We start from the raw sequence: 72,089 nt of genomic DNA, 5'->3' as shown, positions 1-72,089 counted from the left end.
CTTCCCGAGACATGATGACACTCTTCCCTGGTACGACCAAACAAACACCATTCCTTAAACACAATACACAGAACCGTATGGCAAGCAAACCAACAACCACAAAAGTTATACCTGAAGACATAGTAGCACTAGCAGTAGTAGCAGAGGGAATAGGGAGATTACCTGCAACCTTCCCAGGAATTTGAAACAATGCCCTCACAACCAATTCTGAACCGTCTTCCGGCCTAATAGAATCCAGACGTAGATCTGCAAAAGACACACAAAGTTCAAAGCACTTAGTTAATATACCTTATTCCAAAACCTACCACACCTAAGATCAAGACTTTACCTTTATGCCAGCCACTCCTAATCCACCTTCCAGGTTCCCCTAAAGAATCCTTCAACACGAAAAAGAACCTCGATTTCCATGACCTGTCAGGGGTCTCATTGACAAGGGAAATAAACGCGTCGTCAATTGTCTATCCCTAGATCAAATACAATTTATACAACCTAAACAAACCTAATACGAGTATAAGGCAAGCATAGGGGTCGAACCACAGATAACGGTAAACACCACCAAATGTTATCGACAATTAAGCTAGTCCGGAATAGGGGATAAATAAACTAAAGTCTAAAAATGCTAAAACAAGAAATAAAACATTAAGGGAAATGGTTTAGGTATAGCATTCACTTGAACATAAACAAAGGCATAGAAATTGAATTAATTATGAACTAAAAATGCTCGAATATCGAAATTAAGAATCCAATCTAGCCGCCTTCCGGGGTCAATTGGCTTCTCCTAACATAGCCTCTATGCTTCCACATTAGAACCATATACTAGGAGGTACTATTAAATAACAATCGATAGTAATGAACCTTAACTAAGTCAACTTCCGTTTCTTGTTAGCAAAGATTCACCTTTAATCAACCAACAATGTGCACTTGCAAGAAGATTAAAGAATATCAAGCATATAAAGACTTTAATCACAAATAAATCAATTCTAAACCCTAGAACATGCTCAAGGTCCAACTACACCACAACCATCCCCTTAATGGGAAAATTACTCACTAATCATGATAATAACAAGATTAATCAACAAATAATCAAGAATCAACATGATCAACAAGCAATACCAACAACTAAAATAATAATCAAAATAAACAAATAAAAATAGAGGAGAGAGAGTAAGAAATTGCTCATTAATTGAAGATGAAGATCTACAAAGGATTGAACAAGCTCCTTCTTCAAAATCCAAGTTCATTAATGAAGAAAACCTCACTTTCTCTCTCTACCAAAGAAGACTAATCCTAACCTAACCTAAAACTAATTAGAGAGAGGAAAAAAATGATAGTTCTTCTATCCCCCAAACGTTCTAAAAAAAAGGGGCTTATATAGTCCGTACAGAGTCAGCTGAGAAAAGCAGAGGTCCGACCGAACAAATGGGAAGGTTCGGCCGGACTACAGGGTAGGTTCGGTCGAACCATGGGTAGGTTCGGTCGAACTACCGGGTAGGTTCGGTCGAACCATGGGTAGGTTCGGTCGAACTCCTGTGGTTCGGCCACTCCTGCAAAACTGCCAATTTTCATCTTGCCCCTGCCTCGAAGTTCGGCCGAACCACTGAGCAGGTTCGGCCACACCTTGGTTCGGCCACACCATCAGGAGGTTCGGCCGAACCTCTTCTGAATCATGCTTCCTCTAGCTTCCTTTGAGCTTAGCTTCCTCCTCTTGAAAATCTCGATGGTTCCTACAAAGCATAAGCATGAAAAGCACAATAAGAACAAAGCGGGAAGACTAAGAAAAGGGAGGATAAAGGAGAAAGAAAAGAGAAAGCAAAGCTAAGTAAAAATGCTTAGAAAGAGGGCCAAACAAGCGCAAACGAGGGGAGAATCCTTAGAGAAAAAGGATAAAAGAGTGGCATAAATGCCACTCATCAAAATAAAGAACGAAATATAACAAATCAAAAGCAAATAAAATACGAAAATAGACTAATTCTAATAAAAACTACGAAAAGAACTAAAACACGACAAAATTACCAAAATAAACAAGAAGCTTTATTAAAGAGAAAACAAGAGAAAGAAATGAAAATAAGATAAAATAAACACGAAAATGACTCTAAAACTACTCCCTAAGAGTGACATAAATGTCACTCATCAAATTCCCCCAAGCTAAACCTTTGCTCGTCCTCGAGCAAAGCTAAGGCAAAAGAGAACAAGATGGAATTATTTAAAGCAAAAGAAACAAAAATAGAAACAAAGAGAAAGAATGTACACTAACTCACTGTCGTAGGAATCACGGATGCATTTAGCGTATGCATCAAGCCCTTTAAACCCCTATGTCGCCAAAGAGGACGAGTAAGCTCTCGTGAGGGTTTCCTAAGAGCTTACCCCACAACTCTTGACAAAAACCAAGGCAAGGCAACGAAAGGAAAAGGAAAAGAAACACAAAGAGAAAAAGCAAATCACAAGCTCATATACGGACAAGAGATAAGGACAAGTACTAATGAATGCAAACCTTTCTAAATGGACAAATGTATGCACGTTCCAAGATGTCGATGGTTGATTGAAACATAAAACATGCTAAGCATAGAGAACTACTTAGGACTCACTCCACCCTAGCCCCAACTAATCGGGCCACGTTCTCTCCACTAGCTTCAAATCAACCCTTAAGCTAGATTCTCAAGATTCCACGAAGGAACCGGAAAAAGATAAAGAAATGAAAAACTTTTAGAAGGTAATCCCGACGTCTCAACTATGCATACTCTTTCCATAGGTTTGAAGTCTATCTCCCTCCACCGTTATTTTGACCTAAACCACTAGAGTCTAAGGGTCTTTTTATTGGTTGTAACGTAAGGCTAAGGGTTAAGGCGGGGTAAAAATTTAAAATTTGGTGATAATTCCTAAGTGAAGCAAAAAGTGCGGCCGACACTCAAAAATAACTCAAGAATTCACTAAATATCAAGCAAAAATACCACTAATGCCATTCCCCCAAGCTTATTCAACACAAACACACAATATTCCCCCCAAGCTTGAACAAAGCATTGTCCTCAATGCTTAAACTAAGGAAGAAAATGAAACCATTTAAAATATTTTTGTTGTTTTTGTTTCTTTTCCAATTTTTTTCTTTTTAAAAAAAATTTATTCACTGTCCTTGCCTTTTTTAATTTTGGACGGCTTTTTCTTGAAACTTCACTTGATTTTCATAAATTTGCATATTTCTTTATAAGCTCAACTCTAACCAAATCTCAAAATGCATCTTGTTTATGATCAACAACTCAAAACTCAAACCTCACATGCCAATGCTTCACTAACTAAAAGGGTTGGTAAACATAGGCCATTAGGTTTGTAACATGGTTTAAACAAGAGCGGGAAACATAAGCTCAAATTGGTTAGCAAGTAGGTTTATGCACAATAGAAAATCAAATTTGTAACAAAACAAAAAGAAGATAAAGAAGAAAAAAAAAATGAGAAAGAAGTGCCCTTTTCCTCCCCTAGAGTGCTTCGGCCACGATCTTGGGAGCTATAAGTCAAAACAAGGATCAAGACATGCATAGCTAAGGATCCAAATGCGCCACACAACAAAGTGATGAAGGCTAGAACAATGTTACCTCACACGGGATTATAACTAAGCAAATACCAACTAAGGGTGCCAAATCCACTATAGAGAGCAACACCATCTTACCACATACCCGTGAACTAGGGCTTCATGGATTCCTAAAAGTTCTTAACCCGGCTACCTTAGCATGTAATATCCTAGAGTCAACCAATGACACTCTCAAATCGTGCACACATTAACCACTTAGGAAGAAAGGCATTCAAGAGTAAACAAATCCAAAAGATATAATGTCCAATTAAGAACAAACAAAACACAATTTTTCTAAACTTGCCTAGAAGTAAACAAAAATCTTTTTGGATTTTCCAAAAGCATGAAAAACATGGAAATGCATATACTCACGTGCATGGCATATATGAATCAACATCCCACCAAACATGATAGAATACCCTCCCCCAAGCTTGAATGAAACCAAGCTTTCAAATCATAAACAATGAAACCAAGGAGGGGAATTCAAGGAAAAATTAATCCAACATTACCAACACATGATCTTCAAGTCACAATAAGTAAGAGAGAGAGGGAAAAGAAGGATATTACTGGATATGGGATAAATGCAAAATCACACAAAAAATCCGAAATAACCTCATATGAGCCATAATCTCTACAAATAAGGCTTGAATTCCACATGATAGGTAAGTTGAGGCACATTTCCTTGATTCTTGATCATCACCAATGCGCAAGACTATATCAAGTTGTGTACCTAGCAAGGAACACAAACACGTCCATGTGAGAAAATCTAATCTAAAAACAAAAGAAAATGAAAGCTATAAAACACGGGTTACTTCCCGCAAAGGCTTGTTTAACGTCCAAGCGAGACCGCTCTAGGAAATAATAATTCAATGCACGCAAGAGCTTGTCAAATGCACTACTACACATTTCATGGGGGTGTAAATAGGCAAATGACGGAATAAGAACGTGCAACAAAATCATTGCACGCAAGTGAAGAGGGAGATGCCAAAAGAAAGAAGAAGAAGGATCGAAAGGAAACTCAAGAAAGTAAGAAGTAGAAGAAGGAAAAGAATAGTCGAAAGAAAAGGAAAAAGGCAAATCCTCATCACATAATTTTTGGTTGACAAAATTCCTCTCTTCCTCAATGATGATGGAATGAGGGACATGAAAATCATCCATAGAGGGCGGCTTCCCAATAGGTTGTTTGAGATAGGAAGGGAGAGAAGTAGGGTAAGGAAGGATGTGGTCGAACCTTAGAGAAAAAGGGGTATGAGAAACGGGAAAAGGGGTAGCTACTCCCTCACCACAAGGTCTCACATCGCCAATGAGGGCATGAAAATCAATCATAGCATCCTCAAATGAAGGGCACTCACGATCTACACCTCCCTCAAGCTCAAAAACTCCAAGGGAGTCAACCTTATCCTCCTTTTCACAACAATAGACAACCTTTCCTTCAACTATCTCAAAACCCAAGGTCCCAAAATCGTGCATGAAAGGAGGTAGATTCATCTCAAACTCATCTAAGTCCCAAGAAGCGTTCTCGATGAAATCATCCAATAATCTATAAGTCCTCATATGACTCTCGAAAAATATGTGGGACATTACCTCAAAAGAGTCTATATACTCATAGATTGAAGGTTCACAAACATACACTTGAGACTCATCAAGATGGGAAGAAGGATTAGGATTTTCAAAATCAACACTCTTTTCATTTTCAACTCCTTCACCATCACTCGAATGCTCTCTAATGGGATCCTCACTCATATGGGGAAGAGAAGAAGAAGGAAGGGCAATTTCTTGAGAGTTGGCTAGTTGGAGAATTTGGCTCTCAATCATCTTCATTCTAGCTTCCGTCTCCCTATTCTCAACTTCCCTCATCTCGTTATACTTCTCCATCATCTCCATTATCTTCATTATCTTCTCTTCCTTCAAACTTTCCATAGAATTACCCTCATAAAAGGACTCATTAGAAGCATAAGGGAAATCATTTGAAGCCATGTAAGAACAAGAAGATGAGGAGGGAGGATCATTCACATTATAAACATGAGCATCATCATATTGGGGAGAGGGGGCATAATCAATCAAATGAGATTCATTATCAAAAATACGAGAAAAAGAGTTGAAATCACTTGTACTAGGTTCACAAATAGGATCACAAGACAAATCATGGGGATGCATGCCACTAATAAAACTATTATCACATTGAGAATCAAAATTAGCAACATTACATGCCCTATTGCGTACTTCCTTAGCAAACCGTACAAAAAAGCTTCAAGCACTATGAACCGATAATGCTTGAAATTCGCCATTAAACCTACTTTCAACTTCATATCTCGTTTGTTCATTCATGCCATAGTAACAAATCTCACAAGCTTGACAAGGATTACAACCATTATAGTTCAAAAACCCCACAAGTCTATGGAAGTAGACACAAAAAGGCTCATCATCATATTGAGGAAAAGAAAAATGTGTCATTTTTCAAAAATAAAGCAAAGAGAACAAAAATAAATCAAAAGAAATATATACAATGGACTAGTCTCAATAAGATAACATAACGGTAATGGAAGCCGTTCCCCGGCAACGGCGCCAATTTTGACAAGGGAAATAAACGCGTCGTCAATTGTCTATCCCTAGATCAAATTCAATTTATACAACCTAAACAAACCTAATACGAGTATAAGGCAAGCATAGGGGTCGAACCACAGAGAACGGTAAACACTACCAAATGTTATCGACAATTAAGCTAGTCCGGAATAGGGGATAAATAAACTAAAGTCTAAAAATGATAAAACAAGAAATAAAACATTAAGGGAAATGGTTTAGGTATAGCATTCACTTGAACATAAACAAAGGCATAGAAATTGAATTAATTATGAACTAAAAATGCTCGAATATCGAAATTAAGAATCCAATCTAGCCGCCTTCCGGGGTCAATTGGCTTCTCCTAACATAGCCTCTATGCTTCCACATTAGAACCATATACTAGGAGGTACTATTAAATAACAATCGATAGTAATGAACCTTAACTAAGTCAACTTCCGTTTCTTGTTAGCAAAGATTCACCTTTAATCAACCAACAATGTGCACTTGCAAGAAGATTAAAGAATATCAAGCATATAAAGACTTTAATCACAAATAAATCAATTCTAAACCCTAGAACATGCTCAAGGTCCAACTACACCACAACCATCCCCTTAATGGGAAAATTACTCACTAATCATGATAATAACAAGATTAATCAACAAATAATCAAGAATCAACATGATCAACAAGCAATACCAACAACTAAAATAATAATCAAAATAAACAAATAAAAATAGAGGAGAGAGAGTAAGAAATTGCTCATTAATTGAAGATGAAGATCTACAAAGGATTGAACAAGCTCCTTCTTCAAAATCCAAGTTCATTAATGAAGAAAACCTCACTTTCTCTCTCTACCAAAGAAGACTAATCCTAACCTAACCTAAAACTAATTAGAGAGAGGAAAAAAATGATAGTTCTTCTATCCCCCAAACGTTCTAAAAAAAAGGGGCTTATATAGTCCGTACAGAGTCAGCTGAGAAAAGCAGAGGTCCGACCGAACAAATGGGAAGGTTCGGCCGGACTACAGGGTAGGTTCGGTCGAACCATGGGTAGGTTCGGTCGAACTACCGGGTAGGTTCGGTCGAACCATGGGTAGGTTCGGTCGAACCTCCCTGATCCTGGTCTGGTCGAACTCCTGTGGTTCGGCCACTCCTGCAAAACTGCCAATTTTCATCTTGCCCCTGCCTCGAAGTTCGGCCGAACCACTGAGCAGGTTCGGCCACACCTTGGTTCGGCCACACCATCAGGATGTTCGGCCGAACCTCTTCTGAATCATGCTTCCTCTAGCTTCCTTTGAGCTTAGCTTCCTCCTCTTGAAAATCTCGATGGTTCCTACAAAGCATAAGCATGAAAAGCACAATAAGAACAAAGCGGGAAGACTAAGAAAAGGGAGGATAAAGGAGAAAGAAAAGAGAAAGCAAAGCTAAGTAAAAATGCTTAGAAAGAGGGCCAAACAAGCGCAAACGAGGGGAGAATCCTTAGAGAAAAAGGATAAAAGAGTGGCATAAATGCCACTCATCAAAATAAAGAACGAAATATAACAAATCAAAAGCAAATAAAATACGAAAATAGACTAATTCTAATAAAAACTACGAAAAGAACTAAAACACGACAAAATTACCAAAATAAACAAGAAGCTTTATTAAAGAGAAAACAAGAGAAAGAAATGAAAATAAGATAAAATAAACACGAAAATGACTCTAAAACTACTCCCTAAGAGTGACATAAATGTCACTCATCACTCATATCCTAGAAAAGGGGGAGGGTTGTAAGAGGCCCTCCTATAAATCGTGACCCTATCAAGGTCCTTTTTCCTCAGCTCGTAACATCTTATAAAGTCAGCTGCATTCACCTTTGTCCCCCAATTAGCCGTAGCCTCATTAATGATACTAATTAAGTTCTAGACAGCAGGCACACGTTGCCCTGGACTCAAGTCAAAAGTTTCTAGAATTTGCCTAGCCAAGTGAGAAAAGGGATAAGCAAACCCATGTTTAAAGAGGTACTCATAAAACACGATGTTATCCTTGCTGCAGAGCTGTGGCCTGTCATCTGGTCCAGGCAAAATCAGCACAGCAGATTCAGGGAACCCAGCCGATGCTTTCAGCTCTGCCAAATTAGCCTCCGTAACTTTGCTAACCTTGTCTTCATCTGCTCTCCCCATCTTACTTTGGCTCACTCTTAAGTTCCTAGTTATATGTCTATGGCATTTCTTCTTAGCAACATGTTTGATTTTTACCATAATTGAAAGCAATTTTCGCAAGACAAAACAAAGAAAACAATGAAATCGGGAAACAAAAACCAAATTACTTACCAGGGTAAAGGGAGTTGGCAAAGCTTGACTCCACAGCAGCGAAATCCCAATTTAAATTGCGTCGTGTCTTCGTCAATCTTGTTTCCCCAATTTTCGCAGATTGGAAAACCCTAGATCTTCTGAAACAATGTTTATCGCAAAAAGGGGAAGTAGTTGAAAGGGTCTTTTGCTTATCTATTTATACCGCATTTAATTGCTTCTAACGACCAGAAGTTATCTTTTCTAAAATATTTATCTTTGCAACAAATTCGAATTTATTTTTAAAGTTGCATTTTTGAAATATTTATCTTTTCTAACGGATCTTCTGAGCTTGCCTCGTAGAAGTCACTAGAACATCTAAGAGACAAGCTGGGGGCAAACTATTGTGCTAGAATTTTCACCCTAAATTCCTATGACCTACAGGTAGACAGGTTGCAGGTTGCAGATTAGCAACGTAGAGGTCGAAGGTAGCTGCCAAGTTAAGACCAAGCAACGGAGCATATTCCCAAGGAATATTCCTAGGAATCTTCGAGTTGGAAAAGGAACAATATGTTATCCAAAGAAATCGGAACCACTACTAGCAGTCAAGCCGTTGAGAAAGACCAATTCAAACGTGGGAGTACCAGACCTGGAGACGTGGAGAAAAAGTAGAAGCAGCTTGGGGTGTTAGCTCCGGATTCCTAGGGATTGAGGGAAAGAGCCGTTGAAGATCTTTTGAATGCTTTTCTAGTATAAATTGGCAAGCCTAATCATTGTACAGGGCATCACAAAAGAGAATATCCATGGTTTGGTGAATTCAACCTCTCAGATGTACCCTTTGTTGCCAGGAGCGTTCAATCGGGTAGATAGAGCATGAATTCCCAGAGGGTTATGTCCATATGTAGAACACATATGGGTTTCTGAAAAATGAGAAAAAATTCAATCAGGAAGTAGGATCGAGCAAACAATACGAAAAACCGGTCGAAATTAGAACGCATATTTCTGGCTCGGTATTGGGGGAAATTGGCGCCAGCAAACAGAGACTGGCGCCAACTTTTAACTGTAGCGCCTGGCGCCAATATTGGCGTCTGGCGCTACGGCTAAAAGTATGGCGCCAAGCTCTGGCCCCTGACGCTACTTCCCACATGCCTCAGCAGCTTTCTGTGCTCAATAAAATCATCCAGTTTCGCGCAGTGTTATTTCAGTCCTAGTTGTGAAAGACGTTTCTCAGATTTCCTACGTGTAAAAATCCTATGTTTTTGACTCATTACGGATGGTCTTTCCAATGAGAACCTTTTTATGCATATGACAATAATGTTAATCAAAATTACGCACATGAAATACTTAGAACTTTTCGAGTCTCATCCACTCATTCTAAATTATTGCCGAAACAAATTCAGGAATTAAAATAGAAATCCTCCCCAGCGGAGTCGCCAAAAACTGTAGGGAATAGTTTCAAGCCTTTAAAATCCCACTAGATTGAACCCCACTGTGATCATACACTAAAGTACGGTGGCGTCCAAAAGGGAAGAAGATAGAGCAAAAGAGTCGCAACAAGTTTTTAAGGAACTTGTAAACCATCACGAGGTGAAGGTTACACCCCTTAACGATCCAAGAGATCGTCAACTCCATAAGGTCATGAACCAAATAAGGGTCCGGGGATGAAGGTACAAATCCAACCTAAAAGAGATTGAACCTGCCCTAATAATAGGCCTCTACTTTATTCTGCTCGTGTTCATGTGCGCTTTCTGATTAACATACAATCAATAGGATTAACCCTAAACCTGTTTAATCTATGTTGGTTGAATATAATGCACAAATAAACTATTAATGGCGATCACTTGAATTATAATCACAATTAACCTAACAAGGTTATTAATTATCTTATTAAACGTGATTGCAAATACCAATTCCCTTTAACATGCAATAAAAGGTGATCAAGCAATAAATAAATAAATACCAAGAAACATAATAATAAATAATCAATATCATTAATAATAATGTTAAAACATAGCAAGATCCTAGGCATAATACTAACAAGATTAATAACAAACCCTAGCATGTCACTAAGCATTAAAAATCAAAGCTTTAGCCCTAACATGATACTAACATGAATTAACATTAGAAAGAATATAGGAAGCATCGTAGCAATCATATTTAATATTAAAATTACCCTAGACATGATACTAGGAATCATAATAACAATCTAAGCATGATTTCTACATCATAAAATTAATCAAATCAATAAAGTACTTACTTTGATGCCTCGTACCTCTTTCTAATAACAAAATACACGCGTTAGTAACTTCAAGGAAAATAATAATCAAACAATTAAATTAAATAATTGAAAGAGAGATTTGGGACCAAACCCTCAGAAATTAAAACCTTTCAAGTCTAGGGCAAAGGCAACTTCGAATATGGCTAGGTGTTTCTAGATCTTGTGAATGCGGAATTTTGTATTTAAAAAGCAAAGAAAGAAAGAATGCATAAATGTTAAGAATTATTGATGAAAGAGATGAAGATGATGAAAAGAATTGAAAAGAACTGAATAATTGATGACTCTTGATGATTGAAAACGGAGTTTTCGATACGATATTTATAGAGAAAATCATCCAAAAAAGATAATTTATCAAAACAGAGTCTGAAGATCACAAAACTAACTTGGCGCCAGCCCTGGCTCATTGGCGCCAGGACCAGTGGCTAGCGCCAGGCGCCAATGCTGGCGTCTGGCGCCAATCCTGGTTCCAAGCGCCAAGGCCTGGGGTTGGACGCCAATTCGGATTTCAACGCGTTTTTGAAATTCTGATAATTTTACCGTACTGGAAGATAAAATAATATAATTTCAGTCGAAAATGCTATTTGATCTAATTAAAACTCTGAAGAGTCCTAATTAAATTAAGAATGATAAAACCTTCTAGAATGTTCTAGAAGACCAAAACCATTCCTAATTGCATTAGGAATGATAAATCATATTAGGCCCTCCCCTAGATCATTGGGTCGTACTTAAAACTCAAACCGGGCCCAGTTTAGTAAATTGACCATAATTTCCTCAATATTCATCGGAATTGGGCTTATAATATATCGTCGGAAAGGTCTTTGCAAACCCCATCCAACTACACCACTATTGGACCCATATCATGGACCAACCAAACCGGATTGGCTGTTTTCTTAAAATAAAGTTTTCAAAAACATAGAGGAGAGAAAAGAAAAGAAATAAAACTTTCCGCAACACTAGACCTTTCCACACTTTCGTTTCATTCGATTATGATTCGACGTGAAAGGCACTCATCACTGGGTTTGGTTTTGGGGAGACACAAATGGGTGTCTACACCTGGTAACCAGTTTTTTGACCAAAACAAGCATGGAATTGATAAGGTTTCTTTACTGCTTACTGGGGTTTTCATGGTGAGATTCCATACCATTGAAGGGCGGGATAAAGCCTTTGAAGCTGGGTCCATTATTTTTTATACGAAGCCAGTTATGATGAAGAAATGGGTACCTGATTTTGATTTTAAGGTAGAGGCTCTTGCCAAGGTTCCTATCTGGGTTTGTTTTCCTAGACTAGATCTTTGTTAATGGGGGGCTAATGCCGCGAAAATAATAGCTGGATTAGTAGGTGAGACAGTTAATACTAATACCGCCATAGCTTGTAAAAATAGGTTGGAGTATGCAAGAGTTATGGTTGAGGTGAAGATGGGGATGGAGCTTTCTGAGAGTGTCACATCTACTAATGAGATAGGAGTGGATGTTGAGAAAAATTAGTGTTTGAATGGATGTCGATAGTATGCAAAGTTGGTAAGGGAATGGGACACTATGATAATGAATGCCCGAATCATAAAGTGGCTCATAGGACAAAGCAGGATGTGAATCAAGGAGATGTAAAGAAAGTGTGGAGGCAGAAATATGTGGTTGCGTGCAAAGGAGCAGGTGCAAGTCACTAAAAAAAGTGAAGATGTTGTGGAGAAAGTTACTGAAGAGTTGCAGGATGCTGATGTTAAAGTACACAAACTATGTCATGGAATCATAGTCTGGAAAATGGGAAGGGCGTGTATGAGATGAAAATGGGGGAATACTCTCACCACCCTCATGGATATGTTCAGATTCGGGAATGTTCGGGGTTTAAACTAGAAGGAGAAACAGCTTAATGTTCCGTGGTTTCTCAAATAGAATATTTTTGGCTTGTTTAGACTTTTGGAAACAAGAGTGAGAGAAGGGAAATTTGATCTAGCTTTCACTAAGTTTAAGAGGGAATGGTGTGTGTTTACAAACTACTAAAGCATAAGGGGGGCAGGATTTGGATGATTTGGAGGCCAAATATTTTTTTCTATAAGATTGTGGGGAGTTAGTTACTAGTCAATTGATTCAGATAGAGGTGACTCATCGACCTTCTGGTATGATTTTTTTTCTACATTGTTTGTTATGGCTTAAATGATGCTAAGGATAGTGATGCTTTTTGGGATTCCTTGAGATGTATTAGGCAGAATAAAGAGTAGCGTCTGGCTTATTAGTGGGGATTTTCACCAGGTGTTGAATACTCAAGATAAAGTGGGAGCTCCTGTCATCCTAAAAGAAGTTGAGCCCTTTAGAAATTGTTTGATAGATTGTGAGTTAGTGGATACCTAGCCTTGGACATGAGTAATTCGAATAACAAACCAACAAGTATAAAAACTTGAATACTCTCACTAATCAGAAAAACACCTTAAATCAGACCACATAGGGGCCAATTCGCCCTGTAGGAGACCATAGAAAAATAAATAATAAAGATTGTACCTCATTCTTAGCTTATGATTATTATATTTTTACCAACATGCCAAGGACTAAGGTATATAACGCTGAGCCTCAAACCAGGAAACAAAATAATAATTCTCAACCTTTTGATCTCATACATCGATCAAATAATAATTCACAGACTAATAATAATAAGGATTTTTTAGAAAATAACACCACAAAAAGTCATATTTTGATTATAACACCACAAAAAAAAAAAAAAAAAAAAAAAAAAAAAAAAAACTTGTATTATAACACTAGGAAAAAAAAAATTTGATTTCACCACCACTTAACGGATTCCATCCAACAATCCGTTAATGGGGCCCATAACAGAAATGTGTCACTGTAGACACTCAAATGTGTCTCTCTAAAATCAAACCCGGTGATGAATACCTTTTGCGTCATTCGATTATCGAACGAAGTGAAAGTGTGAAAAGTCTAATGATGAGGATGTTTTTAATAAAATATTTCCCTTTCTGTTTTCTAAAAATATTTCTTTTCTTACTCTTATTTATGAAAAATAGCCAGTCCAATTTGGTTTGGTCCATAATAAAGGTCCAATATTATTGTAGTTTGATTGGGCTTAAAAAGAGTTTTCCAATGATATATAATAGGCCCAATTCCGATGACTTATGAGGAAGTTATGGATTAATTTTAATTAGGCCCAATGATTTTAAAGGTGGCCCGATGATCTAGAGGAGGGCCTATTATTTTTAAAGAGAATGTTTTATTTAGAATAATATATATTAATTCTGATTTCGAAAACTGCTCGGACGCATAATTACCTGCAATCGGTGTTGAAGGTAATTATGCGTGGAAAAGTGCGTTGACCAGCGCGAGACGATGGAGTCGTCCCCAGGCGCTGACCTTCGTCGCCTGGCGACAATCTCGTCGTTTGGCGATGGCTCCTATCGTTCACAATCATCTCTCTCTTTCTCTTTTCTCTCTCTAAAAGCTAGAAGCTTTCTCTCTCTATTCTTTTTCTAAACCTTCCCTTTTACAAAATTCCTCATACATTAGCTTTAGAAACACCTAGCCAAGTTCGAAGTTGCCTTCGCCCTAGACGTGAAAGGTTTGATATTTTTGAGGGTTTGGTCCCAAATCTCTATTTCAATTATTTAATTTAATTGTTTTGTTTATATTTTCCTTTAAGTTACTAACACGTGTATTTTGTCATTAGAAAGAGGTATGAGGCATCGAAGTAAGTACTTTAGTTGTTTTATTGATCTTTTGATATAGAAATCATGCTTAGATTATTATATGGATTTCTAGTATCATGTTAAGATGTTTTATTGCTTCCTAGTATCATGTTTAGGGTAATTTCTAATATCAAGTATGATTCAAAGAATGCTTCCTATTTATTTTCTAATATCATGTTAGGGCTAAAGCTTTGATCTTTATTGTTTAGTGACATGCTAGGGTTTGTTATTAATCTTGTTAGTATCATGCCTAGGATCTTGCTATTAATATTATGTTTTAACATGATTATTTTGATTACAATTATTATGATGGTTATTATTATGCTGCTTGATGCTCATTATTGTTATTGCTTGATCACACCTTTTATGCATGCTTAAAGAGAATTTGTACTTGTAATCACGCTTAATAAGATATTTAATAATCTTGTTTAGGGTTAATTTGATTATAATTCAAGTGATCGCCAATAATAGATTCGTTTGTGCATTAACATTCAACCAACATAGATAAACAGGTTTAGGGTAAACCTATTGATTGCATGTTAGTCAGAAAGCGCATACGAATACGAGAAGAATAAAAGCAAAGGCCTATTATTAGGGCATGTTCAGTCTCTTTTAGGTTGGATTTGTACCTTCATCCCCGAACTTCCAGTCATGGTTCCAGACCTATTGGAGTTAACGATTTCCTGGATCGTTAAGAGGTGTAACCTTCACCCGATGAACGTTTTACAAGTTCCTAAAACTTGTTAGCGACTCTTTTACTCTAGCTTCCTTCCCTTTAGATGCCATCATGCTTAAGTGTATGATCACAGTGGGGCTCAAGTGTGGGATGGCTTGAAATATTCCCTACAATCACTAACCTAGTAGTTTAACAAAAACAAAAATTAAAAAAAAAAAAGAAAAAACCCTAAAAAACCAAACACAGCCCAATTCCACCACCACCACCACCTGTGCCCCACCTCCGACAACCCTAACCAGGTCGTCGGTACCCCTGTCCACTAAAACTAACAAAACCCTCCCTTCCCCCTCCTTGAAAACCACCCCAGCTCCGCCCTACAGCTCCAACAACATCAAATTCGCGCCGAGCAACCCCCCGCAACCACCACCGCCACTACATACTTCGAATTCCCACCACTTCGAACCCCTTCCGACACCTCTCCAACCACCGAAACCCTCTTCTAACACACCCCCAGCCACCGAAAACCTCCTTTGACACACCCCAGCCACCGAAACTCCCCTCCTTCCCCATTGAAAACCGGCTGCCAACACCATATTTCTTCTACTCGCGGTTGAGATCGGCCAATTTAGGGTCGAATTTGACATCTCAGTCCCTAAATCGCCTAATTTCAACCGTTAGTGGCCAGTTTTGGTGGTGGCTAGGGTTTTAGGGGGTTGCGGGCTGGTGGTGGGCTTGGTGGCTGACTTAGGATCCTTTTTTTTTTCTTTTGTAAATTTTTTTAAAAACAAATATATAAATGACATGTGTACTTGGTGGGGTCCTATAGAAACCTAAATGTGTCTCCCCAAAAACAAACACAGTGATGAATACCTTTCACGTCATCTGATTATCGAACGAAGTGAAAGTGTGGAAAGTCTAGTGATGAAGATGTTTTTATAAAAATATTTATCTTTCTGTTTTCAAAATATTTCTTTTCTTAATCTGTTTATGAAAAATAGTCAGTCAAATTTGGTTTGGTCCATGATAAGGGTCCAATAATAGTGTAGTTGGATTGGGCTTGCAAAGAGCTTTCCAATGATATATTATAAGCCCAATTCCGATGAATTGTGAAGAAGTTATGGATTAAATTAAATTAGGCCCAATGATTTTTAAAGGTGGTCAAATAATCTAGAAGAGGGCCTATTAATTATAATTCCTAAAGTGATTAGGATTGATTTTTGTCTTTTAGGAATATCTAGAAGGTTCTTTTTAATTCTAATAAGGTTAGGATTGATAATTATATTTTAAATATGTTTTATTTTGAATAAAATATATTAAATCTGATTATAAATTTGTTTGGACGCGTAATTACTTGTAACCGGTTTAAAAGGTAATTATGCGTGTAAAAGCGCGTTGTACTTTTGAACCAGCGCGAGACGACAGAGTCATCACCTGGCGCTGACTTTCGTCGCCTGGCGACGAGCTTGTCGTCTGGCGCTGACTCCTGTCTTTTCCGACATGAGGTATTTTATTTCGAATATGATTTTCTTTGATCCCGTGCTATTTTTCCTATAAATAGGGGTTGTATTTCCCTGTTTTTAGATCACCCAGAATTAGCTACATCTACAATCATCTCTCTCTCTAAAAGCTAGAAGCTTTCTCTCTCTCTCTCTCTCTCTCTATTCTTTTTCTAAACCTTCCATCTCTCAAAATTCCTCACTCATTAGTCTTAGAAACACCTATCCAAGTTCGAAGTTGCTTTCGCCCTAGACGTGAAAGGTTTGATATTTCTGAGGTTTTGGTCCCAAATCTCTATTTCAATTATTTTATTTAATTGAATTTTATTATTTTCCTTGAAGTTACTAACGTGTGTATTTTGTTATTAGAAAGAGATACGAGGCATCGAAGTAAGTTCTTTAATTGTCTTATTGATCCTTTGATATAGAAATCATGCTTAGATTATTTTGTTGACTCCTATTATGATGTTAGGATGTTTTATTGCTTCCTAATATCATGTTTAGGGTAATAACTAAATTTCCTAATATTAGTATGATTATTATGATGCTTCATATTTCTTTCCTAATATCATGTTAGTATCATGTTAGGGTTAAAGTTTTGATCTTTTATGTTTAGTGACATGTTAGGGTTTGTTATAAATCTTGTTAGTATCATGCCTAGGATCTTGCTAATATTATTATGCTTTAACATGATTATTTTAAATATGATTGTTATTATTATTATGATTATGATGGTTATGATGATTTATTATGTTGCTTGATTTTTATTTTTATTGTTATTGCTTGATCACACCTTTTATGCATGTTTAAAGGGAATTGGTACTTTTAATCACGCTTAATAAGATAATAATAATCTTGTTTAGGTTAATTTGAGTATAATTCAAGTGATCGCCAATAATAGATTTATTTGTGCATTAATAATCAACCAACATAGATTAAACAGGTTTAGGGTTAATTTATTGATTGCATGTTAGTCAGAAAGCGCACATGAATACGAGAAGAATAAATTAGAGGCCTATTATTAGGGTAAGTTCAATCTCTTTTAGGTTGGATTTGTACCTTCATCCCCAAACTTCCAGTCATGGTTCCAAACCAATTGAAGTTAACGATCTCTTGGATCGTTAAGCGGTGTAACTTTCACCCTGTGAACGGTTTAAAAGTTCCTAAAACTTGTTGGTGACTCTTTTACTCTATCTTCCTTCCCTTTGGATGTCGCCATGCTTAAGTGTATGATCATAGTGGGGCTCAAGTGTAGGATCGCTTGAAGTACTCCCTAAATTTTTTTGGCGACTCCACTGGGGAGGATTTCTGTTTTAATTCCTGAAATTTATTTTGGCAATGATTCAGATTGAGTGGATGAGACTCGAAAAGTCCTAAGTATTTCATGTGCGTAATTTTGTATTACATTATTGGCATAAATGATATGTCCATTTTATATAGTATTTTACCCCCGTCCCTTGGTCATAATTAGTAGTGTTTTTGGCTCTTTAGAGCCACTTTTATTACTAATTGGTGTTTTCTAGTGTTTTCGTAGATTTGGTTGACTTTTGTAGGGATTTTCACTTTTGGATCATTTTCCCGGAATTTTATGGAGTATCTACGAGCATTGGAGATGCATGACCATCCTTCATAGCCCAGGGCCGGTTAGAGCCATCGAACCGGTGATTAAGGGCTCGGTATATGTGATACCGGGGCATTTGGACCGAGTATTCAACACCCGAAGATGAAATCCAGATTGGCCCGAAGAATTGGAGCCCAATTAAAATCCAAAGAGTGGCCCAAGAATGCCGCTCGGCCATTAATGGTCCCGCCCGAAAGCGCGCCCGGCCGGGCAGAGGATGCAAAGCTGGCGCCCGAACTCGTGTCTGGCCAGGTGCGAGAGACTTACCTGAGAGGAAAAAGGCGTGCACGATCGGGCGGTGCCTCGCCCGATCGGGCGCATGTCATTATTAGGCGGTTTAAACGTCGTTTAAGTTTGTTTTAGTTTAGGATTCTTGCTTAATATAAATACTTCTCCGTTAAGCGAGTTTAGTACTTCTTTTACTCTTTCTTAATTTTTCTCTTAGATTTTCTCTCTCTACTTAGCTTTTAGATTAGTTTCTCTCTCTTATACTTTGTTCTTAACTCTACTCTTAATTCCAGATTACTTTGGTAACGATTTCTTCTACTTTAATCTCAGTTATTTATTTTAATCCTTTCATCATGTATTATTTTATTGCTTTGATTAGTTTAGATTTAGTTATGTGAGAGTAGTTTTATTTCTAGGGTTTATGGGGATCCATAAATAATATGAAGGGGTAATTTATTGTTGTTAATTATCAATGCTAGATTAATTTTCTATTGATTGATTTAATGTTCAGTGACTAGATTAGGCCTGATCTTTTATGCATGAGTTTGACAATATTAATTCGAGATTCGAGAGATGAGAATTGATGTTTTGGTCTAGTTTCAATAGGTAGGTTAATTTATAAATGGTTAAGTCGAGATTTGAGAGATGAGATTTAATACCGGTAGATTAATTATGTGATTGTAATACGTAGCGAAAGCCCTTTATGATCTAATTAATTTATACATTGATGATTGATTATTATGTTTTACCCTAGAATGTTATTTATTGGTAAACCTATGCCCTAGGCCTTTATTCATTGTTTTCTCTTTACTCTTAATCTCTGTAGTTTAGTTTTATATCCATATTATTAAATTGTTACTTAATAATTTAGATTGCTTTAATTATTTAGGAATAAAAAGACTTGTTTCCCTGTGGATTCAACCCTACTTCTCTATCTGCATTAGTTAGAGGATTTAAGAATTACTTTTGATTGGGTGATACGACTTTATCCTGTCAAAAACTTTGGTGTCGTTGCCGGGGACACGATTTTATTTTTATTTCTAATTATTTTTGTAGTCTAGGTTATTTCTTTTTGTCTCAGAGAACGTTAGTTCTTTGAGGAAAGTCTCATATTTTCTTTTAGTTCTTTGTTTATGCCTAGGTGTTCCAGATCAGGTTACATCCCATTCGATCCTGAGATCGAACGTTCCTTCCATAGACGAAAGAATTTCTACAAGTAGATTCTGGCGGGTTCTGGTGATAATAATAATCACCGAAACCGTCCAACTGATTCTAGCGATTCAAAGGTATCTTCAGATCCAGAATCAGAGATGGCGGTACCTAAGAAGCACAATGATTATTCACAACCAAAGCTTACAGATTTTCCACACCTTACTCCCACTCCAGCTCTTGATGGGGTATAGTTTGAGATTAAACCCCAATTTATAACGATGATAGAAAGGAAGCAATTTAGTGGAGCTAAGGGTGAAAACCCAAATATTCACATTGTAGACTATTGTCAGTACTATAATACCATCAGGAAAGCTAGGGTCACACAAGACCAAATCAGGGAGATTCTCTTTCCTTTTTCTTTAAGTAGAAAAGCCAAATTATGGTTTAATGGATTAAATAGAACTGCACTTGGTATAACTGACTGGGAAACTCTTGTTTCGAATTTTATAAAAAATATTATCCTGCATAGAGAACAGTTGTACTACGGAGTGCTATTCAGAACTTTGCCCAAGAGGCCGATGAAACTTTATATGAGTCTTGGGAGAGGTTCAAGGATCTACAAAAAGAATTCCCCCACCATAATTTGGCACAATGGCAGTTGATCCAAGCCTTTTATAATGGGATTGGAAATTCATCTAGAATAATATTGGATTCTGCAGCTAGTGGGAGGTTTATGAACCTTAATGTTGGTGATGCAGGATAAGTTATTGAAGATATGGAAATACATAATTCCCAATATGGAAATCCCAGAGGCTTTGCTAATAAAGGGATACATAATGTCGACTCTGTATCCTTTTTACAAGCTCAATTAACCTCTATTTGCCAGAAATTAGATAATCTTAGTACTGCAAATGTAGCTAATGTTTCTGCGATTAACAATAATGCTAATGAGGCTTTCTGTGAAAATTGTGGAATTATAGGTCATTGGGAGCAAGATTGCAGGAGTTCCATGGAGCAAGTAAATGCCTTTGAATCTTATATGCAGAATAACCCATACTCCAACACCTATAATCCTGGGTACCGGAATCATCTGTACCTTTCCTACCGGAGCACCAATGTTCAAAATCCACCACCACCATAAGAATCACAGCGCCACAACAAACTCAGCAGAAATTTTACCACCCCAATGCTGGTCAGAAGAATCAACCACAACAAACCCCCTCATCTTCCAACCCTGCTCTGGTAGAAATTAGAGCGATGCTGGCTAATATGCAAAAGCACATGGAGAGTAGAGATGCCCAAATTGATTCGATCCTAGCACATAATAAAATCGTAGATAATCAAATTGCGCAAATTTCTGCTACTCTACAAGCCCGTCAATCGGGAGCCCTGCCAGCACAGCCGACCAGGCCTACGGATCAAGCCTATGCAATTACTCTAAGGAGTGGTTCAAACTACGAAGGGCCCCCTATGCCTAGAGATGATGAACCTGGTTTAACAAATAATGCTAATCTTGATTCCATTAAACCTGACAATGCAGCTAATAGCCCTGCAGGGCTAAATAATAGTACTAATATATTTAATTTTACATTGCAGGGTATGACTCCAGGGAAGGTAGCAGCTCCAGATAGGAGCAGTAATATTTCAAATCCAGTTATCAAACTTCCATTCCCCAATCGTCACTTGAAAACAAATTTGGATAAGCAGTTTAGTAAGAATCTAGAGATGGTTAAAGATTTGCTGGTAACAATTCCCTTCACTGAATTAATTACACAAATTCCTGCACATGCAAAATTCATGAAGGAAACATTGACAAGAAAAAGTTCTATTAGTGAGGTAGAGAAAGTAGCTTTCACTTCAAAATGTAGTGTCATACTTCAAAATAAATCTCCACCTAAACTGAAATATCCGGGTAGTTTTTCTATCCCTTGTCATATTGGCAATCTGATGATTGATAATTCATTATGTGATTTGGGCGCTAGCGTTTGTGTTATGCCATTATATGTGTGTTCCAAGCTAAATATGGGTAAATTAAAAGCTACTAACATTACTCTACAAATGGCCGACCGTTCTTTTAAATACCCCTTAGGTGTTTTAGAGGATGTTCCTGCTAGAGTTGATAAATTTTATATACCTGTTGATTTTGTTGTTCTTGATATGGCTGATGATATGCAAACCCCAATTATTTTGGGTAGACCATTCCCTAACACGGCAGGGGCAATTATAGATGTGAGATGTGGCAAATTAACACTATCAGTAGGTGACGATAAAATTATTTTTAATCTTAATAATACCCCTAAAATCCCCATGACAGAGGAGAAGTGTTTTAGTGTTGATGTGGTTCAAAATTATTCTTACAAGCCCCAAGCTCTTGTAAAAGATCCCTTGGAGGCGGTATCCTGTGTTGCATCCTTTACAGATGAAATAGACAAATGGCAAAAGGAATTTGATGCAATAGAAAGATCCCTCTACACTGTCGGTCTTGGCTTTGAGGATGAGAAGGTGGAATTAAACAAGCAAGCTATGGAAATTGAGCCTACAATAAGTGTTCCGCCAAATCAAGTTGCAAGTGCTAAATGTAATGACAATATGAGGCAACCATCGATCGAAGAGGGATCTTTAGTGTGTAGCATTGAAGAACCCCTAGTCCAAGTTAAGGAGGATCCACTAAATAAGGTGAATTGGCATCCCACAGGATATGTCAGGAAGCCGCATCGTGGCCTAAACACCGCTCAACCGGGTGAGAAACCACTCGACCAAGCATTAGGCCAAGGGTCCTAGTTCTTGTACTTGGTAAGAAGGTCGTGCGGGACCTAGATAAACCAGCGCTTTGCGGGAGGCAACCCGTATTTTAATGCCTTTAGACTAGTTTTTATTTTATTTTTCTTGTGAGAGGAGAGAGGAGGGAATCTAATGAGTTTTATGAGTTTTTTTTACAAGTTTAAAGGAAAAGAGTTAGCCAAAAATTGAAGAAAACAAGAAAGACAAAAATCGTCCAAGCTAGCCTCGGGCCCAATCAGGCGAAGCTCGCCCGACCGGGCGCGAGAGCAAGGGTTCGAAAATCGTAATTTTCGCCCGACCGGGCGAAGCTCGCCCGATCGGGCGCGAGACTAAGGGTTTGAATTATCGATTTTTCGCCCGATCGGGTGAATGGCGCCTGACCGGGCGCGAGATTTGACGAAATACGGAGATTAAGATCGCCCGGCCGGGCGACGGGCGCCCAACCGGGCGCGAGAGTAGAAGAATTTTTGGGCATTAGATCACCTGATCAGGCGAAGCTCGCCCGACCGGGCGCGAGAATAAAAGGTTTTTTATGGGCAATAGATTGCCCGACCGGGCAGTATGGCGCCCGACCGGGCGCGAGAAGAGTGATATTCAAGGGTTTAGACCGCCCGATCAGGCGAAGCACCGCCCGACCAGGCGCGACATTTCGAACAGCCGACCCCCTTCTTTTATTCCTTCTTTCTTCTTCTTCCTCCTTCTTTCTTTCTTCATTTCTCTTTTCCTCCATAACTTTCTCTCTCTAAAACCTTAAAACCTCTACCTTCTCTCTAAGATTTTCATTTCATTACTCACCCAAATTCAAAAAGTTTTACATATTCCTTCTCCTCTCTTCATCCTCTACAATCTTACATAGAAATCTTCAAGTTCCACTCAAATTATTTTTATACCCATTTTCAAAAATGGCGGCAAAGAGGGCAAGAACAATTCTAGGGGGAAGCTCAAGCCAACAATACGACCCGGCGTTGCAACTACCACAATAGCCGACGATCAAGATAGCAACCCCGGAACAGAAGGAAAAGCTTGAGCAGCTCTGGGGGCGAGAGGTAATTCCTTCACTATGGTTACACCGTTATACTCTGGAAGCATTGGGATTATATGACTATGTTAGGAGATTTTTTACCGATACTGGTATAAGGAAATTTGTTGATATGCATTATGCCACTTATCGTTAATTAACCTATTAATTTCTTTCTTCTTTGCATGTTCATAACCATAAAACTGGGCCAAAATTGATATTTAGGTTAAATAATAGAAATATTACTTTAACTTTTGTTGATTTTTTTAAACTATTTGATTTGGAACCTGATTTGCCTCACCAATGGCATGCTGAATATAAAATGGATGATATTTATACTGCTTTGACTGGTTTGCCGGCGCCTAACGCCCAACATGCTAGTGCTAAACCAATCCATCACCTCATTCCCAAAATATGGCAAATATTTGCGGGTGTTAGCTTTTTAGGTAGGAACAAGCTCCATAACTGTCAGACCAATGAACTTGCTGTAATTGACCATTATGTGTACGGGTTCGGGAAGCTTAACATAGCTAGGTATATCATCCATCACTTAGCTAGGCATGCCACAGCTAGTAACGCCGCTAGTACCCCCATCCGTCTAGGTGGCTTTATCATTAGGATAACTATTAAGAAGTTCGGTTTTGTTGAGAGTGAACCCCGCCAGATGACTAACTATGGACCGGATACCTATATGACTGCTAGGTATTTTGAGGAGTTGGGTTGGGTATGACTGGATAGTGAGAAAACCCCCCACTGGTGTATTAGGACTGGGACCGAGTAGTCATTGCCTATCTTTTCCCTACCTAGTCCTAACTTGACCGCCTTTCCCCCCGGGCAAGCGTCCTACACGTACGACCTTTTAGTTGACCATGTCATGGGGCAAGCACCACCAGTACCACCACCGGTCCCACCACCTCAGCCTGAGCCCGAGGTAGCGCTTTCACCACCTCGCATGTCTCACTCTGTTCCCCATGTTGACTCTGACCAAGTTTGGGACCTTTAGAGTATAGGTCAGGCTTTAGGCCGTATTGAGCATTCCCACACTGACCTTAGGAGGATGGTAGGCTCCATTGACCATAGGTTAGGGTACCTTGAGAGGAACCAGGGTAGAGATCTCTACCCTATATATGATGATTATGCTCGTCGGGGCAACATTCCCGACGATGTCATTTACCCTGACTGGTTTCAGCCTCCACCCCAGGGATACGATAGGGATCCCACTGCGCATGGTATTTATACTGACTATTCTGCTTTCCATGGGTACGACCAGGACATTCCTTTCGAGGGACCGGCGGGGGGGAGTTTCCACGCTGATTATTTTGGTGGTAGCTCTTCTGGTGCAGGTGGTGCAGGTGGCAGCGGAGGTGGAGGATTCGGCTACGTGGATGAGGATGATGAGGACTAGCCATGCTGGGCTAGTTCCCGAGCCAATGAGGACATTGTCTGATTCTAGCTTGGGGGAGATTTAGGATTTGGTATCTGTAGACACCTAAAAATGTCTCCCCAAAACCAAACCCGATGATGAACAACCTTTCACCGCCACTATTGGTCGGGTTCAGTATTTAATCCCGAGAGTGCTTAAAAAATCATATTTAATTAAATTCAATTTCTAGATAGTCCATGGATCAGTCTTAATGTTTGGTCAAAGCATAGTTTTAATTTCAGCCCAAACTTATTTTACTGTTTTATTATTTAATTTTAGCCCAAACCTTTTTTTATTTTATTGTTTTATTATTTATTTTTGGCCCAAACCTTTTATTTATTTTATTTACTTATTTTCTTATTTTAGCCTAAATAATAGTAAATCAGAAATGGCCCGAAATTATCAATCGACACTTAAAATGCTTAACGAAATTAGGGTTAAAAATGAATTTAGACGGAAAAACGGACAAAAAATTCCCGCGTCACGGCAATAGTCCACCGTGTAATGGGAAACTGTCCCGTCTGACGGTGGGATTTCCCATGACACGGGAAACCTGTTGTGACACGGGAGTTTCCGTGTCCGTTCCGCGTAAACCCTTCACACGTTTTATTCCCCGTACCCTAAAATATTTCCTGCGTCACACAACTGTTCACCGCGTCACGAGAATTTTTCCCGTCTGACGGTGGGAATTCCCGTGTCACGGTACAAAGTGCCGTGTCACGATATACTTTTTTAGGGTTTTTATCATTTTAAGGTTTCGTGTGTTCCCTCAACACATTTTTTCTATAAATACCCCCTCATTTCTTATGTACGGGGCATGAATTAATTCTCTATTTTTCTCTCTTCTATGCTCTAGCCTAAACACTAGCCTACCCTTCTTCTTTCAAAATTCCTTCTTCAAGTACTCCAAGGAGTCCATACTTTACTCGTGGTTCTGTCCTTAAGCCAAGGCGTGAAAGGTAGAATTGTTTGAGGGTTTGGCCCCAAATCAATTCTATTTAATTTAATTTAATTTAATTAATGTTTTATTATTATTTCCTTGAAGTTACTAACTCTTTTATTTTTTTATAGTTGCAAGCAAACAGAATCAAAGTAAGAATTATGTTCCTTTTATTTCTATTATTTTTCTAACGATTTTATATTGTTGGAATTATGGTTAAATTGCTTCCAATATTAATGTTTTTCTATTATTTTTTATGATCACCATATTGCATGTTTAAAGGAAATATGTAATTGAAAATCACGCTTAATAAGATAATTTGGACAACCGGCTTAGGTTCCTTTTTAATCCACTTATTAAATCAAGTGATCACAATATTTTAGAATTATGTGTTGCATTATATTAAACAAATTTAGCTTAATAATAGTTTGGAGCAAATTGAATTTTTGTTTGTATGCCTTTGAGATCGCAAGAATCACTTTTCACTATAAGAATCAAGTAAAAGCCAATACGGGCGAATGTGACTCCATGACTCACTTCGTACCATCATCCCCGATCCTCCTTTCGTGGTTCCGAACCATATGGAGATAGTAATCTCATGGATTATGAATAGGGTGTAACCTTCACGGGTCAATCGTTTACCCCATTCATAATCCATGAGATTACTAACTCCATATGGTTCGTGTAGACACCCATTTGTGTCTCCCCAAAACCAAACCCAGTGATGAGTACCTTTCATGTCGAATCATAATCGAATGAAGCGAAAGTGTGGAAAGTCTAGTGTTGCGGAAAGTTTTAATTTTCTTTTCTCTTCTCTCTGTTTTTGAAAACTTATTTTAATAAAACAGCCAATCCAGTTTGGTTGGTCCATGATATGGGTCCAATAATAGTGTAGTTGGATGGGGATTGCAAAGACCTTTCCAACGATATATTATAAGCCCAATTCCGATGAATATTGAGGAAGTTATGGCCAATTTACTAAACTGGGCCCGGTTTGAGCTTTATATACGGCCCAATGATCTAGGGGAGGGCCTAATATGATTTATCATTCCTAATGCAATTAGGAATGGTTTTGGTCTTCTAGAATCTTCTAGAAGGTTCTTTTCATTCCTAATTCAATTAGCATTGATAAATTGACTTTTGTTGACTTTTCAGAGTTTTAATCAAAATCAAATAGCATTTTCGAGGAAATTATATGGTTTTATCCTCCAGTACGGCAAACTTATCTGATTTTTGAAAAGGCGTTAAATTTAAGCTTGGCGTCTGACCCCAGGCCTTGGCGCCTAGAACCAGACCTGGCGCCTGGCGCTAGCCATTGGCGCCTGGCGCTAGTGTTGGTGCCTGGCGCCAGCTAGCCAGGGTTGGCGCCAGCTCTATTTTTTATGCGTCAGACTCTGTTTTGTTTAATTTATCTTTTTGGCTGATTTTCTCTATAAATATCGTATTAAAAACTCCGTTTTCATTAACCAATTTTCACGAATTCTCACCTACAATCAGTTTTCATTCGCAATCATTAATTCTCTAATTCTCTCTTAATCATTCACCAACTCTCATCATGATTTTCTTGATTATTCTCTCCCTCTCTCTCTTTTTCTAAACTAGCCTTTTCTCACATACAAAATTCCGCATTCGCAAGATCTAAAAACACCTAGCCATATTCGAAGTTGCCTTCGCCCTAGACGTGAAAGGTTTATTTTCTGAGGGTTTGGTCCCAAATCTCTATTTCAATTATTTAATTTAATTGTTTTGATTATTATTCTCCTTGAAGTTACTACCGTGTGTATTTTGTTATTAGAAAGAGGTACGAGGCATCAAAGTAAGTGCTTTAATTGATTAATTGATTTATGATATAGAAATCATGTTTAAATTGTTATTATGATATTCCTAGTATCATGTCTAGGGTAATTTTAATATTAAATATGATTGTTACGATGCTTCCTATGTTCTTCCTAATATCTATGATTCTTAGTATCATGTTAGGGCTAAAGATTTGATTTTTATTGCTTAGTGACATGCTAGGATTTGTTATTAATCTTGTTAGTATCATGCCTAGGATCTTGCTATTATTATTATGCTTTAATATTAACATGAACATGATTGTGATTATAATTGTTATGATTTATGAATATTATTATTATTATTATTATTATTATTATTATTATTATTATTATTATTATTATTATTATTATTTTGATGATGATTAATATTATGATGATTATAATTTTATTATAATTATTTATTTATTATTATGTTGCTTGATGTTATTTATTGTTGTTGCTTGATCACGCCTTTATGCATGTTTAAAGGGAATCTATACTTGTAATCACGCTTAATAAGATAATTGATAATCTTGTTTAGGGTTAATTGTTATTATAATTTCAAGTGATCGCCAATAATAGTTTTATTTGTGCATTAATATTCAACCAACATAGATAAACAGGTTTAGGGTTAATCCTATTGATTGCATGTTAGTCAAAAAGCGCACATGAATACGATTAGAATAAAGTAGAGGCCTATTATTAGGGCAGGTTCAATCTCTTTTAGGTTGGATTTGTACCATCATCCCCAAACCCTTATTTGGTTCATGACCTTATGGAGTTGACGATCTCTTGGATCGTTAAGGGGTTAACCTTCACCCTGTGAACGATTTACAAGTTCCTAAAACTTGTTGGCGACTCTTTTGCTCTATCTTCTTCCCTTTTGGACGCCACCGTACTTTAGAGTATGATCACAGTGGGGTTCAAGCTAGGGGTTAACGCTTGAAATATTCCCTACAGTTCAGAACCACGAAAGGAGGATCGGGGATGATGGTACGAAGTGAGTCATGGAGTCACATTCGCCCGTATTGGCCTCTACTCGATTCTCATAGTGAAAAGTGGTTCCTGCGATCTCAAAGGCATACAAACAAAAATTCAATTTGCTCCAAACTATTATTAAGCTAAATTGGTTTAATATAATGCAACACATAATTCTAAAATATTGTGATTACTTAATTTAATAAGTGGATTAAAAAGGAACCTAAGCTGGTTGTCCAAATTATCTTATTAGGCGTGATTTTCAATTACATATTCCCTTTAAACATGAAATATGGTGATCATAAAAAAAAAAAAAAAAAAAAAAAAAAAAAAAAAAACCATCGCATCACGGCAGCTTGTACCGTGACACGGTACAGTTTTCCGTGTCACGGTGCCCTTGAAATAAGTCCAGTCAGCTTTTTTTAAGTCTTCCGTGTTAATTTGGTCCTCGCGTCAGTCATTTTGGTTATTGTTCACATGTCTAGCCATACGATCATACCACGAGTCTTATAACATCACTTAGTCACTCACGAGTCAAGTATAGTCCACACACTTTCTTTATGTTCCGACTCGAGTCGTGCACCAAGTCGTTTATGATCGTATACTAGGTTCATGCACCCTTTTTTTGTCATAATAATAAAAATGAGTGGAGTTTTCTCACCTGTTTTCAAATGTCTATTTTTTTCCTTTCCTATCTTGAGCAATGAGTCAAACAATTAAGTGAATTATTTCATTTGGTCAAGGAACAGGGATAGATTAATACGGTTCGAGTCATTACCGCAACAATCTCTCATATCTAATAGGCGTTCAAAGAGAACTTTGCCATCTCCACATTACTTATCACCTTTCAATGGCCACTAAAGAAGATATTGAGAACATCAACAAATCCATCGAGGCACTGTTTGCCATGATGCAAACCCTTACCACTAGGGTCACTACCATGGAACAAAACAAGGTCACTGTTTCCACCCTTGACAAAATGAAGGAGCAAATGAGTAAGATTTCTGAGGATTTCACTTATGTGGAACGGCCTCCCACTCCTTTGGATGTGAAGGACAGACTCCCTGAAAAGTTCTCCACTGTTGATATTCCAAAGTTCAAGCCTACTGACAATTAAATATTCCATTTGAAGGCGTTCTCTGCAACCATGGCTCTTAAGGGATTGGACGTAACACTCTTCCCTACGGTGTTCCCTCTCTCCTTAGAGCATGCTTGCCAACAATGGTTTTATTCCCTAGATGCCAAGCGTATTGCGACTTAACAAGATGTCACCGAAAGTTTCATGAATCGTTACAAGTGTAACATTCAAACTAAAACTTCTGAACGTGAACTCTCCATTCTCAAACAGAAAGAGAATGAAGGCTTCACCGCTTACCTGAATAGGTGGAGGGAAACAGCTTCACTCTTGGTAGATCCTCCCAAAGAAAGAGAGATGGTTCGCCTCTTTATTCAAAATCTAACTCATAAATATAGGGAAAATCTCAAATTTCTTCCACTGAACACTTTCGAAGCTGTATACGACATCGGCATCAATATCGAGGATGAGCTAATAAAGACTGCTGGTAGTAACAATAATAACACTTGGAAAAACAAGAAGAAAGACCATCCTTCTTCTTCGTCTTCTAAGCACGAAAATACTACCAACAATATAAGCCAAGTTGATCTCAATGAAGTGTTATCTCTTGATACTCCATTGCCCAAGAAGAAAAGAACTTACACTCCTTTAGGAATGACTTATGACGCGGCCTTTGATCGCCTTAACAGTCAAGGCTTGATCACACCTATTGGGCCATTTCTAGATCCAAAACCTGAAGAAAGGAGCGCCAAATGGAATCCCAATGCCCATTGCAAGTACCATCAAGGAAGGGGCCACACTACAGAGCAATGTTGGAATCTGAAGGACGTCATTCAAGACTTGGTGGATGCAAACAAACTTCCTGTCCCTCCAGGCGGCAAGAAGTAATGAACACAAGGCGCACATCAGATCCTTCATGCAAGATATCATGATTTCTTTCTTTATAATTCATCTCCATTCCCCCATACATGTCTAGAATAGGTTTTCCATTTTGAATTTTTATATGTTTCATGTGTTTCGTTCACCTTTTCCATTAATAAAATGAGCAAATTTCCTTTACATCTCGATCATAGAATTTTTCATTCATTCATTCATTCTCAAAAAATAAAAATAAAATAAAAAAATCAATTACCAAACTAAACCCAAGGTACACCAATGACTTAAGGCACCTTTGCAACCCTGTCATTCCCTGTTAACCGTTCAATCACATTCCATTTCTTCATCAACCATTTTGAGCCTCGTCTAACGTTTGGCCTTTATTTCTTTAACCCACATTTACTTAACCCTGGGATTGGAAGATGTGTAATTGTACAACGTTCAAAAACCAAGTAAAAAAAAAAAGGGCAGCAAAGCAACAATAAAACAATGTCTAAGGGCAAGTGTTCCAATGTCTTTGATATGAACACGTCTCAAATTGCGTCTCTCATCGAGTGCTTGGTACCGTGCCTGAGAAACATGAATTCTAAGTGAGTGATAGACCGCATGATCTGAGATTGCCCACATTTATCCAAAAGAATGAAAAAAAAAAGACAGCAAAAAAAAATGAAAATAAACTTGCAAAATTCAAAATTTTCAAATTCACAATTACACATCTTGGGGGCTTCTCTCGGGTCTTGAGCCTTTTACCCATTTCTTCCTTAAAGCATCAACTTAACCACATTAAAACCCTTGAAAGACCTCTTTGAGGTGTACATACACTTGTGCAAAGTTCGGTTAGAGCTACGTTCGGCCTGATTCCTAACGGATACGTAGGCAACCTCACATTGAGGCGCGGCCAAATTCATATTCATATCTATGCATGAGCTAGACTTGGGGGCTTGAACCCACATCACATTAGCTTACCCAGCCTAAAGAGTCATCATCTTTGACTCTTCACGCATATATTTCCATCACCATAACCTTTGCAGCCTCACCTTAGTATCACTTTCACACACTTCTTTCACATATACATATCCATATCCTCTTTCCCTTAGGAAACCTTTATCATGAAATCTTGTTTCCCTACCGTGCATGCTTCATCATCTTTCAAGACAATATTTATCAGAAGAAACGTTATATACTTGCTTAGCTTCCTGGCCTGAGCAATATTCATTGTTTCATGCATCGCATAATGTGCTGAGAAACATTTATATATCAATGATTTTTAATCATACAAAGCATATCGTTCTTAGCTCCTTGACCTAAGAAACGTTCATAATCACTTCATCTGTATACGTGCTTAGCTTCTGGACCTAAGTGACGTTCAAGATCGCTTCTTTACACCATATATGATGCTTAGCTCCATGAATTAAGTTCATTCATCTATCGTGTCACATGATGTAATTGTCCTTAGCCTCCTGGCCTAAGAACATGCATCATGCATACATTATTTTCAGGACAAGCAATTCAATCCATACGATTCATTTCCTCTTGCTCAAGGAGGAAGTTCAAAACTTCTTCCCTTTTTCATTATTTTATTTTGGGGAAGTTCAAAAACTTTTTCAAAATTTTTATTGAGGGAAGTTCGAAAATAAAATTTCATTTTTCACGACTCTCTTTTTCGGGAGAAAGTCGGTACCCTCCACTCGTATCATGACAAAAATGATGGAAAATTTTTGCTTTTGCATTTTCGGCTGCTTGTGTCTGCACACACACACACACACACTCAAACTATACACACACAGTCACAAGTCATACTCATGTCATGTCATGTTGTGTCAAGTCAAACTTGGTCAAGTCAGTTGGTCAAGTCAATCATAGTCTATACGAGTCCCCTGGCAAATTTTATTTTGCAGGTCTCAATTACAGCCCACGTCCGGGGACAAGCGGACCATCTACAGCCCACGTTCGGGGACAAGCGGACCATCTACAGCCCACGTCCGGGGACAAGCGGACCATTTACAACCAGCCCACGTCCGGGGACAAGCGGACCATTTACAGCCCACGTCCAGGGACAAGCGGACCATCTAAAGCCCACGTTCGGGGACAAGAGAACCAACTACAACCCACGTTCGGGGACAATCGAACCACAATCATTTCACGGCGCAAGGTTCTCGATACACAGAGACTTGCAATCTCATCATCTGTCGACTTTCCTCAAGCATGGAAAGTATTATGCGGTGGATTTCTTCAAGCATAGAAAACCGCCAAATTCATATGTTGGCTTGCCTCAAGCATGGAAAGTATCATCTGGTAGATTTCTTCAGGCTTAGAAAGTTACCAAATTCATCAGCTGGCTTTCCTCACGCATGGAAAGCATTTCAACAAACGTCATCCAATGGATTCCTTCAAGCATAGGAAGCTGCCAAACTTATTTGTCACCGATACACTGGTGCCAAATATGTATTCTATCCTTTTACTCTTTTATCTGTGGAATTAACATTTTTCTGCAGGTATCGGCGTATACAGAGTGGTTTAGGATCGCAGAACGTCTTAAATCATTCTCCGTCCCTATCGGCTACTTTGACTATCGTTTTCGAAACTGACGTTTCTACAAACTCAGTCAAAGTGGGAGCTTCTGTAGACACCTAAAAATGTCTCCCCAAAACCAAACCCGATGATGAACAACCTTTCACCGCCACTATTGGTCGGGTTCAGTATTTAATCCCGAGAGTGCTTAAAAAATCGTATTTAATTAAATTCAATTTCTGGATAGTCCATGGATCAGTCTTAATGTTTGGTCAAAGCATACTTTTAATTTCATCCAAAACTTATTTTACTGTTTTATTATTTAATTTTAGCCCAAACCTTTTTTTATTTTATTGTTTTATTATTTATTTTTGGCCCAAACCTTTTATTTATTTTATTTACTTATTTTCTTATTTTAGCCCAAATAATAATAAATCATAAATGGCCCAAAATTATCAATCGACACTTAAAATGTTGAACGAAATTAGGGTTAAAAATGAATTTAGACGGAAAAACGGACAAAAAGTTCCAGCGTCACGGCAATAGTCCATCGTGTCACGGGAAACTGTCCCATCTGACGGTGTGATTTCCTGTGACATGGGAAACCTGCAGTGACACGTGAGTTTTCGTGTCCGTTCCGCGTAAACCCTTCATGCATTTTATTCCCCGTACCCTAAAATATTTCCCGCGTCACACAACTGTTCACCGCGTCACGGGAATTTTTCCTGTCTGACGGTGGGAATTCCCGTGTCATAGTACACAGTGCCGTGTCGCGATATACTTTTTTAGGATTTTTATCATTTTAGGGTTCCGTGTGTTCCCTCAACACATTTTTTCTATAAATACCCCCTCATTTCTGATGTACGGGGCATGAATTAATTCTCTATTTTTCTCTCTTCTATGCTCTGATGTACCTGCAGTGAGGGTTTGGCCCCAAGTCAATTCTATTTAATTTAATTTAATTTAATTATTGTTTTATTATTATTTCCTTGAAGTTACTAACTCGTTTCTTATTTTATAGTTGCAAGCAAATAGAATCAAAGTAAGAATTATGTTCCTTTTATTTCTATTATTTTTCTAACGATTTTATATTGTTGGAATTATGGTTAAATTGCTTCCAACATTAATGTTTATTCTATTATTATTTATGATCACCGTATTGCATGTTTAAAGGGAATATGTAATTGAAAACACGCCTAATAAGATAATTTGGACAACCGGCTTAGGTTCCTTTTTAATCCACTTATTAAATCAAGTGATCACAATATTTTAGAATTATGTGTTGCATTATATTAAACCAATTTAGCTTAAAAATAGTTTGGAGCAAATTGAATTTTTGTTTGTATGCCTTTGAGATCGCAGGAATCACTTTTCACTATAAGAATCGAGTAGAGGCCAATACGGGCGAATGTGACTCCATGACTCACTTCGTACCATCATCCCTGATCCTCCTTTCGTGGTTCCGAACCATATGGAGTTAGTAATCTCATGGATTATGAATGGGGTGTAACCTTCACGGGTCAATCGTTGTTGCCTATCGTTGTCCCTTAATCGTGGTTGCCTTCTATGATCCGTGAACGGTTTACAAGTTCCTTAAAAACTTGTTGGCGCCTCCCTACTTTCCTTGTCCCTAATCGTATAAGTCAATTCCCACTTCCTAAGAGTGCCAAGCATATTCACACATGCTTTTAACGTAGGCGCACTTCGAACGACGCCCACAATATCTTTCTTTTTTTCTTTTCTTTTGAATTTGGTGTGTTTTCTTAGATTAGATTTTTTGCTTTCTAGGTTAGTTTTATAGCTTTCTTATATTTTAAAAATACAAAAAAATGTTGAAAAATAAAAAAAAAAATCCAAAAATACGTTCTAATGAATTGTAAATCATGCTTCCCTGTGCCCCATACTTGGAAAATATACGGGAATTGTGGATTTGTTGATCATGATTTGAAGTTTGATTGCTTAGATGTCCTAACATGCGTCACTTTTGTCCAACTGCTTGTGAATATAGTGCTTGACTAGTTGATTTTGTTAGGAATGTGTGGTAGTTCCTTGTATGTTAATAAATTTGAGTATTGATTTGCAACTATAATTAATGTTTATATGACTCATTATTATGCACATTATGGAGGACGAAGGCATTTTAGATACATTTGTTCCCTTCTTGCTGCCCATGTTGTTGCCTTGACTTTTTGTTGTTTATTAGCCACATTACAAGCCTATTTTTCCCAATTGGTTACTAGTCCCAAGCTTGGCTTGGGGGAGCTATTAGTGAGTGAGGTGAGGGAGTTTGTACTGTGCTTATTATTTGCACAATTTGGGTGGGTTTTGAGAAGTTATTTTGTTCTTGATCGTAGTTTATTTTTGATGAGTTTGAAAGTTTAATTTTCTTGGAAAAAAAAAGTGAACTTCAAAAAAAAAAAGAGAGCAAAAAGAAAAAAATGGTTCAATGTTCAAATGTTCTAGTTGGAGGTTGATCCAAAGAAGAAAAAAAATAAGATGATGAGTTTCAATGAAAAATTCAAATTTGGAAAATAAAGTTTGTTTATTCACTCTAGTTCTACTCTATCATATGTTTATGAGTGAAATTTGTAAGTGTTGGGATTGTTGTTTATGTTTGGAGTTATTTTTGGTGGATTCTTGTTGGAGTTAGTTATGTTGGAGATGTTGATCAATATTTATTTTGATCATGGGTTTTATTAGGATTTTCTCCCTTTAAGCATAGCTTTTCTCTCACTTGTTCCCAAATGTTTCTTACCCTTTACCCTAGCCTTACATTACAAACTTTAAAGACCTTCCGACCTTTGTGCATAGAGTTGTATGAATGTGAAAGTGTTGCTCATGAATGCAAGTTATGATTTGACATATTTCGAGTCGACTAGTAGGTTGAGTGTACATCTTTTTATACACACGAGAGTGTGAGTTGGGAGGGCATTGTTCACATAAAGGGGTTGGTTGGAGAGCGATCGAGTACATCTTTTACTCGCCACATAAATGAGAGTTGAGTGTGTGAGCACTAGTCTTGAATTCTATACGCTCTTGTGGTTTGCTCTATTTGACAATTGTTAGGGAGGAAGAGTAATTGGATGGATGAGATTGGTTGATGTTGAAGCATATTTATTAGATTTACTTTAAATTGTTTGTGCTTGATTTTTACTTTTTGGGGTGAAGCGTATTTATTTATTCATTGATGAGATCTTTGCTTAGGGACAAGCAAAGGTTTGGCTTGGGGATTTTGATATGTCTAATTTTATATAGTATTTTACCTCCGTCCCTTGGTCATAATTAGTAGTGTTTTTGGCTCTTGAGAGCCCCTTTTATTACTAATTGGTGTTTTCTAGTGTTTTCGTAGATTTTGTTGACTTTTGTAGGGATTTGCACTTTTGAAGCATTTTCCCGGAATATTATGGAGTATCTACGAGCATTGGAGATGCACGACCATCCTTCATAGCCCAGGGCCGGTTATAACCATCGAACCGGTGGTTAAGGGCTCGGTATATGTGATACCGGGGCATTTGGACCAAGTATTCAAGACCCGAAGAGGAAATCCAGATTGGCCCAAAGAATTGGAGCCAATTCGAAGTCCAAAGAGTGGCCCAAGAGTGCCGCCCGGCCAATAATGGTCTCGCCCGAAGGCGCGCCCGGCCGGGCGGGAGAAGCAAAGCTGCCGCCCAAACTCGCGCCCGGCCGGGCGCGAGAGACTTACCTGAGAAGAAAAAGGCGGGCCCGATCGGGCAGTGCCTCGCCCGATCGGGCGCGTGTCATTATTAGGAGGTTTAACCGTCTTTTAAGTTTGTTTTAGTTTAGGATTTTTGCTTAATATAAATACTTCTTCGTTAAGCGAGTTTAGTATCTTCTATAATTTTACTCTTTCTTAATTCTTCTCTTAGATTTTCTCTCTTTACTTAGCTTTTAGATTAGTTTCTCTCTCTAATACTTTGTTCTTAACTCTACTCTTAATTCTAGATTACTTTGGTAACGATTTCTTCTACTTTAATCTCAGTTATTTATTTTAATCCTTTCATCATGTCTTAATTTATTTCTTTGATTAGTTTAGATTTAATTATGTGTGAGTAGTTTTATTTCTAGGGTTTATGGGGATCCATAAATTATATGAAGGGGTAATTTATTGTTGTTAATTATCAATGCTAGATTAATTTCCTATTGATTGATTTAATGCTCTGTGACTAGATTGGCTTGATCTTTTATGCATGAGTTTGACAATATTAATTCGAGATTCAAGAGATGAGAATTGATGTTTAGGTCTAGTTTCAATAGGCAGGTTAATTTATAAATGGTTAAGTTGAGATTCGAGAGATGAGATTTAATACCGGTAGATTAATTATGTGATTGTAATACGTAGCGAAAGCCCTTTATGATCTGATTACTTTATGCATTGATGATTGATTATTATGTTTTACCCTAGAATGTTATTTATTGGTGAACCTATGCCCTAGGCCTTTATTCATTGTTTTCTCTTTACTCTTAATCTCTGTAGTTTAGTTTTATATCCATATTATTAAAATAATTTAGATTGCTTTAATTAATTAGGTATAAAAAGACTTGTTTCCCTGTGGATTCGACCCTACTTCCCTATCTGCATTAGTTAGAGGATTTAGGAATTACTTTTGATTAGGTGATACGACTTTAGTCTGTCAATAAGCGTAAAAAGGTTCTCATTGGAAAGACCATCCGTAATGCGTCAAAACCATAGGATTTTTACACGTAGGAATCTAGGGAAATATCTTTCACAACTAAAGTCGATATAATGCAACGAAAAAACTGGAAAATATATGAACAGAAAGCTGCCGAGGCATGTAGGAATTAGCGCTGAGAAAACAGCGTTGGCACCAAACAATAGCTCTGTCGCCTGGCAACATTGCCAGCGTTTGGCAACGGTACTATTTTCTCGCGCCAAATTCTTCCACTACCGAGCCAGAAATCTACATTCTCGTTTTGACTAGTTTTCTAATACTGTTTGCTCAGTTTTAATTCTTGATTGAGTTTTTCCCTTTTTCTGAAACCCACATGTGTTCTAAATATGGCCATAACCCTCTGGGAATTCACGCTCCATATAACCAATCGAACGCTCCTGGCAACGAAGGGTACATCCGATTTGTTGAATTCACCAAACCATGGAAGCGAGTTTAACTCGCGGGGTCCCCTCCACACGCGCCAACCTTTCCAAAGGTAAGGCTTCTGCATGGTGCATCCGGACTCATAACCATGGACCCTCTTTGACTAACCCATATCCTGAACTTTAGAGAACTAGAGCCATGGTTAGGTTGCAAACTCATTTCATCATATCGTGACTATATGACTACTTGTGCGTTACATATCTTATATTTGTTTTCCCTAACCGTTTGTTGGACTTGTTAATGAGTTAAATAAATTAATTACCAAAGGACTTTGCTAATTTAATTAATTAATTAATTAATAAATGATTAATGTCTAATAAATTGATCAAACTTAACTTAGTACGACTTTTAGGCTTGTCCCTTTAGAGAAAAATACTGGAAACAATCCCAGATCGATGTTCCAAAATGGCGCAAAGATTTGGACTGTGGCGCCACGTGCTAGTGTTCGGCGCCAGGCGACAATCTCGTCGTCTAACGCTGGCCTTTAGCGTCTGGCGACGGTATTGTCGTCTGACGAAAGCCTGTATTTTCGCTCGAGTCTTCACGATGAATAAGTCTAATCAATATGCTAAAACAGTTTAATCGATTTATTAATGATAGTAATCATATTAAGTCCTTAATTGAGTTTAGGCACATAATCCCATGGTCTCACACAAGAGTCAAAGTATGTCACTCACATTCACCACTAAAGCACACACATAATATGTCACATTTTGACCATGTTTAGCGCGTATTTTCCGTCTTTTTTGTAGGGGGTAAGTCGGATATTAATCCTTAAATTAAACCATACTTTTTTTAAACCCTTTCTCAAAAACACACCCTATTTTTGCTTCTTTTTTTTGTTTTTTAAAATCAATAAAATCAAAGTTAAATTTGAGTCAAGTCATTAAAACAAATAAATGGTACAGCGCTTGGTTAAGAAAGGAAGGGCGGTTAATCAAAGATAATACATTCGTTCAAATACTCCTTTTTGACAAACCCATCACTAGGAAAAGAAAAGATAAGAGGATCATGGCCTCTCAAGAAGAATTTAATGAACTCAAGAAGGATGTAGCTAACCTAACTGAATTGATGAAGAGTATAGCTCTTCAAGTTAATGACCCTGTAAGGCAACAACAAATGGAGATCATGCAAGAAAGCTTGAGCAAAATATCCAATGACTACAGATTCCAGGGCATTAGCTCACAATTGGTCTTAGTGGACAAGGAACTTCTTTTACAGAAGTTCAATGCCAGTGACATCCCTAAGTTCAAGGGAATAGATAATCCTTAATTCCACTTAAGGGCGTTCGAGATAATAATGAACATTAAGGGGATAGATAAGAAAACTTTTCATACATTGTTTTCTTTATCACTCGAAACTGTTTGTCAACTATGGTTCTTTTCCCTTGACAAAGAGAAAACCTCTACTTGGGATGCCATTGTAAATGCTTTTATCGATAGATATAAGTGTAATATTCAAGTTGAAACAAATCATAGGGAACTTGAGCTACTTAAACAAAAAGAGAATGAAGGTTTCACTTCTTTCTTTAATAAGTGGAGGGAAACCTCTGCTAAGATGATTGAGGTCCCTACTGAAAAGGAATCTATGAGATTTTTCATAAAGAATCTTTAGGAAAAATATTCTAAACATCTCACGTATCAAAGCAACTTGAATACTTTTAAGGTCGTCTATGACATTGGGATTAATATTAAAGACGACCTTGCAAAGCAAAAAGCTGCTAACACTAACTCCAACAGTGCCTGGAAAGGAAAGAAGAACGACAATCCTTCTTCTTCCAAAACCAGCCACTCAAACAATGTTAGCACCTTTAATCTGAATGAAGTCCTTGCTATGAACAATCAAGGACAAAAGAAACCATTTAGGAGAAAATTTACTCCTATTGGTATGAGTTATGACACCGCATTTGACTGTCTTCATGCAAAAGGTCTTATAACTCATATTGGACCATTTGGGGATCCACCAGTCGAAAAGAGAACGTCTAATTGGAACCCCAATGCACACTGCAAATACCATCAAGGCAGGGCCATCTTACTGAGAATTGCTGGAAGCTAAAGGAAGCTATCCAGGACTTGATCGACAACAATAAACTCCCAGTGCCTCCTGCAAGAAAGAAGCCAAGCATCAATAGTGCACCACTTTCTGACTCCTTGGCTATCTCTGATGAGAAAAATTCTGTTGATCCCTCATCTTTGATTAAACCAGTTGAAGAAACTCATGCCCTTGAAGAAGAACAAGAAGTATTCTTCGACGCCATGAGTGAAGCATCCCTAATGCAACAACCGCCCACTAAAGAAGACATATTGCTCCTCGTATATTCGGTAGAGAAATTTGTAGGCATGTGTAGAAGAATTTTTGAACACACGGAACAAGAACGAAATAAACATGTCAACAAAGAGGTAACACCAACTACGAAGAAACCATTCTCTCTTCAAGTAGTTGAAACACCCAAAAGGAGCCATAGGCCCTACACTCCAATTGGGACCACTTATGCGAATATGTTTAAAATGCTCTCCGAGAGTGGCAAGATTAAACCTCTCAAACCGAGACCATTTGAATCACTAAAGAGGACGGATAGGTTCTGCTGTCCATATCACCAATCAGGGGGACATACAATAGAACAATGTTTTAAATTTAAGGATTTAATTCTAAAATTGATTGATGATAAAAAGATAGTCCAAATTCCACAAGAGAAAGATGCTACTATTAATGGAATTTGGGACAATGACGAACAAAGTGATGACTTTGATCCTTCCAAACTTATCACTGCATCAGAGGGTTTAGGATGGAGAAATACTGTGAAAGTAACTACTCCAAGTGGAAGAAAGATTTCCATAACAACCGGACAAGGACCAATGTTCGAAGAATCGTTAGAGTCCGAGTCAGAGTCTTCCCCTGTTGAGTTTTCTAAGTCCTTAGTTGTAGCACTCTCTCCTAGTTCTTCTTCTATAGCGTCTTCCCCTAGAATAGTTAATAATCAAGTCCCAACGGATGTCACTTTATTTGATGTAATGGTTTCCGAATTCAATAACATGTCTTCTTTTGCTTACTCCTCGTGTCATTCTTTAACTCAAGATGATGAGCATTACTTAACTAACAATGAAAGTGACAAAGAAATAATTAAAGCAATGGAAATACTTGAAAATAAAACACCGGTAATTGAGGATACTGAAACGGTGACATATCAAAAGATCCAACCATTAAAAGAGAAGTTAAAATCGGACTAACACTTAATAAAGATGAAAGAACCGATTTTATTTATCTATTAAAAGAATTTATCGATGTATTCGCTTGGTCATATGAAGATATGCTAAGAATTAATAGAGAAATAGCTTAACACACTATTTCACTAATTCCAGGAATAAAACCTGTAAAACAAAAGTTACGTCGAATGAAACCAGGCGTAGCCTTAAAAATAAAAGAAGTACAAAAATAAATAACAGCAGGTTTTATTAGGGTATCCAAATACCCCGAATGGGTCGCAAATGTAGTCCTAGTTCCGAAGAAGGTTGGAAGAGTACAAATGTGTGTTGACTATCGATATCTAAATAAGGCAAGTCCAAGGACGATTTCCCTTTACCACATATCGATATTCTAGTAGACAATACAGCAATCCACGCACTTCTCTCATTTATGGATGGGTACGCAGGGTATAATAAGATCCTCATGGCAGCAGAAGACATGGAGAAGACAACGTTCATAACCTTGGGGCACTTATTGTTACACGGTGATGCCATTCGGGTTGAAAAACACGTGTACCACTTACCAACGAGCAGCAACTTCTTTACTCCATGACATGATACACAAGGAAGTCGAAGTTTATGTAGATGACATGATTGTGAAATCAAAGTATCGACCAGGACATTTGGTAGCTCTAAGAAAGTTCTTTGAAAGGTTAAGAAAATACAACATGAGGCTGAACCCATCCAAGTACGCTTTTGGAGTCACCTCAGGAAAACTCTTGGGATACATCATTAGCTCTAGAGGAATAGAGATAGACCCAACCAAGATCAAAGCAATCATGTCAATGCCACCGCCCAAAATCGAAAAGCAAATTCGGGGATTCATTGGCCGGTTGCAATACATAAGTAGGTTCATATATAAATTGACAACAATATGTAAACCAATATTCAAGAAGCTTAAAAATAATGTGCCAGTAATATGGGACGATGAGTGCCAAAAAGCCTTTGGGAAGATCAAAGCCTATCTCGTTAATCCTCCTGTATTAGCACCAGCACTCCCAGCAATCCCTCTTAGGTTTTACTTAATAGTCACCAAAGACACAATGGGGGATATGCTCGCACAAGAAGTAGAAGGAAAAGAGAACGCCATATACTATTTAAGTAAAAAGATGCTCGAGTATGAAATACGCTATACACCACTTGAGAAATTTTGCCTCGCGTTAGTGTGGGCCATAACCAAATTAAGACATTACATGCTCGTTCATACAGTCTTTATAGTATCTCGAATGGATCCACTCAAATATCTCTTCGAGAAATCTACACTAAATGGGCGAATATCAAGATGGATAGTCAACCTGGCCCAAATCGATGTAAGGTTCATGCCCCAAAAGGCTATTAAAGGATTCGTGGTTTCAGATTTCTTAGCGGATTTTCCAATAGAAGATTCCACGTCTATACACGAGAATGATTTTCAAGACGAAGACCTGATGGTCACAGAAGATGATACTTGGACTCTCTACTTCGATGGAGCCTCAAACCAAAAGGGATGTGGTGTAGGAGTACTATTGGTATCACCTAAAGAAGAGAATTTTCCAATCTCCATAAAGCTAGATTTCGACGTTACCAACAACGCTGCAGAATACAAAGCATGCGTGGTAGGCCTCAAAACAACATTGACGTTGGGGGTAAAGAAACTTCGAATTTTCGGGGATTCTTCGTTGATCATCAATCAAATTTCTAAGAGATGGAAAGTAAGGAGTGAAAGCTTGGCCCCTTACCAAACCTACTTGGAAACTCTCACAAACCAACTGGAAAAGGTAGAATACACATATCTACCTAGAGAGGTGATGTGTTCATTCTATATAGTATTTTACCCCCGTCCCTTGGTCATAATTAGTAGTGTTTTTGGCTCTTTAAAGCCACTTTTATTACTAATTGGTGTTTTCTAGTGTTTTCGTAGATTTGGTTGACTTTTGCAGGGATTTATGCTTTTGGAGTATTTTCCCGAGATATTTTGGAGCAATCACGAGCACTGGAGAAGCACGACCAGATTTTATAGCCCAGGGCCGGTTGGAGCCATCGAACCGGTGATTAAGGGCTCGGTAGAGGTGATATCGGGGCGTTTGGACCGAGTATTCAAGACCCAAAGAGGAAACCCAGATTGGCCCGAATAATTGGTGCCCAATCGAAGTCCAAATATTGGCCCAAATGATCCGCCCGGCCAAAAAGGCTGGCGCCCGGAGGCGCGCCCGGCCGGGCGGGAGGAGCGCCCGGTGACGCGCCCGGCCGGGCGCGAGATTATTATTAGAGGTGAAAAAAGGCGCGCCCGATCGGGCGGTGCCTTTCCCGATCGGGCGCGTGTTTATTTAGGAGACGATTAACGTCGTTTTAATTTGTTTCAGTTTAGGATTTTTGTACGGAGTATAAATACTCCTCCGTAATACGATTTTAGGACGACTTCTTCTTCTCTTAATCCTTTCTCTTAGACTTTCTCTCTCTACTTAGTTTTCTCTCTCTAAACTCTCTCCCTAAACCTTTGTTCTTATTTCTTTGATTAATTCCAGATTTACTTTGGTGACGATTTCTCTTCCCTTAATCTTAGTTATTTATTTTATTCCTTTGATCATGATTTATTTTATTGCTTTGCTTAGTTATTATTTAATTATGTGTGAGTAGTTTAATTTCTAGGGTTTGTGGGGATCCATAAATGATATGAAGGGGTAAATTATTGTTGTTGATTATCAATGCTAGATTAATTTCCTATTGATTGATTTAATGCTCTGTGACTAGATTAGGCCTATCTTTTATGCATGAGTTTGACAATATTGATTCAAGAATCGAGAGATGAGAATTAATGTTTAGGTCTAGTTTCAATAGGCAAGTTAATTTATAAATGGTTAAGTCAAGATTCGAGAGATGAGATTTAATACCGATAAATTAATTGTGTGATTGTGATAAGTAGAGAGAGCCCTTTACAATATGGTTAATTGATGCATTGATGATTGACTATTATTGATTGTTGGTATTGCATGATGATTTCTTATTGGATTGTTTTAATGTTTTACGATTGCGGCTTGTAAAAGTATAGCAATATTAAATTGATGAATCGAGCAGATGTTAATTTGATATTAAAGGCTATTTTCAATAAGAACTTAGATCTAGTAAATTGCAAGAGCCTGTTAGGTCTATGTTGGTTAATAAATTGCGAGAGCATGTTAATCATGTTATTTATGCAATGTCAATGACTGATTACCCTATTTTGCCCCGGAGTATTATTTATTGGTGAACCTATGCCCTAGATCCTTTTATATATTATTTTCTCCCTTTTCCTACTCTTTTTAGTTTAGTTTTATATTCAACTTTTAATATTGGTTACTTAAATAATTTAGATTATAATATTTGATTAGGAGTAAAAAGACTTGTTTCCCTGTGGAGATCGACCCTACTTCCCTATCTACTTTAGTTAGTGAATTTGGTAATTATTTTTGATTAGGGGATACGACTTTACCCTGTCAAGAGGAAAATCAATTTGTTGATGCCTTGGCAAGACTAGCCTCAATGGTTAGGATTTTAACGGAAATTGAGTAAATGCCCTTAACAATAGAAAAGAGGCATAAACCGGCTTATATCCAAGCAATAGAGGCTGATAAGGTAACCCATGAAGAAGAAGAAGAAGAGGAAGAACCTTGGTATAAAGACATCCTCAACTATGTCACAAAGGGAGAATATCCACCCCATGCTGACAAAAGAGCAAAAACATCCTTAAGACTTTTGGCCTCCCAATATGTACTCATTAATGACGAGTTACACAAAAGGGTACATAAAGGTCGAGCTCTTCTATGTTTAGGCAAAAAGGAAGCCCAAAGATCTATGAGAATATTCCCAAAGGGGTATATGGAACACACGTAAATGGCAAAATGCTAGTCGAAATGATAATGTGCGAAGGGTATTATTGGACTACCATGAATAAGGATTGTCATCAATATGTCAAAAGATGCCCTAAGTTCCAAATATATGTTACCTTGCAACATGTTCCTCCGTCTCTCCTCTACACCTATACATCATCATGGTCATTCTCAACATGGGGAATAGATATCATTGAAAGAATTACTCCTCCAGGAACAGGAGGCCATGAGTACATATTAGTAGCAATTGATTACTCCACTAAACAGGTTGAAAAAAAATCATATGCTAAACTCACTGCAAAACATTTAGCACTCTTTATCGAAAGATACATTATTTGTCGATCTGGAGTCCCACATGAAATGATAAGTGACAATGGAACTCACTTTCAAGCAGAATGTGAAGAATTGTTACAAAAGTATGGCATTAAATACCATCATTCTTCTCCATATAGACCTCAGGCAAATGGTGAAGTTGAGGCAGCTAATAAAAACTTAAAGACAATCATCGAGAAGATGACACAAAAATTACAAAGATTGGCCTGAAAAACTCCACTTTGCTCTGTGGGGTTATCGCACGTCAATTCGCTCATCAACACGGAATACGTCATTTTCCTTAGTCTATGGAATGGATGTCGTACAATCCGTAGAGCTAGAAATACCTTCCCTACGCATCGCGTTAGAAAGTAAACTCGATGAAGTAGAATGGACTAGAGCGTGGTATGAAGAGCTAATTCTACTTGATGAAAAGCGACTAGAGGCTCTACATCATACTCAAGTTATCAAACTCGTATGACTAGACACTTCAACAAGAAAGTCAAGACAAGGAATATTAAAGTAGGAGACTTGGTGCTAAAAGCATTAAGGAAAAATGTTTTAGACCCAAGAGGCAAGTTTAGACCCAATTGGTCTGGCCCATATATTGTCAAAACTATCCTATCAGGTGCTGCAACACTGACTGATATGGATGGCAATGAGTTCTCAAACATGACAAATCTTGAACAACTTAAGAAGTACTACCCATAATTACTTGAGTAGGACACTCAAGAGAGCTACGTTTGGCCTGACTCCTTATGAAAGGATACGTAGGCAACCCTCATAGGGTGCGGCCAGTTTAATTTTTACAAACCTCGCATCCCAACTGTAACACCTCGTATTTTTATATGTATTTTATTTAAAATATGTATTTTGTAAAAGTATTTAAATAATTTTAATGTTTTAATTATGGTATTTTAATTATTTATTCTATGTAAGTTTGGAAATATTTTTTAAAAGGGAAAGTTTATTTAATTAATTATTTTATAAAATTTGGTGTTTATTTTAGGAAAGTATGATTTTAATAAGTTTTATTAGGGAAGGGATTAGGAAAATTAAAAGAGGAAATTTTAGGGAAAAGGGTTAGTAGAGAAGGGGTATAAATATCCCACTTATAAGGCAAATCAATTTTGCCCAGAGTGGAGAAAACCCAAGGTAAACTTCTCTCTCCCTTCTCCTTATTTTTCTTTCTTTTCTTTCTCTTTTTCCCCTTCCCCTTTCTTTTTTTTTTTGGCTGCCCCTTTCCCCCACCACAGCCGACCACCAGCAACAGGTGGCCGCCGCTGCCAGTAGCCGACAGCAGGTGGATGCCGAGTCTCTTCTCCCCTTTTTCGGTTTTAAAAAAAAAAAATTCAATCTTTATTGTTAAAAAACTAATCTATGCTTGAATCTAATTGTTAATTATGAGTTTTGGGATTTGATTTTGATATTTAATTATAAGTAATATGTTAATTAATTTTCAAATTTTTGTTTTAATTAAAAAAAGCCCCAATTTTTGAAATCCTAGGTTCTTGATTTATGAATTACTGAAGGATTATGATGTTTCATGGTTTAGATTTATGATTAAAGTGTTTTAAGGCTTAATTACAGCAAGTTTTAATTAAAATATAGTGCTGAAATTTTTAGTAAAGCATTTAAAATTAAGTTTCTTTAAGAAATTTCAATTACCCATTAATTGGGACTAAAGTATGATGTTTTAAATATAATTTCAGCATGTTTTAATTAAATTATAAGGGGTTTTATAATAGTATATATTGCTGGAAATTTGTGTAGATATTGGCACTTATATATAAGCTTGGAAGACGGCAGAAGGGTTGCTTGTTGACACCAACCATCTTCTCAATTTTCCACCAAGGGATGATCCATTTGATAGCAAAATCACAAGAAGCAAATATTTTACTCCACTCCCGGCTACCCATCTTTATGGAAAAGCATTTCTTTCGCCTAACAAAGCAATTTGGTGTATATTTTTCTATATTGTCAGGAGGACTAATTAATTCTAGCCTCTCCATTAGCCACATCTGCAAAAAATTCAATGCAAATAATTAGTATTACTATACAAAAATATATGTTTTTTAATTCTGTAATTAAAAATATTATTTTTCTACCTATAATAAAATTGGAGAGCCTCGAAAAGGTGCTTTTGGATTTTTCTTTAATTCATCCAAACTAAGCATAGTTTCTCCAACAATTAATGGCATTGGATTCTTCCCTGATTCTATTTGTTCCATGACAGACACTAAAATTGCTTGACCCTCACGATTATTACCACTAGTGAGGAGATATTGGCTAAACATGCAAAAGAGAAAAGCTCTCCTCCTATAAACATGAAAAGACTCAGAATATGGTCTATCAAAGTAGTGGCGTGCAAATTCTTTCAGATTAACTACAGTTTTATCTACAATATTTGTTAGACCCTGTCTTTAAGATTATAAAAACGCTCAAAATCTTTATAATAATATTCACTAATATTAGGAATTATCGCAAGATCCATGGAAGGAAAGCCTAGAATAGCACCAAATTCTTCCGGTAAAGGACTAATTTCATCATAGCCTAGTCTAAAGCAATGTGTGTCTGGATCCCAATATTCTAAGGCGATATGAATAAAATCTATATCTATGTCTACCCCCTTAATACCATAAATACCTCCCAGATGAAAGAAATCAAGCTCTTTTCTCTCCCTAGCAGTCAAAGATCGGCACCACTCACGAGTAAAATCCCTAAAACTTTTATACATTATTGCTTAAAGGGAATTAAAGCTATAACTATTAGTTTAAATTAATCTGTTCGAAATATACAAAATTCGGCAGATTTGGGGGCTATTTATGCATAAAACTGTTACAGTTTGTTTTCCGAAAGGATTCGAAGAAAAAAGTATGTCGCCAGACGACTGGGTCAGCGTCTGGCGACGAGGTCAGCGTTTGGCGACAGAGAGTCGGTTCGACGACAGCTTTCTCGCGCTATGCAAATCATACGTTTTCTTTTGATTACGACTCAATTTTGTGCATTGACTTTACGTTTTTTATTCCTTTCAAACACTTTTCGATTAATTTTAGGCTTATGTTAGTCATAATTTTATTTTTCATTTTTTTCTTTTTGGGGGAGAAAGTCGGATACCCTCCATTGATAATAAAAAATGACGGAAATTTTTTGCGCAAAAACTTAGTCACATTTTTTATCACACACTCACATGAACATAAAATAAAAAATAAAATGCAAAGATAAAATAAGCATAATATAGTCGTATATACAATATGTCTAATGTAGAAGTCGTGTAATACAAATTAGCAAAGTCCTACAAGTCAAATAAAATAAATACAGGTACAACTACGGTGCCGGAGGACACAAATGGGGAGGCACTCCCGAAGTGTCAAAGAACAAGGTAGATCGTGGAGTATGCCCCTCACCGGCTCCAGGATCACCGACTGTCGGGATCGACAGAGTAGGGTTAGCCCATCCAGGCTCACCCTGGTGCTGAATAGCCAACGGCTGAGGCTGCGGCGGTGCTGCAACGACGAGCCGACCTCGTACGTCCTACCACCCCTTAAAGGAGTCGATGGCACGCCTCCTTGGCCTATAGGCCTAGCGTATGCACCCTTAGACGAAGAGCCTGAACCCTCCGGTCTCTCAGGTGGAGCCGTCTCCGATCGACCACCCTCACCCCTGGAAGAGGTACGACGACGCCTCATGTCGGACCTCTCTCTCCTAGCCTCAGGTGTCGCTCGAGTGTGTGGAGGAGGCCGGAATAGGTTGTCCCCACAAAAGTAAATCATGTCAGATGCTAAATGAGTAAATACGGGCATGAGATAAGGATAAGAGAAATACCTCTGCAGTGTCGTCACGACGACAAGAAGCTTGATCCCTCAATCTCACCGGCTGGTAACGAAAGGCGTCCAAACCTCTCGCCATCCTTGTAATCACCTCGCGAGAGAACTGTCAAGGGATAAGTCAGTAACAATAAAAAAAATATATGTGCAAGAAAAAGAGCAAACAAATGACTCACCCAAGTCTGATGACGAGGTATCGACTGCTCGATAAAGCGGTAATCCGGAAGAGCCATAGGAATCATCTCCTCAACGGGGCCATACATCCCCTAATAGGTGATGGACACAGGAAGAGCAACGAACTCCGCGCGCACATCCTACAAAATAAACTGGGTAATTAATACCTACTTGGGGGCTATACAAGAGACAAATACACAAGATAAAGAATACCTCTTCTCCTCCCTCTGGCAAGAGCGGCAGCAGTGCCTCTATGTAGCATAGCTCCGGACGAGCGTGCGTCCGCCAAGGCGTGCCCTTTGGCGCCCTACTCGCCAAAGTCCTCAACCTCGCCTTATCGAATATATGCCGAGGAGGGCAAGCTGGAACAACGAAGGCCTCCGAGGAGTGCTGAATAGCCATTCTCTCGCCTAAATACACCGCGGTCTCATACATCCCCTAGAAGTACCGACGCTGAGCAGTGTATTGCGCAGCAAGCACATAAATGTCAAAATTGGCCCACGGCCGGCTCCTACAAAATGCATACTCATAAGACAAAATCCATCTAAATATATAAAAAGGCAATCGTTTAAGGAACATAACGAGAGGATCATCACTCGAATGCGCCTAGTAGTAACATCCGCACTGTGACGGCCTCCCCAACCGGCAACAACGGGGAGCTCGCGACATGAAGGTCTCGCCGGCGCAAGAGATGGAAAGTACTCGTAGAACTAGATTTATAAAAATAAAGAAATGTCAACAAATGCAAAAACAGATCTAGAGCTAAATTTAAAAGAAATAAAGTGCACCTCTACGACTCTCCAAAAGCTGGAAAGTGTGACGTCTCCCTCGAAGGAGCTATGACGACTAGCAAGTCGCAGTCCAACTAGGAAGTCCGCGTAGGCCAAGCTGGCCCAATCATACGACCCGACAATAGGAAGGTCGCGAAGAGCAAGCACATAGTAGAGTAGCACTCGATTACCTTTGTTAGGTGAAAAGGTCCCTGACAACAAGATAAGAGCAAAAATGTGCACCCGCTGCTCTAGGGTGGTCGAACTATCCTGAAAGGTCGTCGCAAGCATGCTTCGGCGAATGCATCTAGTGCTAAGTTGTGTCTGATCAACCTCAGCACGATCCCGAATGGTGATAGGGCCCAACAACTCTAGTACCTCTGGAGAAAAGACAGTGATCTTGCTGTCGAAAGGAAGCGGGGCCGAAGTGAACTCCAACCCCGTAATGAGACTGAAATCAGCAAGGGTAATAGTCATCTCACCCCAAGGAAAATGAAAGGTGTTGGTAGTGTCCCAAAGGAACTCCGCCAAAGCTTAAACTACATAGTGGCTCTATCTGAAAGAGTACATAGCCTGAGTGGCTCGCAGTAAAGGAGTCAAGCCACATGACTCCCATAGAAGGCGCAAACAATTATGGTCGAGGAAGTATGTATCGTACAAAGAGTCGATGGTCGTGTTGCCGGAACCATGGTTGCGGACCCTCCCACTGTGAATCCCTCGTCTGAGTTAAGTTTGGAAAAAACTTACATGGATCCGGAAAATAGATGAGACAAGCTTTGATTTGAACCAAATTTGAGCGAATTTGGTGGACAAACGAGCAAGAACGATTAATTTGAAGCTTCGAGCGAAAACGAACAATAGCAGCAGCAGTCACGGCTAATGAAGAAGAAAGGGGTTTTATTTCAAAAACCTGACATCAGCACCAGATTATGAGTTCGTCGCTAGGAGCTGACCTTGTCGCCTAGAGATGGAGCTTAAACCTGGCGATCGTACGTTCCAGCGTGCGCTTGTGCGGCGACACGATACGTGGCCCTCATAAATGAATATGTGGACCTTATGCATCAATTTCGGGTTCCTTGGTACGCTAGTTAGCCCCTATAAGAAATTTTACATGATTAAGTAATTAGCTCGATTACAATCATAGTAGGTGATCAACCTGATAAAAGATCGTCTCACTTAGCTTAAAGCACCTAAACATTGGCTCATTGTAAAGGCACCGACATAATGGTTCGCAAACAACAAATGCACCGACGTAATGGTTCACGAGCAGCAAAATGTGCCAACGTACTGGCACCGCGGAAGTTTCAGCAAACATCACAGCAACAAAGTTCAAGCGAGCTTTAAGGATCAACAAGTGTTGGTCTTCCGTAATTTTCTTTGGAATATTATCACAACAACGGAGGATGACTTCAAGCGGAGTTATCTTCAACGGTGTACCCTAGCTTGCGGAGGGTTGTCACAAACAACTGAGGATGGCTTCAAGAAAAGTTATCTTCGACGGCGTTCCCTAGGATGTGGAAGGTTGTAAAAAAAATAGGAGATGATTTCAAGCGAAGTTATCTTCAATCATATTCCCTAGATGTGGAAGATGGTCATAAAAAAGCGAAAATTGAAACAGTTGCAAGCGTGGTAGTCTTCAAGCGGTATCCCCTAGCTTGAGGAAGATCGTCAACAAAATCGGTTACTACAGAGACGTGTGCTCGGCGGAGCAAGATACGTGTTTCTTAACTCTCTTATCTGTTTAACTAATGCTAGTTTGCAGGTATCGGCGTTACAAGAATGATTTAGGATCGCAGAACGTTCTGAATCATTCTCTGTCCCTATCATTACTTTGAATTTTGTTTTCGAAACTTCTGTTTCTCCAAACTCGGTCAAAGTGGGGGCTTCTGTAGACACCCAAATGTGTCTCCCCAAAACCAAACCCAGTGATGAATACTTTTCACGTCATCTGATTATCAAACGAAGTGAAAGTGTGGAAAGTCTAGTGATTAGGATGTTTTTATTAAAATATTTCTCTTTCTGTTTTCAAAATATTTCTTTTCTTACTCTGTTTATGAAAAATAGCCAGTCCAATTTGGTTTGGTCCATGATAAGGGTCCAATAATAGTATAGTTGGATTGGGCTTGCAAAGAGCTTTCCAATGATATATTATAAGCCCAATTCCGATGAATTGTGAGTCAGTTATGGATTAAATTAAATTAGGCCCGATGATTTTTAAAGGTGGCCCAATGATCTAGAGGAGGGCCTATTAATTATTATTCCTAAAGTGGTTAAGATTGATTTTAGTCTTCAAGGAATATCTAGAAGGTTCTTTTTTTTTCAAATAAGGTTAGGATTGATAACTATATTTTTAAGATGTTTTATTTTGAATAAAATATATTAAATCTGCTTGGACGCATAATTACTTGTAACCGGTTTAAAAGGTAATACGCGTGTAAAAGCACGTTGTACTTTTGAAGCAGCGCGAGACGACAAAGTCGTCGCCTGGCGCTGACCTTCGTCGCATGGCGACAAGCTTGTTGTCTTGCGCTGACTCCTGTCTTTTGCGACAGGAGGTATTTTATTTCGAATATGATTTTCTTAGATCCCGTACTATTTTTCCTATAAATAGGGGTCGTATTTCCCTGTTTTCAGATCACCAGAATTAGCTACATCTACAATCATCTCTCTCTAAAAGCTAGAAGATTTCTCTCTCTGTATTCTTTTTCTAAACCTTCCCTCTCTCACTATTCCTCACTCATTAGTCTTAGAAACACCTATCCAAGTTCGAAGTTGCCTTTGCCCTAGACGTGAAAGGTTTGATATTTCTGAGGGTTTAGTCCCAAATCTCTATTTCAATTATTTTATATAATTGTTTTGTTTATTTTTCCCTTGAAGTTACAACCGTTTGTATTTTGTTATTAGAAAGAGATACGAGGCATCGAAGTAAGTAATTTAATTGTCTTATTGATCCTTTGATATAGAAATCATGCTTAGATTATTTTGTTGATTCCTATTATAATGTTAGGATGTTTTATTGCTTCTTAGTATCATGTTTAGGGTAATAACTAAATTTCCTAATATCAGTATGATTATTATGATGCTTCATACTTCTTTCCTAATATATTGTTAGTATTATGTTAGGGTTAAAGCTTTGATCTTTTATGTTTAGTGACATGTTAGGATTTGTTATAAATCTTGTTAGTATCATGCCTAGGATCTTGCTCATATTATTATGCTTTAACATGGTTACTTTAATTATGATTGTTATTATTATTATGATTATGATGGTTATGATGATTTATTACAATGCTTGATTTTAATTATTATTGTTATTGCTTGATCACATCTTTTATGCATGTTTAAAAGGAATTGGTACTTGTAATCACGCTTAATAAGATAATTAATAATCTTGTTTAGGTTAATTTGATTATAATTCAAGTGGTCGCCAATAATAGATTTATTTGTGCATTAATATTCAACCAACATAGATTAAACGGGTTTAGGGTTAATCTATTGATTGCATGTTAGTCAGAAAGCGCACATGAATACTAGAAGAATAAAGTAGAGGCTTATTATTAGGGCATGTTCAATCTTTTTTAGGTTGGACTTGTACCTTCATCCCCGAACTTCCAGTCATGGTTCCAAACCTATTGGAGTTAACGATCTCTTGAATCGTTAAGGGGTGTAACCTTCACCCTGTGAACGGTTTACAAGTTCCTAAAACTTGTTGGCGACTCTTTTACTCTAGCTTCCTTCCCTTTGGACGCCACTATGCGTAAGTGTATGATCACAGTGGGGCTCGAGTGTGGGATGGCTTGAAATAATCCCTAAAGGTCCACAAATGGTTTTTTAGACGGCATTCACTTTTTTTTGTTCCATTATGAATGCTTCATAATTGAAACACCCATTTTCCAGAATTCAGGGAACTTTTCTTACTGATTATTGTAGAATTTGATGATTTTGCTCAACTTCTGATGGATTATGTTATTAATTTTGTTATTTGTTCCTTTTTTCATCCTAAGAAACAATTTGGATCAAATGTTGTCATGAAACTGAACATGCAGATTAATTACATGAGATGAAGTTATTAATCCCAATTTTTTTTGTTAATATAATCCAAAAAGGTTAAAAAAAAAAGGAAGGATTTTTCTTGTAATTTGAACCATATAATCTGCAATAAAATTGTGATTTTGTCAAATATTTTAATCCCCATTTTTTATATATTGATTTTGTTGTTGGTTTTTCAATCTATTTCTTGATAATTTTGACAGCAAAACTGTTGTAAAAAATGCAGACAAATTTACAGATGAAATGAGTCCTTATGTCACCAATGTCAAATACTCAGAGCCTCTACAAGAGGCATTTTTGTTCAAAAGTCACAAACTTGATAATAATAAGGCTATGACAGATGCATGTACAGAAGTGATCCCATATCAGGAGGTGAAACACAGAGATTTTGGCACTGAAATGACTCCTTTAGGCAGCTCCACAACCTCAAGGTGTCCCACACCCTTTAAGAGCACCTCGCCCATCCAGCACAATACTTCGGCTAGCCGTTCCGGTGCACTAGCATTGATGGACCAACCCACCAGCACAATTAGCATGGCTCAACTACAAGAGTGCCACCTTGCCAAGCTCCAAATTGGGTCAGTCCAATTTGATTTGGTTACGACTAATTGGAGCACCAAAGAAGAAGAGGAAGAGGAGATATCCAAGAGCTTAAGGCATTTTGAAATTGGGAGGAGGAGTATTTCTGTTTCTGAATCCAGAGCATGTGTTTGGGAAGAAGAGGAAAAGACAAAATTCTGTATTAGGTGAGTTAAACTAATTATTTAAGGAGTAACAAGTTTTGGTTTTAAATTGATTTATTACTATTGTTTATTGAAATTGGATGAATTAGGTTTTGTAAGGTACCAAAGAGAAGAGGCCAAAATTCAAGCATGGTTAAATCTTCAAAATGCCAAAGCTGAAGCTCAATCGAGGAAATTAGAGGTACTAAAATTTTTGTCCCGTAATCTGTGGCATTGTTTTTGTTTTAAGCTGAAACTTGAAGGGTCTTCCTTGTACCAAGAGATACTATAACTCTCTTAAAGCACCCCAGAATTACTAGAAGTTCAATATTTGTAATTATCCATCTATTATCCAATAATTAGAAAATAGGTTTGAACCAAGGTCTTGAATAATACGGAATACAAAGTACTTTACTTTCAGTTAGAGCATATCAAAGTCTAGAAGCAGATTATATATTTGCATTCATGCATTTTGTTAGGAAACAGATTTATGCTTGTTGCTGGAGTAATTTTCTAAAAGATGTCACATAGGTGACTAAAATGCTAGTCGCTTATAGTGTTTTTAACAAACAAATACCCATATGAATTACAATTTCAATGCTCGGTCCTAAGTCATGGGATCGGGGAAAGAATGACAGATACATAAAGCAATGGCTCGTCATATTGTCTATTGATTCGAGTTTGTTGTTTAGCGCCATAATTTAGGTCTTAAACTAGGAGATTATTTAAAATACTGTAAGTTTAAGTGTAGCTTTGTGTGAGTGCTAATAAAAAAACACCAAATCCCAGGTATTAGTTAAGTTGCTGTATTATTTTGATTGCGATTTAGTTTGAAGACTGTGTTTTAAGGTGTTTTCTTTTTTTGATTTTATTGAGCATGCATTATCCATCTCGAGCCAAGCACAGCATGTAAACAATATCCTTCCTCATAAAATAAAATTCTAATCCTTTTTAAAATTGGTTTCTTTCTTGCTTTTTCTTCCTAAGTACCTTCCAAAATCCAACTATACTTTACATTAAATTGGTCCTTCAAAAACATACTTTAACTCTAAGCAATAGAAGTCATGCAACTATGAATACTTTAACTTGAGACCTTCCATGCTAAGAGTGTAAAGACAGTTGTTTTTATATTGTAAGTTGTGTACTCCCATGTGTAGTAGTTCTTGTATCGATTGAATGTATATTACTACGTGTATGGAGGATTTAGTTATTGAAAATAGCTCGAATTATCAAACACAAGTGCTACAAATAGAAATTTAGAAGACATGTTTTGACCATTTTTACTATTCTAGGAGTGAAAAAGAACTTTTATATCCTACTTGTGAATCATTTAAGTTTGGCTTGATCAAAGCTTGACTTCCACTCAACTAAAAAAACTTGTTATTAGACTCATATATGATATACGTGCAGTGACTTCAATAAAGAAAATAATTTACGACTTGTGACTTGACTATAATATTTGAAAATACTCATGATGAAACTAAAACACTAGCAAGTATTAGAAATCAGAATATGGTAACTTGAAGTTTTTCTATTGATTAAAGCATGCACATTATTTGATCTTGATTTGCTTGACCTCAAATTGAGCTTATCTTTATCTTTTTTAGCTCAACAACTTGAGTACAAGTCTAGGTTGCTTAGAGCCGAGCTGAGCTACCCCAAACTTGAGCTTCTTGGCTCGCTATCATGACTACTCTTAATTATTTGGCCAGAACCTTATTATTGATTGTTATTTTAGTCAATAGTAATCCTATCCCAAAACATATTTATCACTTAATATTCCCTCGCTTAGTTTATGCATGTTATTAAAATTACTTTTACTCCTTAAATATCTACTTTATATTCAAGTATTATTCAAGTAATTCATGAAACATGTTTGAATGTCAGCAAATAAACAGGTGAAAATATAGAAAATGAGGTCAGATTCAGAAGAGAAACTGATGAGAAGAATGGCAATAGTTCATCGAAAAGCCAAGGAATGGAGAGTAGCTGCCCAGCTTGTGCACTCTGAGCAAACAAGGAAAACCAGTGAACGAGCCCAGAAGCTGATATTGAGCCACCACCACCATAGTTCCCATCTCTCTCCTCACATTGTATCATGTAGTTGGTTCCCTTGTACTTCTAATTAGTTGGGGAACTTTTAATTTCAGGCTACCTAGAAGAACAAAATGATTGGCATGGAGAATGCACAGGGGGTGGGGTTTCCATCACTTTCATGGATACTGAGCCACTACCCGCCCTTCCCCTACCCTGAGCTTGTGATAGGCCTGCGAGCACACACAGATGCTGGTGGGGTGATCCTACTCTCCCAAGCCGACATAGTTGGTAGTTTACAGATGCTTAAAGATGGAGAATGGATCGAAGTGCAGCCTGTTCCAAATGCCTTAGTCATTAATACAGGAGATCAGATCGAGTACCTAAGCAATGGAAGGTACAAAAGTGCCTGGCATCGGGTTTTGCCTAATCTTGAAGGGACTAGGCGGTCCATTGCCCCGTTCTACAACCCATCCTACAAGGCATCCATTGCCCCATCCACACAGCTCGTCGAGGAGGTCAAGGAAGAAGAAGAGGTGGAGAAATCTCCCAAGGAAAGTGTCACGTATATGAGGTTTTTGTTTGGAGACTACATGTTTGTTTACACAGAACAAAATTTCCTGCCTAAAGAACCCAGGTTCCTAGCTGTTAAGGCCGTGTAAATTTTCTCTAATTTTAACTTCAAGCACATAATATAACTATTGGAACACAAAGTTCCATTAGTAATTTTTTTTAATCTTTATTCCTCTTTTGTGTTTTTTTAAAGCATTATACCCTCTAATTGTGGGTTGGTGGAAGTCTTTGAAGTAGTATGGTGTTAAGAAGTTGGATTAATGTTATCCTTATTCTGTAATCTAAAATTCTTTTTAATTTTTCGCGATATCAGTAATCCTGGCTTATTTATCGCTGCTTATTACGTATGGAGTACTTACGTTCATGCTTGGTCTGTTTCTGATACATCCCTAAGCAATACGGCACAGTTAATTCCTTTTTCGGTTTAAATCATTTTAAAAGTTTTGACTATATCTTTCAGAAAATTACAATTCAGATTCATTATGAAATGCAAAAGTTTTTCTCAGTTGCACTGTAATATACTAATATATGCTCACCCTCATGAAAGCAGCAATTATTTGTATACATAAAAAACTTAAAGTCAAACAGCAAGAAGAGATTTGTGGATAATACATAATTGCAAAAATAATGCAGAGTGAAAAAATGGTAATGTGATAAAATATATATATATATATATATATATATATATATATATACATATACATATATATATATATATATATATATGTATATATATATATATATATATATATATATCTGTGTGTGTGTGTGTGTGTGTATGTATATAATAATAATAATAATAATAATAATAATAATAATAATAATTGAAAATAAAAAAGGCATGCAACTGAAGGCCTAAGTATACAAGCAGATATATTAGAAGCAATAGATACTTCTAATATAGAGATATAGATTATAGCACAGCATCTCTTTGGTTTTCATCTTAGCTTCTCATAGAAATCTTCATCGTCGTAGTGAAACATACTCAAAAATTGTTGTAACAGTTCTTATATACTACCAGCTTTTGTACTAACCATTTGTATTTAGAGCTAAATTTTTACCATTTGATTAATTGTATAATTTCAGGATTCTTCATCTTGCTATGTTTATAACAATTAAGTAGGCCTTCAAATTAGTGCAAATTCAGGGAGCAATATTGTTCAGCGGTTCAGCCTATACCTAGAGGGAAATGAAAGCAAGAAAAAAAAACTTTTACTAAGGAATTTTTAGCTTGCAAACTTGTCACTTTTAATAGTTATAGATTATTTTGATTATTAATTGTTTATTTGAAATTGCTATATTCAACATCAACAAATTACAAGCTTGGCTTAGTGTTAATCTGATCTATATGAGATTTATTGGCCATGTGCCGGGTTCATTCTTCATTGTTAGTAATTTCCTTTTTCGACCTTTTTTTGCACTTACTGTTTTGGTAAAAAAAAAAACTGAATACCAGGTTCGACCTGGTTCGCAATAATAACAGCTAGATTAACTTGGCAAAGACTGCTGAAACAGGTTCCAAGAAACGAACAAAAGGGAATCACAGATAGAGCAAAAGGGGAAGGGAAGAAGACACACGAGATGATGACGCAGAAAACCCCAAGAATAAGGGTAAAAACTGCGGGTGGCTATGAGTCCACCAATCTACTAAGTGTATCAGTTGAATTGGTTACAGTGTAGGTTACAGATTGATACTAAAAAGGTAATCTTGCGAGTAGAATATTATGATTATATTTAGTAATTAGGCTCTAGTATTTTGTGATTCTTTTTACAATGAATATGCTCCTATTTATAGCCTATGAAATATCCAGGGAGCTCTCAACGGCTCTCTCCATCAATCCCCTGGAATCTGGAGTTGAGGGCCAAGGTTGTTCCTATTTTGTCTCCACGTCTCCAGGTCTTCTTCTTCTACTTTTGAACTGGTCTTTTTCAACGGTAAGACTGCTTGAAGTGGTTCCTATTTCCTTGGAAGGAATTTTAGACCCTTTTCCACTTGGAGATTCTTAGTAATATTCCCTAAAAATATCTTTGGCCTGCTTGGTACCTGAATGCTAGCTGTGCAGCTACCTTCGACCTGTGTTATACCAACCTGTAACCTGCATCTTGTAGAACATAAAAACTTAGGGTGAAATTTTAGGCACAACAGTTTGCCCCCAGCTTGTCTCTTAGATGCTCTAGTGACTTTTATGAGGCAAGCTTAAAATCCGTCAGAAAAGATAAAAATAAAAATTAGAAATCCAAGGATAAATTCAAATTTGTTGTAAAAGATAAATATCCCTTAAAAAGATAAATTTGAGCCATTAGCACAATAAATACATTATAAATAGATAGAGAAGGATTTCTCTAACTAATATTTTTTCACGATAAACCCAATTTCAGAAAATCTAGGGTTTCTAATTGCGGAAATTGGGGGAACAAAATTGACAACGGCGTAGCGTAATTTAAGCTGGAATTTTGTCGTAGTGGAGTTAAGCTTTGTCAATTCTCTTTACCCTGATAAGTATTTGAGTTCCTTTCTCCTTAATTTCATTGTTTTCTTTTATTTTTCTCGCAAAGTTTTTTTGGTGAAAATTAAGCATGTTGCTAAGAAAAAATGTCATAGACATACGAATAGGAACTTGAGAGTGAAATGGAGTAAGATGGGGAAAGCAGATGAAGACAAACCTAGCAAAATTAAAGAGGCAGATTTGGCAGAACTAAGGGCAATAGTTGGGTTCCCCGATTCTAATGTGATGAATGTGCCTAGCCCAGATGATAGGCCACAGCTCTACAGCAAGGAGAATGTTGTGTTCTATGAATACCCATTTAGGAGTGGGTTTACTTATCCCTTTTCTCATTTGGCTAGGCAAATCCTAGAGAATTTTGATTTGAGCCCAGGACAGCTTATGCCTGCGGTTTAGAATTTGATAAGTATTTTGAATGAGACTACGGCCAATTGGGAAACAAAGGTGAATGCTGCTGATTTTATTAGATGTTATAAGTTAAGGAAGAAGGACCTTGGCAATTTAACAGTGTATAGGAGGGCCTCGTACAATCCTCCTCCTTTCCTAGGGTATGACACCCAAGACAGGTCATGGAAATCGAGGTTCTTTTTTATGTTGAAGGATTCTTTAGGGGAATCTGGAAGGTGGATGAGGAGTGGCTGGCACAAAGGTAAACATTCAATCTCAAGTGAGATGGGTTTTAGGGTAAGGTATATTAACTAAGGGTTCGATTTCATGTCTTTTTTGCATATCTTCTTTTGGATGCTATCAAACCAGAGGACGATTCTGAGCTAACTGTGAAGTCATTGTATCAGATTCAAGGGAAGACTACTGGTGATCAGCCTAATCCTTCTGTTGCTGCTAGTGCTACGATGACTTCAGGTATGATTTTGTTGCTTCCTTTTTATTCATTGTGTGGCGTTAAGTAGAGTGCTAAGAGTTGTAGCTTACTGGGTTGTAACAGGGAAGAGTGGAGGTATAATGTCCCGTGAGGAAGCGCTTAAACGGGCTAAAAGAGAGGTGACAGTTCTCTAGGTGGCTTAATTGATACTACTGTTCATCAATTTGAGTATAGCCCTTCTAGGACTTTGTCCAACAAAGAGGAACCTAAATCCTATCCCACTAGGTCTAATGCTCCCTTCGAGACTATGGTCATTCCAGATACCTATGATGCTAGATTTCCTACTGATGGCTAAAGAAGGGTCTAGCTACGAGATATGGCCAGCTGCTCAGAAGCGTTTGTTTCCAGCTGCAGCTAAGCACTTAGCGAGCCTGGATGGTTCTTTGTCTTTAGAAAATGGAGCTCAATTGGTTCTACAGGTTTGGTTACTATTTTTTATTTGTCTAGTTAACTTCTTAATGTGCTTTTGCTAACTTGGTGAGGTGTTGGTAAAACAAGGTCTTCATAATATTCTGTACTCTAAGTCCCAGCTTGATGGTATGGAGAAGAAGCTACAGGATTCTGATAAGGCTAGGAAGGAATTACATCTTCAGGCAGATGCAGCTAAAAAGAAGGTTAAAGATCTTAACTATGTTCTAGAGGGCAAACAGAAGCAGTTTGAGGAAGAGATGAAGAAGAAGGAGGACATTATGAAAGCTAAGGATGAGGAGCTGAAGAACAAGGACAAGGAGGTGGTGAACCCGTACAAGAAGCTGGTTGAACTTGAAGATGAGAGCAAGAATATTGAAGCCGAGGCTACCGTAACGATCAAGGTCTATATAGCTAACAAATTTCTGCTGAATAAGTTTGATGGGTATGCAGGTGTAAGAAACTTCGACAGCTAGTGGATGATTATTTATCTGTGGGCTATCTCAAAGACCTAGTATCTGGTGAAGCTGAAATTAGTGATCCTGAGGCTACGAAATCTACTGCTAAGTCTTCTCCAGGTCATCAACTCGAGTCTCCACCTAAAGAAACTGACAAGGATGGATAAACAACTAAAGCTTAGGTTTCCAGCGCTTTAATTTCTACATTTTCTTTTAATTGAATTTGCTTTACTTTGCTCGAGAGAGCAAATGTTGAACTTTGAACTTTGAACGCTAGGTTCCTTTGAAAAAATGTATGTTACCTTAGTTTGCACTGGTATCTTTGACTTGTGAACATATGTGAGTTTGTTTCTGCGAATCTGCGATATTTAGTGCTTAGGCCCGTAGCTACTTTGTCCATTGAGCAGATTGAACCTGTATCTGCATCATAGAGGTTAGAGGTGGCCGTTGGTATAGCCAACGACCCTCCGATTCTTAAGTCAGTACGAGTTATAGAAGATAAATAAATGTAAATAGAGAGCTTGAAATTACTTTGGGTTCTTGTGTTGTCCAGGTGCTTTCAGATATCGATTAGCTATCAAGTTGTGCTCATTTAATTCCTGCAAAACAGCGAGTTAGAGTTGACCGTTGGTGTTGCCACCAACGGCCCTCCGATGCTTAAGTTAGTATTGATCTTTTTTTGGGGGTGAACGAATTAAACAAAAATCTTTTTTTTTTTTAAACGACTTCGATGAATGAACTTTTTAGAAATGATAGAGTTTCAAATGTGCTGCGCTCCAGCTTCTGGGTACCAACTTACCGTCTGATGTAGCTAACCTGTAGGCCCCTTTTCCAACCACTTTCACAATCTGATATGGGCCTTCCCAGGTTGTCCCCAACTTACTTGCATTAAGCTCTTGGGTGTTTTGGAAGACTTTTCTTAGGAACCATTCTCCTACTTTGAATAACCTAGCTTTGATGTTTTTGTTGAAACTCCTAGCTACCATTTGCTGATAGGTAGCCATCCTTATGTATGCTAGGTCTCTTCGTTCTTCCACGGTATCTAGGTCATGTGACAGTTCCTCGTTGTTGCGCTCTGGTGTCATCAAGCCATATCTAGCTGTTAAAGTGGTGACTTCCGTAGGTAGTATTGCTTCGCATCTATATACTCTTCGCATCTATATACCAATGAGAAGGGTGTCTGACCGGTAGTGGTTTTTAGTGTGGTCCGGTTGGCCCATAGGATCCCGGGTAACTCTTTTGCCCACTTGCCTTTTCTGGCCTTCAGCTTCTTTTTTAGGGATTCGATAATGACCTTGTTACTAGATTCGGCTTGTCCATTTGCTTGGGGATACCTAAGTGTTTAAGTGACCAGCGTGATTTTCCATTTGTCACAGAAGTGTCTGGTTGGGGCGCTTATGAATTGGGATCCGTTGTCGCAGACTATTTCAAATGGTACTCCGAACCTGTAGATTATGTTAGTCTAAATAAAATTGATAACTTCTTTGTCTCGGACCTGTTGGAATGCATCTACTTCAATCCACTTAGAAAAGTAATCTGTTATAGCCGACATATAGACCTTTTGACCTGCGGCAGGAGGCAATTTGCCTACTATGTCCATGCCCCATCTCATGAAAGGCAAAGGTGCTAAGGTAGGATGCAAAGGCATAGAAGGTTTACGGGTGATACCTTAATGTCGCTGGCAACTGTCACATTTACGCACATACCTGTGAGCATCTTCACGCAAGGTTGGCCAGTATTACCCGTAAGTGAGTATTCTGTTGGCTAAGGTTCTTCCAGCTAAATGGCCTCCACATTCTCCGTCAAGAAAGTCTTTGAGGATCTTCTTGTATCCATCTTCTTTTATGCAACGCTGTAGGATATCCCTGGTAGATTTTTTTAATAGGACGCCTTGGATGATTGTGTATCTGTTGGCTTTGAACCTAAGTGCTCTTGCTTCGGCTTTATTTTTAGGTAGTGTCTCGCATTCTAGGTAGTCGAATATGGGTTGTATCTAGCTGGTTTGGTTAGCTACAGGTGCGACAATGTTAGGTTCTTCTAGTTTAATCTTAACAAGCGAGCTAGGAACAGTGGTAAGTATCTCTAGATTATCTGGGTCTGGTTTTACAGGTTCTGGGACGTTAGGTTTAAGTGATTGGCACCTGTATTCTGCTCTTGTTGCCGATGGGATGCACCTGTATTTATCTTTGACTATAGGACTTTGCCAATTTCTTTAATTATTTTAGGGTTGACCTAAGGTTTAATGTCACTTAACACAATGACTTGACACGACTCAAGGTATAAACTTGACTCGCTGTGATTGACTCGAGGTTGACTCGACTCGAAGTGACTCACTTGAGGTTGATTCAACGTGACTGACTGACTTGAGGTTGACCCAAGGTGAATTGACACGTGTGACTCATGACCCGTGTGTGCATTTGCATTGTGATGTGCGACTCAAAAATGCAAAAAGCAAAAAAATTCGGTCATTTTTGTGGAGGGTACCGACTTTCTCCCGAAAAAGAAAGACGCGAAAAAGAAAGAAGCGGAGTTTTTGAAGGTGCAAGTTGAATTAGCTTAATCAAATGTTGTTTGATACTATTTCTTAAGGTGCAAGGATTAATTCATCCTAGGCTATCTCAATTGTTGACTCCATGATGAAAGTATTTGGGTAACTTAGGCACGGAGGCTAAGCACTTCGTACTTTGTGATGCAATGATGAGTGATGAGTGATATGACAAGGCATGCTTCAGCATTGTGTTAATATTTCATGACAAAGGGTTCCTAAGGGAAGTATATTTGGTCATGTATCTGTGCGTTGTGTGAAAATGATACTAAAGTTAGGCCGCAAGGGCTAAGTGTGTGGAAAGATATTATTTTTAGAAGAATCAAAAGATGGTGACTCTTAGGCTAAGGTAAGCTAATAATGTAAGGATCAAGCCCCCAAATCTAGCTCTAAATGAATAGGGATGAGCATTGGAGATCCTTTGATATGATCATTGTGTGAGTGTGCGAATGTGAATATGAATGCATTTTTATTACGGTCGCACATCAATGTGAGGTTGCCTACATATCCGTTAAGAATCAGGCCGAACGTAGCTCTAGCCGAACCTCGCACAAGTGTGTGTATACCTCAAAGAGGTCTTTTAAGGGTTGTAATGTGGTTAGGCTAAAGGTTAAAGAAGAAGAGGGATAAAGGCTCAAGACCCTGTATAAGCCCCCAAGGTGTGCAACCTTGCTTTTGAATCTTTATATTTTTATGCTTGAGGCTTTTGACTCTTTTTTAGCTCTTTTTTCTCTTTTGATTTAGCATCTATTTTATTTTTATAAGTGTGGGAAATCCCGATCATGCGGTCTATCACTCACTTGGCATTCATGTTTCTCAGGCACGGTACCGTGCACTCGATAAGAGATGCAATTCTAAGACGTGTTCATATCAAAGACATGTTCATGTCAAAGACATTGGAACACTTGCCCTTTTGTACACTTTTATTATTATTTTTTTTTTTTGCTATTTTAATCTTTTGAATTCACTCAAGCTTTTTATGGAATTGAAAATTGCATAAGTTTCACACCATCCCATCCCAAGGTTAGGTAGATGTGGGTTGAAAAAGAAAGGTCTATCGTTATACGAGGCTCAAAATGGTTTATCAAAAAGGATTGCATATTTGAAGGGTGGAAGGTGATATGATGTGGCTACAAGGGGTGCCTTAAATCATTGGTATACCTTGTGCTTAGTTTGACATTGTTTTTTTTTTTAAATGCTATGATCATATGTAAGGAAATAAATACTCATTTTATTAAAAGGAAAAAAAGAAAAAATCTACAAAATTAATCTAATGGGAATAAAAAGGTGTCTATGCTAGACTTATTGGGGAAAGGGTAAATAAAAAAGAAAAAGAAAAGGAAAAGGAGGTCATGAAATCTTGTCGTTGAAGCTCGCCTCTTATCTTGTGTTGTTTGCTTCATCATCACCCAGTCTTCTCGCTAGCTAGAGGCAATGGGATCTTGTTTGCTTCTATGAGATCTTGAATGAGATTTTGAAACCTGTAGCATTCATCAGTGGTATGACCGTTTCCTCGATGGTACTTGCAATAGGAGTTGGGATTCCATCTCGAAGATTGATTTTCTGGCGTTGAATCCTCGGTAGGGCCAATAAGTTTGATTAATCCTCGATCATAGAGATGTTCGAAAGCAGCATCGTAGGTCATTCCAATGGGTGTGAATTCTCTCATGGGTTTCCTTTTAGATCCTTGATTGTCCATGGCTAAGACACCATTACGGTCAAAGGTACCAACATTATTACTAGAGTGGGCGTTTTTGGAAGAAGAAGGGTTAATGTTCTTCTTTCCTTTCCAGCCACTGTGGTTACTATTGTTAGTAGCTTTTTGTTTTGCGAGGTCATCTTCGATTTCAATTCCGATGTCATAAACGGCTTTGAAAGTATTCAAATTATGTTGATATTTTAGATGCTTCGAATACTTCTCTTAGAGATTCTTGATAAACATCCTCACAGATTCTTTTTCAGAGGGCACCTCAATCATCTTAGCGGAAGTTTCCCTCCACTTATTGAAGAAAGAAGTAAAGCCTTCATTCTCTTTTTGTCTTAGCATTTCAAGTTGTCTATAATCGGTTTCAACTTGAATATTGCACTTGTACCTATCAATGAAAGCGTTCACTATTGACTCCCAAGTAGAGGTTCTCTCTTTATCAGGGAGAAGAACCATTGTTGGCAAACGGTTTCAAGAGATAGAGAAAATATAGAGGGAAACACTTTCTTATCAATACCCTTAATACTCATTATTGTTTCAAAAGCTCTTAGATGAAAATAAGGGTTGTCAGTTGCCTTGAATTTCGGGATGTCGTTGGCATTGAACTTCTGCGGAAGAAGCTCCTTGTCCACCGAGACCCCTTGTGAAATAATGCCTTGGAACTTGTAGTCACTAGATAGCTTGCTCAAGCTTTCTTGCATAAACTCCATTTGTTGTTGCTTCGCAGGGTCATTGATTTTGAGGGTTAAAGCCTTCAATGCTTCATTCACGATAGTCAATTGATTCCTAAGTTCGACTTCTTCTTGACTTGCCATTATCTTCTTAGATTTCCTTTTTTGACGAATCGGTTTATCAAAAAGTAAGACTTGAAGAACAAAGGTGTTGTCCTTGATTAATCGCCCTTCTCTCCTTGACCAAGTACTATGGAAAGGGAAATTAGGGATATTCATTGTTAATTATTTGACTCAACTCTATTCAACATTCATAGATGAAAGAAGGTAGGAATAATGAAGGTCGTGAAATGGAGAAAGATGATGTATATGAGAGATGTGAAAAAAAAATTAGGAATAGAATGTACCCCCGACTCAAATGACGGAAAAAACTTACTCATGCATGAACCTAATACATGGTCATGGTGTATATACATGTTAGTGGGTGCTTTATTGCAAGTGACATGTTAAGACTCGTGTCATGACCATGTGGCTAGACTATGTGACTAGACTCGAACAAAGACTAAGTTAAGACCTCACATATATGCATTAAACTGGACAGGTTGTGGTATTTTAGTCATAACTTCTGATCTCTGACTCTGATTGGGATGAAACCAACGCCAAATTAAAGATAAAATCCGAGGCTAGAGAGCCATAGGCTGTAAGACTCGTAGTTCTTCCTAGAACTCCGGCTATGACCAAAACAAGTTGACGCTTGTGCAGTATACGAGAATAAAAAATCCGGGTTGACTTAAAAGGACTATGACTCGGTTTTAGACATATTTATTAGCTCAAATTAAGTAATTATTTAATTAAACAAAGTCCTTTAGTCATTAATTAGTTTATTAAGACTTATTTACAAACACAAGTCAAACCAAACGGTTAGTTTAGTCACATATTAAGTATGCACAAGTAAGAGATGCACAAGTAGTCAAGTAGTCACAACATGATGCAATGAGTTTGCAACCTAACCATGGCTCTAGTTCTCTAAAGTTCGGGATATGGGTTAGTCAAAGAGGGTCCATGATTAATTGTTCGAATGCACCGCGCAGAAGCCTAGCCGTGAAGGGTTGGCGCGAGTGGATGGGACACCGCGAGTTAAGAAAAACTCGCTTCCATGGTTTGGTGAATTCAACATTCTCGGATGTACCCTTTGTTGCACAGAGCGTTCAATCAGGTAGATGGAGCATGAATTCCCAAAGGGTTATTTCCATATGTAGAACACATATGGGTTTCATAAAAGTGAGAAAAACTCAATCAGGAAGTAGGATCGAGCAAACAATGCTAAAAACTGGTCAAAATTAGAACGCATATTTCTGGCTCGGTATTGGAAGAACTTGGCGCCAGCAAACAGAGTCCAGCGCCACCTTTTAGCTTTAGCGCCTGGCGACAGAAGCTATCGCCTGGCGCTAACGTCAAAATGTTGGCGCTAGTCTTTGTTCGGTGACGCTAGTTCCTACATGCCTCAACAGCTTTCTGTGCTCGATAAAAATTTTCCAGTTTCGCGCAGCATTATTTCGATCCTAGTTGTGAAAGATATTCCTCAAATTTCCTACGTGTAAAAATCCTATGTTTTAACTCATTACGGATGGTCTTTCCAATGAAATCTTTTTTATGCATATGACAATAATGTTAATCAAAATTACGCACATGAAATACTTAGAACTTTTCGAGTCTCATCCACTCATTCTAAATCATTGCCGAAATAAATTTTAAGAAGTAAAATAGAAATCCTCCCCAATGGAGTCGCCAAAAACTGTAGGGAATATTTCAAGAATTACCCCAAACTTGAACCCCACTGTGATCATACACTTAAGCATGGTGGCGTCCAAAGGGAAAGAAGATAGAGCAAAAGAGTCGCCAACAAGTTTTAGGAACTTGTAAACCGTTCACGAGGTGAAGGTTACACCCCTTAACGATCCAAGAGATCGTCAACTCCAATAGGTCTGGAAACATGACTGGTAGTTCGGGGATGAAGGTACAAATCCAACCTAAAAGAGATTGAACCTGCCCTAATAATAGGCCTCTACTTTATTCTGATCGTATTCATGTGCGCTTTCTGACTAACATGCAATCAATAGGTTTAACCCTAAACCTGTTTAATCTATGTTGGTTGAATATTAATGCACAATAAAGCTATTATTGGCGATCACTTGAATTATAATTAAATTAACCTTAACAAGATTATTAATTATCTTATTAAGCGTGATTACAAGTACCAAATTCCCTTTAAACATGCATAAAAGGTGTGATCAAGCAATAACAATCAATATCAAGCAACATAATAATAAATTAATAAATAAATAAATAATAATCATAATAATAATAATTAAAATAATCATGATCATAAACTATAACAATTATAATCATAAATAAAATAATAAAATTAATCATAATTAACATAATCATGTTAAAGCATAATAATAATAGCAAGATCCTAGGCATGATACTAACAAGATTAATAACAAACCCTAGCATGTCACTAAGCAATAAAGATCAAAGCTTTAACCCTAACATGATACTAGGAAGAAAATAGGAAGCATCACAGGAAACACAATTGTCATATTTGATATTAAAAATTATAGTTGTTACCCTAAACATGATACTAGGAATCATAATAACCTAGACATGATTTCTATATCATAATATCAACAAATCAATTAAAGCACTTACTTGGATGCCTCGTACCTCTTTCTAATAACAAAATACACGCGTTAGTAACTTCAAGGAAAATAATAAAATTAAACAATTAAATTAAATAATTGAAATAGATATTTGGGACCAAACCCTCAGAAATTAAAACCTTTCACGTCTAGGGCGAAGGCAACTTCGAACAATGCTAGGTATGTCTAATGCTAATGTATGAGGAATTTTGTTTGTAAAAGGGTTGGTTTAGAAAGAGAGAGAATCAAGAATTTTTTTATGAGAGTTGATGAGAATTGGTGATTGAAAAAGGGGAGATATGACCTCTATTTATAGGAAAAAAGAGAGTCGAAAAATAAAGAAAAGAATTCGAATTCGAATCGAAATAGAACTCGGTAGACAGCAGTTTTTGCGGATTTTGTTTTTATCATATCTTTTGATCTAGAAGTTCAAATAAAGCATATAATATGTCGTTGGAAAGCTATTGAAGTCTAATTTCCAACCCAATTAGAATAAGATTAAAATATTTTGTAGATAAAAAGATATGGCTAAAATAGTAGGAAGGTGTCAGTTTTGGATAGAGTTTTGTATCTCATTCATATTTTTTTCGTTATAACTCGGATTTAATATTATAATATATCATTGGAAAGATAATTTCAAGATCTATCCAACCATATAAAATTTGGATAAGGATTATGAGGCACGAAAATAAAATCTGACTATCTTTGAACATCTTTAAATTCAAATAGAATTAGGATTAAAAAAAAGGAAAGTTTTTATTTAACTCAAAGTCTTTAATCTTATCTTTTCAAAAAGGATAATTAAGATCTTTTAGAAACTTATAGAAGCTTCTAATTAATCCTAATTAGTTTAGAAATAGGATTAAACCTTTGGACCCTCCATATGATCATTGGGTCGTAGGTTAAATCCGGTTTGGGCCCAGTTTAGTATTTTGGTCATAACTTCCTCATTATTCATCGGAATTGGGCTTATAATATATCGTTGGAAAGGTCTTTTCAAACCCCATCCAACTACACTATTATTGGACCCATATCATGGACCAAAATAAACTGGAATGCACGTTTTTCATAAATAAGGTAAGAAAAGAAACATTTTCAAAAACAGAAAGAAGAGATATTTTAATAAAAACATCCTCATCACTAGACTTTTCACACTTTCGCTTTGTTCAATAATCAAATGACATGAAAGGTATTCATCACTGGGTTTGGTTTTGGGGAGACACATGTGGGGATCTACACCTACAGATACGTCGAATGAGCATTTAGATGGATTCAGCTTCATGTCATATTTTTTGAGGACGCTGAAAGCTTCTTCTAGGTGACTAACATGATCAGCTGCTTTCTTTGATTTCACCAACATATCATCGATGTAAACTTCCATGGTGTCCCTTAGCTGGTTTTTGTTGAACATTTTGTTGACTAGTGTAGGGAATATTTCAAGCATTACCCCTAGCTTGAACCCCACTATGATCATACACTTAAGCATGGTGGCGTCCAAAGGGAAAGAAGATAGAGCAAAAGAGTCGCCAACAATTTTTAGGAACTTGTAAACCGTTCACGAGGTGAAGGTTACACCCCTTAACGATCCAGGAGATCGTCAACTCCAATAGGTCTGGAACCATGACTGGTAGTTCGAGGATGAAGGTACAAATCCAACCTAAAAGAGATTGAACCTGCCCTAATAATAGGCCTTTACTTTATTCTGATCGTATTCATGTACGCTTTCAGACTAACATGCAATCAATAAGATTAACTCTAAACCTGTTTAATCTATGTTAGTTGAATATTAATGCACAAATAAATCTATTATTGGCGATCACTTAAATTATAATCATATTAACCCTAAACAAGATTATTAATTATCTTATTAAGCATGATTACAAGTACCAATTCCCTTTAAACATGCATAAAAGGTGTGATCAAGCAATAACAATAAAATTAAGCAACATAATAATAAAAATTAAAATAATCATAATCGTAATAATAATCATGTTAAAGCATAATAATTGCAAGATCCTAGGCATGATACTAACAAGATTAATAACAAACCCTAGCATGTCACTAAACAAAAAAATCAAAGCTTTAACCCTAACATGATACTAACATGAATATTAGGAAAGACAATAAAAGGCATCATAAAAATCATAATTGATCTAAGAAACTTATTCTTTACCCTAAACATGATACTAGGAATCATAATAACAACCTAGACATGATTTCTATATCAAAATATCAATAAATCAATTAAATCACTTACTTGGATGCTTCGTATCTCTTTCTAATAACAAAATACACACATTAGTAACTTCAAGGAAAATATAATTCAAAACAATTAAATTAAATAATTGAAATAGAGATTTGGGACCAAACCCTCAAAAATTAAAACCTTTCACGTCTAGGGCGAAGGCAACTTCGAATTAGGCTAGGTGTTTCTTGGTCTTGTGAATGCGGAATTTTGTAGAGAAAGCTAGAGAGAAAGAAGAATTCTTGAAAACTAAAGAGAGAATAAGAATACTAGAGAGTTGATGCTAATTCTTGAGAATTGATTGATATTTTATGATTCAAAACGGAGGTTTTAGGAGGC

The 72,089-nt window shown here is 37.6% G+C and overlaps 1 non-coding gene and 2 pseudogenes across 1 annotated transcript; 2 read left to right on the top strand and 1 right to left on the bottom strand.

The window, feature by feature from the left end:
* The first annotated feature begins 12,293 nt into the window (after positions 1-12,293).
* LOC145571065 (uncharacterized) lies at positions 12,294-57,154 on the top strand (annotated as a pseudogene).
* LOC145608492 (small nucleolar RNA R71) lies at positions 20,068-20,174 on the bottom strand. The gene has a single exon (XR_014105817.1). It is a non-coding gene; the product is annotated as a small nucleolar RNA R71 (small nucleolar RNA).
* Positions 57,155-57,193: 39 nt separating the features above from the next.
* Positions 57,194-57,721, top strand: LOC145571062 (1-aminocyclopropane-1-carboxylate oxidase 5 pseudogene; annotated as a pseudogene).
* The last annotated feature ends 14,368 nt before the right edge of the window (positions 57,722-72,089 follow it).

The sequence above is a fragment of the Chenopodium album genome, chromosome 2 (genome assembly GCF_948465745.1).
Source record: "Chenopodium album chromosome 2, dcCheAlbu1.1, whole genome shotgun sequence".
Classification (NCBI taxonomy): Eukaryota; Viridiplantae; Streptophyta; class Magnoliopsida; order Caryophyllales; family Amaranthaceae; genus Chenopodium; species Chenopodium album.
Note: the sequence above shows the minus strand (reverse complement) of the source record. Positions and strands in the feature narration are given on the sequence as shown.